The 72,089-nt window shown below is 38.3% G+C and overlaps 2 protein-coding genes across 2 annotated transcripts; both read right to left on the bottom strand.

Annotated features, from left to right (window-relative positions):
- Positions 1 to 448: 448 nt before the first annotated feature.
- On the bottom strand, positions 449 to 5,898 carry LOC100890099 (actin, cytoskeletal 3B). Its single transcript, XM_003725325.3, has 4 exons — positions 5,768 to 5,898; positions 2,778 to 3,168; positions 1,577 to 1,823; positions 449 to 1,218 (listed from the first exon to the last, which is right to left on the bottom strand). The coding sequence occupies exons 2-4, from the start codon at positions 3,141 to 3,143 to the stop codon at positions 701 to 703; spliced, it is 1,131 nt and encodes a 376-aa protein (XP_003725373.2). The 5' UTR covers positions 3,144 to 3,168; positions 5,768 to 5,898; the 3' UTR covers positions 449 to 700.
- Positions 5,899 to 16,901: 11,003 nt separating this feature from the next.
- LOC579339 (speract receptor) lies at positions 16,902 to 68,992 on the bottom strand. The gene is made up of 19 exons (XM_011673988.2): positions 68,826 to 68,992; positions 66,500 to 66,636; positions 61,997 to 62,146; positions 59,688 to 59,884; positions 58,820 to 58,955; positions 45,949 to 46,094; positions 32,933 to 33,111; positions 32,044 to 32,134; positions 29,901 to 30,071; positions 29,089 to 29,193; positions 27,883 to 27,954; positions 26,675 to 26,840; positions 25,246 to 25,380; positions 24,355 to 24,535; positions 23,297 to 23,437; positions 22,627 to 22,750; positions 20,449 to 20,692; positions 19,467 to 19,565; positions 16,902 to 18,511 (listed from the first exon to the last, which is right to left on the bottom strand). The coding sequence occupies exons 1-19, from the start codon at positions 68,831 to 68,833 to the stop codon at positions 17,745 to 17,747; spliced, it is 3,249 nt and encodes a 1,082-aa protein (XP_011672290.2). The 5' UTR covers positions 68,834 to 68,992; the 3' UTR covers positions 16,902 to 17,744.
- Positions 68,993 to 72,089: the final 3,097 nt, after the last annotated feature.

Genomic DNA, 72,089 nt, shown 5'->3' with positions numbered 1-72,089 from the left:
TATTGAGGCACTTTGCAAAGACTTATGCATTAAATTTGGTTACATTACGAAAATAGCCTATTGCTTAAAATTATATTATGTTTGTTTATGCATGTATTGTTACACAGTGGAACCTGTCTATACAGACCACCAAAGGGAGGCAAGAAAAGTGGTCTGTATAAGCAGGTGTTCCTTGAAGACAGGTGCCTATAGTACATGTTTGAATGAGAAACCATTATCAAGGGAAACAAACAATTTGCTCTTTGAAGACAGGTGGTCACTAAAGCAGGTTTGACTGTATATATGTGAACATTGTTTGCATCACAATGGTCCCCCATTACAATCCTGCACCCGTACTTTACCATTGCCATATTGAAAAAATTCCTTAGCCTATAAATAACTGTATATAACTATGTTTACAATTACAAACGCTTACATGCCCGCAAATAAAAACAAATAGTGTAGTTAGTATTGTTTGTATTGCATTCTCCAATCAACAGAGTGACAGATGCGTTTTATTTTTGTTCTTCTAAATCTGAATATAATATATATCTAATTTATACTTATATATTTGTAATAAACGTTTGTACATTTAGAACAAAGGTAAAACCTTTTTTGATAAAGACAGAGGTGAATATCTAATAACATGTTACCATCCGTAACCAAAGTTTATCAAGAGGTGGCAACATGGAGTAAAACAGAAGAAAACAAATCAAGTTGTTTAGAAGCACTTCCTGTGGACGATGGATGGACCGGACTCATCGTATTCCTGCTTGCTGATCCACATCTGTTGGAAGGTGGAGAGAGATGCAAGAATGGAGCCTCCGATCCATACAGAGTATTTCCTCTCTGGAGGAGCGATGATCTTGATCTTCATGGTTGGTGGGGCGAGGGCGGAGATCTCTTTCTGCATGCGGTCAGCAATTCCTGGGAACATGGTGGAGCCTCCGGAGAGAACGGTGTTGGCGTATAGATCCTTACGGATGTCAACATCGCACTTCATGATGCTGTTGTAGGTGGTTTCATGGATTCCAGCAGATTCCATTCCAATGAAAGAGGGCTGTAAGAGGGTCTCTGAGCAACGGAATCGCTCGTTGCCGATGGTGATGACCTGTCCGTCGGGAAGCTCGTAGCTCTTCTCGAGGGAGGAGGATGAGGCAGCAGTTGCCATCTCCTGCTCAAAGTCGAGAGCTACGTAGCAGAGCTTCTCCTTTATGTCACGGACGATTTCACGCTCAGCTGTAAGAGATAATAATGGATGCAGTTACATATCAATTGCAGACAAATTGTAAAATGTGAAGATAACAGTGAAATGTGTTAAAATCCACCGGGACTTAGAGGGGTATTGTTATTAATTATTATCGATCTAATCGGATATTCCTTTGTCAAAAGGATTTGAACAAGCAGTAACAAAAATGAACATGCAGGTGTGGTGGTCTGCGGCTTAAAGATAACGAGATGTGAGGTTTTGAATTCCAACCCGAGACGACTGCCCTTTGGTAAGACATTCATCTGTTTACATTAGTATTCTAATATTATAATTATCCCTATTTTAATTATCATCATTAGTATTGCTATTATCATTATCATGTCTTACCAGTGGTGGTGAAAGAGTAGCCACGCTCGGTAAGGATCTTCATCAGGTAATCGGTAAGATCACGTCCAGCCAAGTCCAGACGGATGATGGCGTGGGGGAGGGCGTAACCCTCATAGATAGGTACAGTGTGTGAAACACCGTCGCCAGAGTCGAAAACGATACCTGTGGTACGACCAGAGGCGTAGAGGGAAAGCACGGCCTGGATGGCGACGTACATGGCGGGCGAGTTGAAGGTCTCAAACATGATCTAACAAAAGAAGTTAGGGTAATAAATCAATGCGATAGGTTGCAATATATTGTATAAGCAAATTTTTGTTTGAATTAAGAATAAACTCTAGGGATTATAAACTGGGCAAATTCAACTTTTTTTTTCTCTCTGAATGTTCGCGGTTTTGTACTCGTAGTCCTTATCAGCTTTTATTTTCACTGCAGTAAAGAAACGAAAAGGTTTTCATAGCATTTTATGGACTTTAAAAAAGAAAAACGATATTTTAGATCGGTCAGGGAGAGCGATATGTCGGTCGTGTGGGGTATCCGACTAGTTGTCGTCGCCTATGTAGGCTATTGGTCACGTGGGCTATCTGTAGCCGTTGTTCATTCCATTCCTGCCAAAGTGGCACTTAAAGGTACAATGTCCGATTTGCAGGCCAAACAAATGAAATGATTAAATTCCAACTGCATTTGAAGGAACAAACTAATTTAGAAGTTCGTTCAAAACGAAAGGGATTGAAAACGGCTTTTAGTGGGAAAAAAAACTACCCTTAGTTATCGAATAGACATAAGTGATTGCGATCACCTAAGTAATAGTTTCATTTTCAGACCCTTTCACCGAATGGTCGTACGTTTTGTTCTGTACAAAGATTCAATCAGTTTAATTTTGGCCGTTACAAATAGTGAGTTATTAATTAAGACAAATGCTCATGTACCTGTTAAAGCTAAATGTATGTATGTTATTACAAAAGAAGAAAAATAGATGTCAGTAAGACTCTCAATAGTGTCTGACAGTGTAGTCTAGAAGATAAACGGGTTTCCTTGCATAATTTGAATTTTACGACACTGCTAATGTTTAGATTTCACAGATAAGACATACATGACAAGTCATATTCATAGTTCCTGCAAAGTTCTACAGAATCTGATGTTGGGTGCAAAAGAGACATAGTATCTTTAAGGAATGTTTTGCAATTCTGCACTATATCCTTACCTGTGTCATCTTTTCCCTGTTGGCCTTAGGGTTGAGGGGGGCCTCTGTCAGAAGGACGGGGTGCTCCTCTGGGGCAACACGGAGCTCGTTGTAGAAGGTGTGATGCCAGATCTTCTCCATATCGTCCCAGTTGGTGACGATACCGTGCTCAATAGGGTACTTCAGGGTGAGGATACCTCTCTTGCTCTGTGCTTCGTCTCCAACGTAGCTGTCCTTTTGTCCCATACCAACCATGACACCCTGGTGACGGGGCCTGCCAACGATGGATGGGAAGACAGCCCTTGGTGCATCGTCTCCCGCGAATCCGGCCTTCACCATTCCGGACCCGTTGTCGACGACAAGAGCGGCAACATCATCGTCACACATGATGATTGAATTTCGTTTTCCTGTCCTAAATATGAGAAACAAACCCAGAGAAAAGGTTTTAAAAACTTTCATACAAGCAACAAGAATTACGACAAATTGTGATGAGAATTATGTCCAATAATTCTATCCCCGTGAAATCTGCTGTCCTATTTGAACTCCTGACTAGTAATCTATTGACCTTGATTAAAATCCACTGAGCTGTAACCTTGGAATTGATTCATGCTTACTTGCACAAACCAGCGTTAGGCTATTTGACATTCTCATTTTAACATTCTTAAAATCAAAGCTATCCCTAATGCCCGAGTCACATGAATTCTCGCTACCCTAAATAGGTACGAAAATCTCGAAATTCGCGAGACGAGGTAATTTTCACTCTCTCGGGTCGTCACTACAACTTCCGGTATAGAGTCCCATCCCGCTGGCGCTAGCGCCTGTGTTCGCTGTGCAGAGTTTTCACGCACGCTAAAATCGATGCCAATCAGTGTAATTTGTACAGATTATAATATGCAATGGAAAGCTTCGGGCAGAATTAGTGACTTTAGCACAAAAGGCCGTTAAACTCTACCGTGAAAGAGAGGGTTGTGATCACGAACGCCTGCACAGGAAGCTGTAATGTCGAAAAGCTATCCCATAATGCAATGCGCGTTTTCAGGATTTTCCCCGGATCTCGGCAGAATCGCTATTTGGGGTAGCGAGAATTGAGTTGATGGCGCATAAGAAATTTGTCAATACTTCTTGGCTCAGCCCCTCAAAATACATGGCTCATGACGCCGCCTATTGGTGGATTGAGCGCTACAAAGGGGACAAGAAAATTGCTATCGCTTTGACATTAAAACGAAACTTTGGACTAACGCACGAAAACCAAACTTTGCACATATCGCACGACAACCAAATGCCCTAAGATGTTGATACCTACTTTGATAGAAAAATAAGGTTTTACAAAATGGAAAAATACTAGAAGAGAAAAGGTAAGAAAGAGTGAAGACGGATTGAGGACGGTAAACCCCAAACAAGAGACTCTGGAGATCTACCCCAGAATCCTCTCACCGGCACCAGAGTTGCCTAGGCCAATGATGGCCAAGAAGATTGCGCAATGTACTGCGCCGGTCTGGCAGGAAGGTGCCAATTGCGGTGAGGGGTTTTCATGGACCAGTAGATCTGAGATTATATTATCCAAAAAAAAAAAAAAAAAAAAAAAGAGAGATGAGTATGAATTTACAAATAGTACCAAAATATAGAAGAAAAAAAAAGAGAAATAAAGTGAAAGGCGTAAATATTCTAAAAAAGAATGAAACGCCGATAATACCAAACAACAACAACAACAACAACAACGAAGTGTATCAAAGGCATGAAAGTGCGTGCCTACGCAAAAGTGAACTTCTATTACGATAATACAGTAGCAATTTAAGGGCCACTTTAGTATGGAGACCCCTTTTGAAAACAGAATCATGGTACAATAATTGACCGCCATTGAATAAATGCACACATTCGGATATCCAAAAGGCAGCTGAGCTTTTCATGTTCACACCTATAACTCTTCATCTTTTGATCACGTCTTTACAAAATAAAGGCTTTGCATATTCGTGAAAACAAACTGCCCGAAATGAATCGCAACAAAAACGCATCACTGTCAGGGCGTGGTGAAATCACGGGGCAATTCCTAATGCCGTACGGACAGCATTGGGGGAGGGGTGGGGGCTCACACTCAATTCATTAACACACAATCAAGAGCCGAATTCTGCTGAATAAGAAACCAATTAAATGTGTATATGCTACACCAGGGAGGGATAAAGTACCATCGAAACGACCCCTTCAGAGCTCATACATGCACCCGCCAGTCATTCAGTTTCGTTTACAATCATATTTCACATTTCACAGTTTTGTTCACTTGAAGTATAATGATAATAATAAAGTATTTTGAATATGCATGAAATATATTCAGTTTGGTCTAAGGTATATATTGCTGGTAGCAGGCTTCAGCTGACAGTACGACTGTATGTCGAACAAAGTTGTGGGAACTAACACGAAACAGTTTACTAAATCAGTATTATGTACACGTTGAATAATTAGTCAATAACCATGAGTACATAAATACTTGAGCTGAACTCAAATCTCATATCGCATCAATATTAAAGGCATCGTTTAACAACGCCAAATCTGAGATGCACGGCCCTACATGTTATCAGAGTCTGTGATATGGTGTAGTATTGAAGCCCTAAACAAATCGCGCGTTAAAATTTATTAAGAAGCGTGCCTCAAAAAAGTAAAAATCTTTGAGTGACCGGTTTTACCATACTCGTTTTCCCCAATAGACTGTAGTGTTGTGAAAACCGTTTGGCAAACGCAAAATGTGGTTTCGATTGTCAAAGTCATGGGGTTCCTGACTGACCTAAAAGGTTTATAATTATCATTGCAGCATGAGCGAAATCCAGGATTTTGTTTCAGAATCTGAGACAAAATTATCGGATCCCTTTAAATATAATACAAGGTAGCCTTAAGGGCTTGATGGTAATATTTTTATGAAATTGATAATTGGTGGTATCAATATCATAAACATATTACCACCAAGCCCTTAAGGCTAATACAAGGTAGCAACACTTATTCAATGATCGCAAAAAACTTACCGAGTTAGAGAGAGAAGAGAAAGAGAACTGGATGACACCACCTGCTTGATTGCTTGGTAGAGAGTGAAATGATACTGTGGGGGACCAAGTAATGTACTACCCCTTTCTTGGACAAAGACCCCCAAGCGAGAGTTATGTCCAGGGTTTTTGACCAAATAAGGAGACAATTTAGACACATCGTACGCCTCAGGGCAGATAAGGAATGCATTGAAAAGGATATGCAAATGAGATTCGGTGCTTTTTTGCTTAATAAAGTTTGTTTGCGCTTCATTTATTCTTTTTAAAAACAAATCTGACAACGAGGCCAATAGATAAGCTTCGCAGCTAATACCCAAAGAAAGTAAGGAGGAATAAAAAGCTAACTACAAGTATGTCGCGACAATGAATGACAATGCAATAATAAACTTAGGCGTCTACATACTGTTGGCCAGTACGGGACCAAAATAGGATTAAGCTTAAATGGGGCTCAGTTTGGAGGGGGTATAGAATCGTTTAGGCGGTGTGACCGAGCATCACCGAGGTATAATTAGGCATGACAAAAAGCATTAACTCAAAGGGGAGAAACAATTTTATCGCTCCATTGTTACCTTTTTCTTGGGAGTCTTCAATCGCAATCTTTCCTATAACGTCTGGCCTATTGAAACCTCATACCACCAGAGCGTGCATAACCTGAATTAAATACTCCTTTTAAAGTAGCTCAGTATATCCCATTCACCGTGGTCCAATCAGAGTTTCCATTATGGTTGAATGATTCTCGCTAGCTCTTTAAGTCCATTCCCTTGTGCCGGTTGCTTTTGTATTCATGTGAGATCCATGCATTACTTATTTCTTACATACTTAATCTTTCCGCCGCCATAAGAGGCCCAGATCAGGGCGAACCCCGCATTTGTGCGCCGCCGTACGATTTGTAAGATGCTTACTCCTCCTCCAATAGGCCAGTTTCGTAATGTAACCAAATTTAATGCATAATTCTTTAATAGTGAGGTGCCTCAATAAAAAATTTCATTCACCTGATAAGAATAATAGTATTTCAATAGACAAAATCCGAACGGCATACATTAGTTGTTGCCAGGTAGGACAAACAATATGGCTTGACCAGGAAGCTGTAATGAATGGAGATACCGTCTCGAAAGAATTTTCCGAGGGAAAATTATTCAAGATTAACCTGGCTTAACAAAACCCTCTCCAGCCATCATTTCCATCAACAGCTGTCCATATCAATGCACAGTCCCTCTCTGGCATTCCAAATAGTACGAAATGTTACGCAACGCCATCTGCTTCCCTAAGTTCTCTATTCACTCGTTTGCAAAAATATGCAAGCATCGGGCTTTGAAGCCATGCGTGGCACCGACAAATTAAGTCATGTTCATGGAAGATGTATTTAGCTATAACATATAAAATGCAGAATTCACAACATTATGACCAATGCAACTTTCTATTAGTCATCAAAATGCGTTTTTCGTTCTCGGATAGCTCTACTGAAGACATGGCCATTTTAACCAGCGAAATCGACCAAGGAAATCATGAGTTAGAGCGAATGAAAGATTTTCATAATCATGATTTTCTCATCTAATTATTGACATTTTCCGAAAATTTCCGAAATTTGTACATAGCTAGGAAGGTAGTCCAAAGGTTTATCTTCCTCAAGAACTAAATGAAATTGTGTTATATGTTTGCGCATTTATTGATTTAGGGCTAGAAGTTGTCAAGTTAGCACCACTATTCACCCAAAGTACGGGCCGGCAAAGCAAAAGCCGCCGTGCTCGCTGGGCCGGGCTGTGTGTGGAAAGGGAGGACTTAGTGCTACTAGGGAGCTGTTACGTTTTGGACGGGGATTAAGGGGATTACGGTAGGGGAAACAAAAGACGCGCGGTGCCACGGATGACTTCAAAGGGGCCTCTTGGACGGGATCTCCATTCATTACAGCTTCCTGGCTTGACCTACCTAGCAACATGTACCGTGCATTCTGACTATTGAAACGTTGTTATTCTTATGAGGCGAATGATATAATATGTATTGAGGCACTTCACAAAGACTTATGCATTAAATCTGGTTACATTACGAAAATGGTCCCTTGCGGCTGTCTTTATTAAGTCACATACGAGGGATCGGGGTTAGAGTTACATTTGGCTTTAAGGTTAGGTTAAGGGTAACGGTTAGATATATTGTTGGGTCAAGGATTGAAGTAAAGAACAAAGTGTGAGTATGAAATTGATGCAAGGCAATTTTAGCAGGAGCAAATGTCGGACAACCGACAAAATGACCCAAACTTTCTACTTTTAAAACCATGACCACAACCGGCCTGCGTCTGTTCTGATAGATTTCGTATAAAATCCTTGCATCTGACACAAGGGTCTGCAGAGGAGTGTTCGACATGTCCCACAATCTCTCCGTGTGTCTACTTATTTTAAATTATTTTATACAGTTGTTTGTGAGATGTAATTTAACAACATTTCAACTGTTCAAAACCTTGAGACCTCTTTATGTTATTCCTGTATTTTACCTTAATGTTTTGCTTTTCATAATTTGTTTGTCATAAGTAACTAAAACTAGGACCCGCAAATTAGGAAATTTATCCACAGGGAGTAACTTTGTCAAGTTTTTCCCCGAAAAACACACTTAGATATACCGTGAAAAATAACATGGCTGCAAAACCCTTTTACATTACGAGTATAGGGTCTAATAAAAACGGCCGGAAAGTGCGTAAAATGGCGTAACGTGGGTCCAGGCATTGAGGGGCTCAGGTTTAGTAGGAGGGGGGGGGGGGGGGAGGGTGAGGTGGGGGAGGGGATCAATCTTACCCGATGGATAAAATGCGAAGTTACAATGGGAGGGTGTGGGGAAGATAGCATATTCATTTTACGTTACATTTCCTCCTCTCCACTTTCACCTTTCTGTATATTTTCTTATCATTTGATGGTTGGGGGAGGGAGGGGGGAGGGGTGCACATATTCACATGCCCCCTTATCTACGTCCTGGATGTTTACATGTGTGTATGGGTTGGGGATCAGGGTCATTCCCTCTCACAGAAAGCACGGTGTTTTCAACTATTCTAAAAGCATCCCCTTTGTGTCAACTATGTGCTGTACATCAAAGAATGATAATTATGTTTTCAAGTATTAAAAAAGTTACATTTTGTGTGAATGTGTGTGTGTGTGTGTGTGTTTATGGGAATGTATATACGATGCGGGGTTCTGAGAAAGCTGCAGCCGTACTCAAATTTTGAAGTCAATATTTGGGTATTATACCCACCTAATAATCTTATAAATGTACATCCCCTCTTTATTTAGGAATACAGACATGTATTTGCCAGCGTTATAGCTGGCAAATGTTGTTTATACGGCACTAAGTGGGAACATTAATTGTTATCCGGCATGCGTAACGGAATTATTCAATTCCGTTGCGTCGATGCCCGATGGTGTTTAATTTGAATATGAAAAGAGGGCCCCGGATGTGAAATAAGGGTGCGGCGTATAAGGGCAGTCAATAGGGATTTTTAGATTTGCACGACGAGAACGTGGACTGCCACGTGTGACATCCATTTAAGGCAATGTGACGTCATTTTAAGGCACTGCCGGGCTGCCAGTGCCTTAAAAGGATCAGTCCACGTTATCGTCGTGCAAATCTAAAAGTCCCTATTCTAGCTTTCCAAGGACCGCATACTAGCACGTTTTTTTAATATGTAGTTTTATTTTTAAGGGTGAGCTAAATAATGATACTTTATAGGAGATTGTTGCATCAAAGTTTAGGTTGCGGTGGCCATAGGGTCTTTTCAGAGTTTAGTGCTGATTCAGTTTTATCTCCGTTTTTTAAACCCGGGCATAATTAGGGTTGGGTCATAACAGTTACATCAAATATGTTTTCACGTGATTAATGTTAAGAGGCATAAAAACATTATGCATGTATAACTCTCAGACACGTTTTTTAAGAAATTGTTTTCATACTTTGGACAATGATCGAGTTCAGTGTTGTGAATTTAAGTGTAATAAATGCCCTGTCTACGTGCAAGTAGCTCGACAGGCTATATCCCACAATATCGTATATGTTTTGTTATTTATGACCACACTTATTACATTTAGAAACATGATAAATAAGGCAATGAGAGGCCCGAATATGCCCCATATTCGTGTAGAAAGGTCATGACCGAACATATCACTTTTTATTCATGTACATGTACATTCGGCGGCGAGGTGTCCGCATACAGTATTTTGAATCTTTACTAGTGTGTTGATTAAAAACTATTTTTTTACCATTTTTAAAATGTCTTCTCCTCTTTTATCCTTACTCGTTCGCTAAATTAAGAAACAATGTGCCCATACGTGTGTGCATAGTACTTGGCGATTGCCAGAGTGATTGCCAGCATTTTGAGACGCGCTGGACAATAACCTAAAACTTACATCCTTCGTGGAAAACAACAACCGCTCTGGTGTTGCATAAATTGTCCCGGGGGGGGGGGGGGGGAGTAGTTTTCCGGGGGTGATTACCCAGGGGGTAATTGTCATAGAACCAAATAATGATATGCATTTAGGCAAATATATAACAATTGTAAAACGTTAGTGTGGTTCGCTTTAGGTTATATGTGCTTGTAATCGTAAAGTTATTGTACCTTAGCACAAAGTCAATGGAAACACAAATTCTATGTACAGCTGTATTACCATGGATCAATCAACATGAAATAAAATGAAATGAAAAATATTGAAATCAATGTATTAGATAAAGATTAAACTAGATTGAAATTATGCGGAGTCTTATAGAAATCAGAAAATCATACACCAAAAAAGCAACAATGCACTTGCAAGGTTATATCATGAATTATATGTAGTCCATTTAATTGAATCATGTACATTATAACAAAAATTAGATAATAGAATTTGAAGACTTTGTAGGTCCCCTTGAAATGTTTACGATACAAATCACAATCAAGGAGATAATAATTTACTTTCATATAACTAAGCAACACTCTGCAACAATATAATACATTAAAACTCAATATATTCATTCGTGTCGATCTACACCAACTACCCATTTGTAATGGATGCTATAAATCTAGTCATATCGTTCATCACTCTTCAATGACGATTTATGTTTACATTATAATAACATCATACCTTGACATCTTTGAAAGTTTACTGTTCATATACGGCTGAATTGAATGTATATTCCATTTAAGGTATTATTTCTAATTGATATTAAGGTAGCGTTAATGTATACATTTTGAGGATTTAAATAGACAATATGTAAACACATACTTCTCCTGCTTAAAACAGATTAGCTAAATGATAAGGCAAGAATGTGGAAATGCCAGTCATATTTACGGCGGCTATTTCGGTTGTCGGTCCTCTTGCTACAGTGCATGATATACATATTCATATAGGAGCGGGTCCAGGATTGCGTAAAAGGGGGAAGGGGTGACTTCCGTTTTAGATATACATTTTTGTTTTGCTTTCCGGGAGACTAAAATCGGGATCTCGCCAGCCTCCTCGTGGTTCTTTTTGTTAGGGAAGGTGAGTGAGGGGAGCGAGGAGCAATTTCCCGATTTTTTTTTGGTATTCCCCCAAAAAGAATAAATTGAAAATTTATTATGCGAATCGTCTACGATGAAAATAATTTCAAAGTCTAAGAATGATTACACTTACTAGTGGCTCAGAATGTGTGAGAGACAAACTTAGCTTCAGATTAAGATTTATGCTGGGGCCTTATTACAAAATCAACACTCAAATTAAAGCCGATAAATAGGCCCTATCTTTTACTTTTCTAACAGCCTAAAGGTCCCAAAATGGAAAGAAAAAAAAATCTTTCTCGAAAAGACCTTTTTTTCTCATGGGGGGGAAGGGGGGGGGGGCTATTCTGCTACCCTCTGGATCCGCCTTTGATTCACACGTCACCACAATACAAGTGGGAGTATCTCTGTGAATCATGACAAAATAAATGCAATTTGTTTCTGAAATCAGTGTCGTTGTTTGCTATTACCCCCTTAAGATTTATATACCGGCCTGAAGACGACCAAGACGGTCAATACATATGAAGATCATGTCTCTTCAGCACACATCCAACAGAATTTCGTTTACTACGGTTCATTGGTAAATCAGATTAAAACAAACTATCTTCTGCATTTGTTAAGCACACTGAAATCATGTTAATATATCGTATGATATCGAAATTTCATAGTACATCTGTAGTTTATCTACGTATGCAAGCACATTTAATACAGAGGTCCTTCATACTAAGCGCCTCGTTACGATTATTTCATTGACCTGCTACGATTAATTGTATTTCAATAGTCAGAATAACAATTGCATAAATCCCCCATTGTTTTGTACCGCAAGCCATATTGTATGCAATTCGCATTCTGACTATTAAAAAACAATTGTATAACATGTGAATATGATACATCGTTGCTACAGGAAACATGTATAAATTGGAATACACTTGAACACAAAATTGTCTTTTTTGTTGGTACTTGTGAGACATCTTGATATTTAGGAAAGCATGTAGCTGATCGCACGGCGAGGGAGGGAGGGGCGGTGAAATAGGTCCATGCTTCCCGGCAAACCTTAATCCAGTATATCTGAACCGGTTGACTACTGAATTGTATAGGTTCCATAGGCTTAACATAGGGAACACTTGGCTCCCGTAAGCAAAGGGTTAAGTACGAATTGAGTGTACAATCTAAATGTCCATCCCACCGGTATTTTATCTTTTTCTTTTTCTTTTTCTCTTCCTTTTGTTTTCCTTTTTTTCTTTTCAGGTATGTGCCCCCGTACCCAGCCACAGAATCCCGGATCCGCCACTGCACTGAAATCACACGTATGGACAGCAAAATGGGATTAAAATTGAGCCCGGTGAATCAAATATTATATATCGTATATGCACACACTCTCAATTTTTCTCCTAACATGCTCAAACATTGGTCTTTACGAAAAATTGAGGCCTGACCATTTCATGCATAATCAGTACAGAAGTCGATCGTTTTGTTTTTAGTTATTATTAAATTGAAAGTCTGATTCAAAATATGATTTGTATTTTCTTTATTGATGAACGTCAAGTTTAATAGCTAGAAATTAGCGATCAATGATGCTAGTAGGCGATGAACTCTTTGGCCGATGGTACGATCTTTTGTGAACAAAGCAGCTCCTGCACATTAATGCCATATTGGGATCTTCTACATGTATGTACCCCTATTACATGACTTTTTATTTCATATAGTCTGCCTATTCTCTGTTGACTCAATCTGCGCAATTACATAAAAACCAGGGGGCGTTTCACAAAACTTGTCATCAGTGACAAATGACAGTATTTGTTATAAGCTACTGAAATGATTGCTTCTGATTGGTTGTCAACAGATTTGTCACTGATTTTTGTCAATTGTCATTGAAAAAAGGCTTATGAAGCGGGCCCCTGGAGGAAATCAAGAAGAAGAAGGTAACTTATTCCTGGTTCAAGTGAGTTGGGGAATTTGATTATAATGATTTTGTTTAAAGTTACGTGTCAACATCATCATCCTGTAAAAATTACTGTGTTTTAGATCGTGTTCTTTCTTTTTCGGACAGAATTATATTAGCGGGGGACTTTAAATGTAACATGCTTACATCAAATCCATTTTCAAATAACTGATTGAATTGTGTACTTCTTTATGATTTACTCAGCTTGTTCAACAATCTACTCGCATTTACTCCAAACAGCACCTCGTTGATAAATCTAATATGTGTTTCCAACACGATATTATTGATCCATTGAACACTGGAGTTCAATCAGTTGGATTACGAGACCATTCTTTAGATTACTTGGTCACAAAATCACATCATCCAAAGTTAACGCCCAAAATCTCTTCTTTTAGAACGTTCAGGTCCTTGAACGAAAACGACTTTCAAAATGGCCTTGCATCAATTGATTGGGATTCAGTCTTCTGTTTAAAAGACAATGTCGACCAATCATGGGAACTATTTTCGTCGTTAATGCTTTAGCTTAGTAACAAACACGCTCCGTTCATTTTCTATAAGGAGAAAGATGAATGGTTCTCCCTGGATTAACGATGAATACTCGGCTTTAGCCCGAGAGAGGGACTTCGACAAAAAGAATTTCGACCCAATTAAAGCTAAGATACCGGAATCCAATTATCAACCTAATCTTCAGCAACCTGTTCAATATACACAAACCATGAAGTTGCGCTGGGAAAAATATACTTGCTTTAGAAACAAAAAGAACAATTTGAATACAAAATTGAAAAGGTTTTATTTTAGAACGAAGCTTACGGAAAGCAGCAACGATTTTCGGGAAACTTGGAAGGTGATGAATAATTTACTTCCAAGCAAAAAGTCTCAGGAAGAAAGGCATTTTGTTATTAAGCAAGAAGTAATTTCTGATAAAAACATTATAGCTAACAAATGCTATGAAATGTTAAGTAATGTCGGCGGCGATATAGCTTCTAGTTTTAACACAACGGATGATACGAATTTCATTGAAACTTTGTCACAAACAGCTTTTTCTTTCAAATTTGGTAACATTGAGTTTGAGTTTGTACTGAAAGAGTTAAGTACTAAAACTGGGTGCTCCTTTCATATCACAGCCTTTAACCTACCTATTAAACCGATTATGGCAGACCGGCCACTTTCCAAAAGACCTACAACTCGCTAAAATTATTCCAATCGCTAAAAGTAAACGATCAATTCAAATAACAAAATTCAGACCTATTTCACTTTTGTCATCCGTTTCTAAAATATTGGAAAAAGCTGTTAACTCACAACTGTATCACTATTTGAACAAACATCGTCTTTTGTTTGAGTGCAATAGCGCATTATCTATACCCAAACGCCGAACTGATTTTTAAAAACGCTCGTTTTCTTACTTTGCAAGTTCACAGTTTAAGAAATTACCACTTCCTATTCAATTATCATCATCTTTGCAATTTTTCAAAAATCAAACCCGACACTATCAGTCACTTCTTTTAAACAGTATATATAATTATAACGGATTTCTCTACTTTCAACGAAGGCTGACTTTTGCTTATTTTTGTTGTATTATTATCTTTTAGTCTCGTTAAACAATCCATTGTGTGCTATATCGTCTTTCTTTTGTGCTATCTATATACTTTAATCTGGCGTTTTCTTTTTAACCACACTTTTCTTTAAACTCTTCAGTCTGACTTGATTTAAAATCCTTTCATGTGTTTTATATCTTGTTTGAGTTTATCGTATCAGTGCAAGTATATAAAATTATGTGAACCTGTTTTGTTTGATAAATACAACTTTGATTCAAGCATTTGTTTTGTATTTTGTTTTATTTTTGTAACGACATAATGTCTTATGTTAAGCCATGTTCTTTCTTAACATAAACATTATCAGCTATGTTACCTTTATAGGGACGTTGCGCTTCAAACATTTCTTGTTTATGCACTGCTCCTATAATATATTATATCTCGATGTAACCCACTGAATTTATTATCTCTAAACAATTAGTTTTACATGGTGAATAAAACAAACAAACAAATAAACAAAAAGTTATACGCCCTTGCTTTATTTGGCTCATTTTAACCAAGCTTTTATTTCATGTAGGTCGTCTTTTCAAACTGAAACGTGTTCTGTGTTGTAAACGTACATTAGTAGTAAATAGTTGTGTATTATGTATTGTGTATATGATTTTAATTGTTGTTGTTGTAATTTTTACCATGTACTTTGTCACTTGTCTTCATGGCTCTCTTGAAAATCAAGCCTTGCGGCTCTGACGGATAATGAAAGAGGAATAACTAATAAATAAATCGCTAAATACACGCCTATATGTTTGACCATATATCCACTACTTGCTGAAACAAAAGAGGTAAAATCTTTGAAAATGTGTCTCACTGAATATTTATCATGCGAATAGTTAACGATACAATTAATGTCAAAGTCTAACAATGATTAAACTTACTATTGGCACAGATGTATTAGAATGTATTAGAAACAACCTGCATATTACGCTTCATGCATGAGCCTTATTACAAACCCAACTCTCAAAATGAAGCCGATAGGCCCTACCTTAATGCTGTAAAATGGTTTCATATTTTTTTTGTAATTTTGAACTTTTGTCACAGTCCATCAGCAATGTGCTATCCCAATCAATTATCGTCATCTTTTGTTTGGTCGTCTTGCGACATGCCTCGAAAGGAATGAACACCCCATTGTCATATTTTCGATTTACATATTAACACAGAAAGGGTTGGTCCTATCTAATACGGGGGTTTACATATAGCACATGGTACAAATGACCCCAAATACCCACAGATCTTTTACTCATAGAGAAGTTCCACTTTGAGCATCTTAGAATAATAACTGCCAAAGTCCTAAATGTGCTTCATGAATACCTTTTGTTTGACCTCTTGAAAAAATACTTCCACCTGCGTATCATAGAATGTACCGTTGGTGCATAAATGAATAATGTTACATAACTTTCATGAGCGCATATCCAGTATTCATCTCTGTGGGTTTTACCATTTTGGTACAAATGACCTTCTTCTGCCCATGCGCAGATTGTATCTGTAAACTCCCTTATTGATGACGAAAACGAAAACTAACATCGTTTCCAAATCCCTCCCTTACTGTTTATGTGGCAATCGTTCATGGGGGTCAGACCAGAGCCATCTATATACAGAGTCTGGTCAACTTGGTTTCATTGGGTCACAATATGGCGTATATTCTTTTCTTTTGTGCTTGCCCAACAAAGCAGTAGTCGCCATTATTGTGTCCAACTCGAACCGGGTTGGCCAAACTCTGTGTATATAATAGATGGCTCTGGTCAGTCCATAAGGAGCCGCCCTCAACGAGACAATTCTTATAGTCTCGTTGGGATCTTGCGGTTACTATTTTCTTGATCATTATTTAATATTTTTAAGGCCAATAATTTTACCCCTTTGATGTCACAATAGTCGTAGAAGAAGGTATGGAGCAGTTTTGTTTTTATATCGTTCTCGTTATCCTAACATGATTAATTTCTGCATAGATTTTATCGATATCTTTTTCAGTGAGCTACATGAATGGCCAGACCTTAGTTGTGTACAAGGTTTTTTTTTTATCCTTCGTTTATTCATACGACTTGTTTGTTAACCTAATCATGCTTATAAAATGCCGTGTAATTTTTAAGGCAGATTATATACGTTTTGCCAGGCGATTGTGACACTTTCAATCCCAAGATTTGTTTGATTTAGTAAATCATGGTAGCCATTGACGTACACAAGACAATTTAGAGTTCAGTGACCCCGTCCTACTACATGCATGTATATAATGTTATTTTTATATTTGAATAAAAACTAAAGTGGGATCTCTTTTTTTTCTTCGATGTCATGTCTAAGGTTAAGTTCATTGCATGACTCGAACTTCAAAGGGACTATAAAACTGCTATATACTAGTAATGCATATTACGCACTCCCAATTCGACGCGTACGAATCACACTAACTTTAATATTCCACCTTCAAGTTTTACGTCTAATAACGGAAGTTTTCAATATAATAAACAAATATGTACGTGATAATATTATACGCATTTCAAATTGTAAACAAACAAAATCACTAAAACGACAACGGAGAGTTCCGTAGGATTGTGAAAACTTTACAATAAAGTGCTAAAAACGGGAAAACAAGGTAATATGGCACGCGTCTATATCGATGGATGGTCGAATCACAACATGGAGCAAACAAGCAAATATAAACAATCCAGACACCGCTTGTTTCCATAGTACTGTATAACAAAAGGGTGACTCTGATAGCAAAGTTCAAACATTTCTCCAGGGGGAAATGGATGGGTTAATAGTCTTTTCTATTCATGAAAGTAAACGGGTTTCAACGTTTTCTGCGATTGTTTTTTTTTGTCCTAGCCGCAGTCTGTATTGAAGTCTGTGCCCGTATACTTCATAGGGTTCATTGGTATATCCGTCAACGTTCTCAGTTGTCCTCATGTTTAGAATTATAGGCACCATGACAATAAATAGAAACAGCCGCGCCGAATCTCAAAGGAAAATTTCATTATGCATGTTGCAGTCCCGCGAGCTGTTCCCGTTGCTCCCGATGCCTGAATCCGTTGTGCTGTTCTTTTTGGTCTTGGTCTTGCTTCCTTGGGAATTGTTCCTTGAGCGTTGCGAGACAGCGCCGTTCATCGTTGCCTCTTCCCCAACTACCTCACACCTATTCAGCGAACAAGCAGAAACACTGCGCGCCTGACTGGAGCAATCGCCACTGCCATCCCCGAAGTCCGTTGTCCTGATCTCTACCTCTTCACTCTTGGAGCACGGCAGTGAATCATCACAATCCATGGGGAGCAGGGTATATCCGTTCTTGCCGTTTTTAGGTAGTTCGGTCCTCGAGATATCGCTGTTGCGTCTCCGCGTTACCACATCCGAGTCTCTCCTCAACTGAGCATCTTCCCTCAAGTTCGAGCTGCTGATGTCCTGTACGCTACGCGAGGATTTCATGCCGGTATTAGGTGTGGACGTAGAGGGCGCCATATAGGTTGACCCTAGAGGCGTCCGCAAGTAGCTTTTCCCTGGACTCTTCTTCATCTTATGCTTTTCGCTCAGACTATCCGTATCCTCGACAGCTTCCTCTACGTCTTCACTCCTTGGCTTGAATCGCTTGTAAGAAGGATCCTGATCCACAAGCCAGTATGTTAGAAGTGATCCTTTTCCTTTCATGGCGACTATGCCTCTCTCTGGTACGTCATAACCTCCGACCTCGTCTAAAATAGCTTTGCACTCGGCGCTGCAGTGGATTTTCAAGGCTGCGGGTAAAATAATCGAGCTGAGCGTCAGTGGTTTATTGACAATGGAAAATATTACTTTGTTTGTATTCCGAAAATATGGATATCGAATATGTACAACACGGCCCCGTCTTACAAAGAGTTACGATCGATCCAAATCAATCGTAAGTCCTCCAATCAACCGCACGTTTGCAGTCTCCTATGTCTTAAGTACATAGTTACGATTGATATCAATCGCAATAAGTTACGATTGATATCAACTCTTTGTAAGACGGGGCCCAGCAATAAGCAACCTTTTGAATCACAGCACCTCATTTTGTAACCCAAACCTAGACCTTCACATATTCCTTTTTATGTGCAGCCTTATGAGCAAAGGACAGTATTATCTGAGACCTCATTATCAAAATATGGTTATTAATCTCTCTAGCTACAATATACGGTCAGCACGTTATGGGCCTCCGCCAATCATTTCAAAACTATGGGCATGATAAACTATTGCACGATAAAGTTGGAGAATATAAATTGGATTCTTAATGTAATTAGACGAAAGAGAAGGTTGAGTTCTTGTCAAGCTGAAGGGAAAAAATGTGTCTGTTGCTGTTTCTTTATGAAATAAAAGCATAGCTATTAATCTCACAAGAAAGGAATATCTTTTGAAATGCCCCCATATCCAAATGTGGATCACAAAAGTTCAAAACCTTAGACCAAATGTTGATACTTCATAACTTCTGTGTGTATCGTCCCAGATACGCATGTATTTAGCGCCTTTTACTAGTATATTTGTCAGTAAAATGTGTTACTTCATTGATGAGTCCAAAACTTCAAAATATACAGCCAACCTTTGGAAACTACATACTCAGCCACTTTCAATAACTTCTAGACATTTCATTTCACAAAGAAATCGTATTTTTGTACTAGAGCTTAACGTTAACTTTCGGTAAAAGAAAAGAAAAAAAAGTATTAAATTTAAACAAACCTTCTCCATTCGATTCCATTCTGGATGATGTGTTGACGGTATCACCAAACAAGCAGTACCGAGGCATTGTTAGACCTACCACACCAGTCACCACCGGGCCTGGGTTTATTCGTTTCCAGAGGAGGAAAGAAAGAAAACAAGAAAAAGAGAAATTAACTTTTATTTTTAAGATTAGGAAATAAAGGTTTGTAAGGATTACTATATTCCCTAGGGGGGGGGGGGTAGTCGTCCTAGAGGGTGGTTGCCCTAGGGGGTATTTGTCATAGAGGGTAGTTATCCTAGGGGTGGTTATCCGGGGGTAGATGTCTAGGGGTAGGTGTTTGGATACGCTCTGTACTGTAAGGAACCTATATTGATTCCATATAATTGATTTCTAGTCATGTCATGTAGTCTATGTCATGTAGTCTATAACTAGGATAGTTGTCCGGGGGTAGTTGTCCTAGAGGATGGTTAATGTACGGGGTAGTTGTCTGGGGGTAGTTGTCTGGGGGTAGTTGTCCTAGGGGCAGTTGTCCTAGGGGTAGTTGTCTGGTGAGTAGTTGTCCGGGGGTAGTTGGCTGGGGGTAGTTGTCCGGGTGCTAGTTGTCCTGGAGGGTAGTTGTTCTAGGGGTAGTTGTCTGGGGGTAGTTGTCCGGGGGTAGTTGGCTGGGGGTAGTTGTCCGGGTGCTAGTTGTCCTGGAGGGTAGTTGTTCTAGGGGTAGTTGTCTGGGGGTAGTAGTCCGGGTGCTAGTTATCCTGGAGGTGGTTGTTCTAGGGGTAGATGTCGGGGGGTAGTTGTCCGGGTGGTAGTTGTCCTAGGGCTAGTTGTCCTAGAGGGTGGTTGTCCTAGAGGGTGGTTATCGGGTTGGGGGGGGGGTACAGGGGGTAGGTGTCCTAGAATCGAATCTCATACATCAGGAGCAAAACACTTTCGGGTGATTAGTCTGCTTTAGGAGAGTTGAACACAAAAGGATGTTTATAACGGATTTAAAAACCAACTCACCGGAATGAATGCCCACTCTCAACTTGAGCGTGTCGTCGGGGCGATGTCGGATTTTGAACTTCTGCACTTCGTCGATGAGATGGAGTGCCGTCGAGCCGATCTCGGCCGCGTGTCGATTATCGTTTCGAATGGGCAGCCCCGAGACAAGCATGTAGGCATCGCCGATGGTCTCGACTTTGTAAACGTTGTAGTAACTGATGATGTCATCGAATAGAGTGTAGAGGTCGTTGAGGAGATCAACCACCTGTTCAACGAGGGAATGAAATGGAGGAAGCCAGGATGAAATTCGATGTTGCAATATTTGGAATAATATTGTTTTTCTTCCTAGAAATGCAAAGCAAGATCACAACTACTCTCGTAAAATCAACATGTAAGGCAATGCAATTTCAATGGCCTTGTGTGTCACCTATTGAAATGTACGACATGACAATCACGTAACCCGAACATGATTTATATAGGGTATACGATAGGGCAGGGGTTCTCAAACTTTCTCTTTGACGGTCCAAAAGTGATTTCTATGAAAGTTGTAAAGTCTGAAATGAAAGTTGTATACAGAAGATTATGAGGCTTGTTTTTGGTCTATATCTGATCCAAAGAGAATTGTTACAGTTTTAAAGAAACAAAGCCGCCAGTGCGTTTCCTGAAAAAGTAGGCTCAGTTTCTTGGAATCTAAAGGAATTTTCTTAAAATTTTCGAAATGCCCTTTACGTGGACTATTTATTCGGATGAATCACTATGACGTGTATATATATATATATATATATATATATATATATATATATATAAATTATTGAGCGGGCTTACTTATTTTGCTTTCTATTCAAATGGATCCGTACAACATGGCAGAGCTTGAGGGGCATTGCAGAGCCCCTGCCGGGGGTTCCGGGCGGAGCCCCAGTATGCTCTCGAGTTTATTTGACTTTCAAGAGAGAAATTTTCGTTAAGAGAGAAAGAGAGGTTATTTTTAAAACGAAATGAAAAGGCTCTTGAATGAAATAGCCCTTTCATTTCATTTTAGAAATAACCTCTCTTTTTTTCTTAAAGATAATAATATGAGATAGAATGTTCAATCTGAGGGCTTTTTGTGCTCTTTGAAAGGAGCACTCAATTGGGGCAATGTAATTTAAATTTCCAGGGATGGATTAGCGTTTGTATCGCTCCTGGAAGTCATATAGCCCTTTCATTTCATTTTAGAAATAAAGGCTTATCCATCCCTTGATATTTATATTTTACTGTTTCCCCTCCCCATTGTGTGCTCTTTTTAAAAGAGCACAAAAAGAGCCCCCAGATTAGGCAGAAAGTAGCAAAACACGTCCTTAATACTGAACAAAACATTCAATGGGATGATGCCCACATGATTGAGTTTGAATGGTTGAAGATTCCATCTGCATAAAAAGGAGTAATTCTTTAATACTGGATAGGAATTCTTGCTGTACATTGTTACACTTCTTCACTCCAGTGATCTCGAGGCAGCAGACAGCAAGAAATTGTGTAAATAATAAGAGGTCCACGATATTGGATGTTAGAAGCTTTAACTACATAAAACTCGTACTCTCTCGAATTTTATACACTAAAAGGATGTCTTGGGAACCACTTGTATCTTTACGGATGGGCTGCATGGGGAGAGCCTTTGCTCGAAGTGTTGGGGCTCTGAAGTTCTAGATTTTTGTTAAATTAGGAAATTCAGAATAGTCGTCACGAGCGATAGAAATTGTAATTTCCTCCTTGAAAGTCACATAGCCCCTTTCATTTCATTTGAGAAATAACTCTCTTAAACACAATTGTATAGAAATTTAGTTTTCGTATTATTGTACATGTAAATTTAACTTCCATATTCTTCCTTTTTTTTCTTTCTTTCTTTTTTCCTTCTCTCTCCCTGACTCTCCTTTTCCTATACCCTCTCTCTTTTTCTCCTTTACCTAATTCTCTCTTTATCTTCTCATTTTTCCTTCAATCGTTCTCTCTTTTCCATTTCCATCTTTTTGGGTCGCCCCAAAAGGAGGACCGCGGCTGATCCCCCCCCCCCCAAGTTTTACAAAACTTGTCATCAGTGAAAAATGACAGTTTTTGTTATAAGCTACTGAAATCCTTGCTTCTGATTGGTTATCAACAGATTTGTCACTGATTTTTGTCATTTGTCATTGAAAAAAGGCTTTGTGAAACGAGTGTAAGATGTACCTGGAAAGGCGTGCTCATCGATGACAGCTTTGTGAAGCCGACGATGTCGCTGAAGAAGATAGTGACGCAGTCGAACGACTCGGGCACAACCTGCATCCCACGCTTCAGCTGATTTGCTACTGGTCTGAAGCAAGACGATATTTGAATTTAACATTGTTTATAATAATAATAATGGTATTTATTCAAGAGAAGTTTCAGGAGAAGTAATCATTACGTTTGTAGAAACATCAGTTTATAGTCTACTTATCATTTGTCTTATGTCGCTATGCCACATGTATTTTGGTACAACGTTCTCAAGACTGAGAACCAGATAATTCTGGCATGTCAAGACTATAGACTTTATTAGACGCCCCCTCCCCCGCCACTAAACAAACAAAAAATGTCGACCATACACGATTGATGGCGCTATCACAAACTACAAAGAGGAGAACATTTAAGAAACAATTTATTTTCATTGGATTTCGACTTCGTACAAACCTAATCGTTTATTTTCCCCTTAGATGTAATGTAAATATATATGTTATTTACACATCATTGTAATCTGTAAAGGAAGGGGCATTGCTTTCGCAAGTTAGAAACAAAAATTATATATTCAAAAGTTTGATTTTATGGAGGTTTCAAAAAATGTTTAGCTGAATCCTGTTATTAAAATACGCCCGACGGAACTTACTTTGGCAACATTCTATGTAATAGATTTTCCGTCTTCTTCTTTTCCTCTACTAGCTGCTGGGTTCTGTCTTCGACGATCTCCTCTAAGTTGTTGGCATACTTCTCCATAATCATCACCATGTTATCTAGGATGTCCGATTTCCTGTGGATGTGGATGAAGACAAGAGGCAGTGCAAGAAACCAGAATAAAAACACGATGTATATATTTATTTCACTGTCATACATGACTTCTAATTCATAAGGTTACAGTTAACGGAAAATGAATTGACCTGTTAGACCATGTAGTATTTCAAGCTTAGTTCTAACGAGAAAGAGTGAAGGAGAAGGAGGAGGAGGAGGAGGAAGAGGTGGAGGAGACGGAGGAAGAGGAAGAAAAAAGGGAGAAAAGTAGAAGAAGAACAAGAAGAAGGACCAATACTTCCCACTGTGATTTTCAACAATAGTAAGTTTCTTAATAATGGGAGGTTCATTTATCAAGATTCATATATTTACCTCAGTAACATCAATTAATCCACAGTTATAACAATGAGACCAACACCAGACCGATCACAGACCGAACAAGATATCACCTTGCCCCGAATGGCCATGCAATAAAATCGGTAGTTCTAGGACACCTACCCCCTGGACATCCACTCCCAGATAACCACCCCCAGATAGCCACCCCGGTCAACTACCCCCTAGGACAACTACCCCAGACAACTACCCCCTACGACAACCATCCTCTAGGACAACTACCCCCGGACAACTACCCACCGGCAAACTACCTCCTAGGACAACTACCCCAGACAACTACCACCCGGACAACTACCCCAGACAACTACCCCCTACGACAACCATCCTCTAGGACAACTACCCCGGACAACTGTCCTAGGGGGTAGTTGTCTGGGGGTATTCGTCCGGGGGTAGTTCTCCTAGGGGGTAGGTGTTTGGGGTAGTTGTCCGGGGTAGTCGTCATAGGGGTTGTTGGTCTAATATAATTGCCATTTCTTCGAAAATACGGAACGCAGGAGGATCGTATGGTGTGCGGTGGGCTTCATGTGTTACTGATTTTAAACTTACATTCCTTTATGAAGAGGCTTGAGTTTGTTTGCAATCGTCTTAAAGTCTGGTCTGGCCTCGGGATCCTCTACCCAACACTCCTGCATGACGGTCAGGAGACATTCGTGACCGTTCTCTATCTCCATCACATTGGGTCGTAAGGGAATCGTTTCTCCCAGGGTTTTCACCTTCTCGTAGATTTCTTCAAAAGATAGAAAAGACAACATTAGAAGCTATATGTCGTGCTGAAAGGGAAACACTATAAGAGGAAGAATATTACAACACCGGCTTCTCGAGAAAAAATGAAAAAAAAAAGTTCGTGGTGGTCAGTCGACACTTGGGACAATCCTCGATCTCTTGACGTTGGATTAAAGAGGAATAATTTCTTCCGAAATTTTCATCACCATCTTCAATTACTTAAAAGGTTAATTGTGTCTTGAATAGTTTATTCCAATATTACGTTCACTACAACAAAAATAGATTAATAAAAAACAGAAGAATAGAAACCTTTCCATCATACTTTTTTTTAATATAAAAATGTAATTTCACATGAATTTTAACCATCATAAGATATGAACGAAAGTAACTCATTCTATTGCAGATTTCTAGCTTTAATCATATATTCTATGATCTATAGCTTTAAGACTAAAACATTTTTATACATTCACGTTTGTTATTACTTTCATGATTACTATACAGTGCCTTAGGTTCCAAAACATTCTTTCTTTTCCCCTTCAAATGATGAGTATATATATAATACATTGTAGTCAAATGCCATTGTAAGTTACACATTCATGCACTTTGAAACACAATTCAGCTGAATATTGATGTGAGTTTACATCAACACAATCAGTTCTATTCGAGTTGATTTTCTCAAAAATAGTTTCGATCGCGTTTGATCTGTTTCGTTACCTTTTGGGCTGAGCTCGCAGTTCCCGAAGGGCCCCTGTCTATGGGCTATCTCATAGAGAATGATCCCAAAGGAGTAGACATCACCTTTCTGCGTCCCTTGTGGCTCCCATACCTCGGGGGCCTTCCACAGTAAATCTAAAAAGAATTAACAACACCAGCCAGACATGCTTAATACCATAAAAATATAGGCTAATTATGTGAAAATACCCCAAATTGAAATAGAAAATAAAATGATTAATGATGAAATAGAAATTGCTGATCATTTTAATTGTCATTTTATAAATGTTGGGCAAACAGATCAGCAAAGTATTGTGCCCCTTGATGATCATAGTCAGTGAAAAAAATACACGGGGGCTCGGGGCGAATTAGCCCCCGAAATGCCAAAAAGAGCCCCCGAAAGTCATAAAAGAGCCCCCAAAATTTGCATAGAGTTCAATGCAAAACAAATTAACAAGTGTTATTTTCATGCAAGCAAGCTTGAAAAGTAGCCCCCGAAATTAATTCACATCCTGTTTTGCATTCTGTTTTGCCGGGAGATGGATTTCGTTTTGATCTAGTTAATGAAGAACAAGTTTTTTAATTTTGATTAATAACTTAAAAAATAAGAAGGCTTGTGGTCCAAATAATGTAACAGCTGAGTTTTGAAAATTTTAGTGACTGATATTCTCACACATTTACATCATAAATTTGTCTTTTGAGTAAGGTGTTGTTCCTCTGCAATGGAAAATGTTTTGTGTTATTCAAGTTTTTAAATCGGGGATAATTGAAACAGCGACCGACAAGGCCATTGACAAAATATTCAAGAATTTCCATACAAAAATGACTACAGTCTAATCCATTTTTTCTTCCAAACCTTAGACCAGATTTTGTCGTTTTCTTTGTTTGACACATAAACCAATAATGTACATGAACAAAAAATGAAAGAATTGTTTTTATTAAAGGAGGTTAACATCCATAACGCAAACTGCCGATTGGCGATGTCAATAAACTAATCACATCAATTTTCGAAATCGCACTTTTTAAAAAGTATTTGCGTGTTTTTAATAGTGAAAAAACAACACAATAAAATACGCCGAGCTAAAATTTCGTATTTGTGCCAAAAAAGTTACTACCCCCTGTCAGTTTTTGTAAGAAATAATGGCGTTTTCAAATGTTCATGAAATTTAAATCGACACATCAGAAACGTTAGGGACAAAATACATTGGACTTTCCTATACATGTTCCTGGGACACACAACAACACTCTACATTTGCCGCACTCAACACAGGTGATATAAATAGGTACCTGGTAGGAATTAATTTCTTGAAATGCTAGAGCGCCGTAATGGCAGCACAGCTAAAGCCGGAGAAATAATCTCCAAGTTTGGAAGCGCTTAGATACCGAATTGTAATTTGGGCTTTATAAAAGCTGGGTATTATTATAACAATACCTTGGTAATATGCATGTTCTCCCATGTCTGGGGGCTGTTGCCCGACTTTAAAGTGAACCAAACCAAAGTCGGTGATTTTCAGGACCCATCTGCTATCCACCACGCAATTACTGGACTTAAGGTTTCCATGGGTACGGATCTCTGTGCTGTGTAGATGCCTCATTCCCTGTTAGGCAAGAACAGAAATGGACAATATTATAATTCATAATTAGATAGTTTGAGAGAAGGACATGGGTATGGGACAGAGGGGTAAGGGAGAGTAGGGAGGAGAAAGAGAGAGAGAGAGAGAGGGGGGGGAGCGGGAGGGGAGAGGGAGAGAGAGAGGGGAGGGAGAGAGGGAGGGGGAGATTCAGAGAAAGACTTTAAGAAAAATATGAGATCAGCTCCAGGAATTACAATTGCCCCCCCCCCCCAAAAAAAAAAAAAAAAAAAAAAAAAAGAAGAAAAAAAAAAAAAAAGGAACGATGAAATTTACTTCCCGATAAAAATCATCTAATCTCTTCTAATAATAGGTCTTTATGATAATTTTAAAATCTGTGGAGACAGAATTTCACATGGCACACATTTTCGAGGGCCATGTCTCCCCGTGGTACTCAGATGTGCTTTGGACGGGGAATTGCGGCAGGCGAATATTTTATCGTGGAATGGCAAGTGAAGATTTAATCGTAAGCTACGCGTGTAGCCAGTCTGAGCAAAGAGCATTCAAGTTGCTCATATCGAATTGTCCTCTTCTAATGCTATCTCGGAAGCCCAATCTTAATCATAATGCTTAACTTAATCCTAAATGTAACCAGAAACCTAACCCAAATCCTACATCGCTACTGACATTAGGTTACCCGATGAGCAGTGATTCATCTATGAGGTGGTCGTATATTCGTTATATACTGGGATGTGCTGCTCTAAGTGATCGCTTTTTAAAACAAAAACAAAGCATTCCTGAATATTGACCATCGTTTGCCATCCTACTTTAGAAGGTGAAAATTCATTGTATTATTTGTGCACCTTTATTTATTCATGATTTTGGTGAGGATAGCAAATAATGAGGGCTTTTTCAACACAAAATCATGTCCCGTGCTTATGAATGTTTTTTTTAAATATTTTTTTTAAAAAGCTACCTATTAGAGCAGCACATCCCCGTATACCGCATCAGTTGAGTACACCCCCATCCAACCATCCGCCCACTCCCAAGCCGCCATGTCTCACATTACCTTGACAATATCCGACACTAACGATGCAATGAACATTTCATCCAACTTGATGTCGTCATTCTCCAGAATATCCTTTCAAAATAAGAGCATATTTATGTAAATTATATATCTCATACAATGTCACAGGTCACTGGCAATACCGACTGAAATTAATTGTTGCTAGGTAGGAGAAACGTTATGGTTTGTGCTACCTAACAAACGAAATGTATGCAATTCGCATTCTGACTATTGAAATACAATTGTTTGTAACAGGTGAATTAATTAGTTTGTAACGAGACACTTAACAAATACATGAACATTAAATTTGATAACACGTGGCTTATTATGATCATTTTCTGTTGGTGCGTTCTCAAATAAAAGTAATGGGAAATGCAGGAAATATATCTTCTGATACCCCGGCCGAAATTTGATATCCTTTAATATGTTCCAATATATAGTTACATGTAAATGCACGACTCCATGTCTTCATATTCACTAGATATATCAATAACATAATTATTCAAACGTATAAACATCGATATGACACAAATTATACTCCGATGACAATCGCTCTGCGGTCAATATCCTTCACAAACCAAAGTCATAGTCTAAATCCTAAACCACTCTCACTCTAAATCTACCTTGAAACTAGACCATATTATAGCATTTTTAATTTAAACAAAAACATCTGAGTGCTGGCTCACCCTACGTATTCACCTACCCGAAAAAACGTAATTAACTTTGTACATACATAACATAGCTAGAGCTCGTCGCCTAAAGACGAGAGCCATCTATACACAGAGTTTGGCTAACCCGGTTCGAATTGGACACAATGGCCCGAATTCACAAAGGAGGTTTGTCGACAAACCGAGGTTTATGTACGTCATATGACGCGTTTTGACGCGTTTTTTACAAACCTGGTTTGTAAATAACAAAAGGATGTTTGTCGAAACAAAGGGAGGTTTGTCGACAAACCTGTGAATTCGGGCCAATAAGACAACTACTGCTTTGTTGGGCAAGCACAAAACAAAATAATATAGGCCATGTTGTGACCCAGCGAAACCAAGTTGGCCAAACTCTGTGTATAGATGGCTCTGCTATAGACGAATCGAGAACAGTCCAAGCAGTGGACTACTAGCCTAATTGCAACTCTTTATCGTTGACGAAATATATACCAGAGCAATTATCACCGGATCATAGAAGGGGGTAAATATGATCATAATTTACCTGCAGACTGCCTCGTGTACAGTACTCCGTGAGGATGCAGATATTAGGCGGGTCAGGGCAGGCACCGATGAACTGACACAGATTCGGGTGACACATGTCTCGCATCTGGATAGATGGACAAGAATGGAGATAAATACATGAATGGTTTAATATCAACCGTTCTTCAGGTGGGATTTTAAGTCTGTGTATGGATGACACAATCCTTCATTATACAGTTGTATGCATGTTTTATCTTCTATTCATATTTCACATTCCCCTGAGTTTTCTTCAACTCTTTAATTCTAATAAAAATAAATACATGGAAAAGGAATCATCATAAAAGAGACGTACACGAGATTTTGATTTATCATTATTGATTTACCGATGGAAGCCATTGGATCGTATATCCCCAAATCCCCCAAATCCCCCAAAATGGTCTCAGAATAATGTTTAAAAGAAAGAAAAATACAAAAGATGTTTGCCAGTGCTTTTTTAAACGAGAGATACAGGTACATGTATCTTAGTTGAATCTGAAGTCAGAATCTAAAATGAAGGGAAGATTTCGGGGTTTTCACATAAAATTGGGAGATCAAAATCAGTCTTGACATTGTGTTCCTTAAAGCCCTTCTGCACTAGTTTGGCCAGGAGGGATTAGACCTCCCTGCATGGTCACTGAAAGTCGGCTATCTCATCGATTAAGCTCTCAATTAACATAAGAAAAAGGGGATCATGGAGGACCAATGGTCACCGATTAAGCCTAGTTTGCTATATAGAGGGCGCAAGTAGCTATAATTAGTGCAGCGGGGCTTTAAATCAGTCAATACTGTACTCACCACTTTGAGTTCCTTTCGAAGACAACGGCTCATCTCAATGTGCTTCTTGTGGACGGGTTTGATGGCGACGAGGGTGTGGTTGTACCGCCCCACCCGGGTGAAAACCTGACCCCGCCCTGACAACGGGTCTGCGTACATAGACACTCTTGAATCATGCGTCGCAATACTTAACTGAAAATGAGAAAAGTGTACAACCGATTGGGATTGGAAGAAACTGCTTATTTATCGTAAAATATAAATACACATCATGAGGTTTTGACAATTTGCGTGTGCACATTTTCTCCAACATTTTACATTTTTATCCTAGGTCCATGACACCTTTCATCCAGTCAAGTGGCATATCCCCCTTGCTATTAGTTTATGCTCTGTAAAACGTTTGATTAAGGTGGAAGTCTCTACTTTAAAGTTGCTCATGCGTGGGTTTATAGAGGGCAGCACACATACAGGGACACCAGTGCCATTGATTAAGAGAGTTTGGCCAACCCGGTTCGAGTTGGACACAATATGGCGACTACTGTTTTGTTGGGCAAGCTCACAACATGTTGTGACCCAGTGAAACCAAGTTGGCCCAAGTCTGTGTATAGATGGCTCTGAGTGACACTAGTACGCACGGGAGCGTAATACCCGTTACCCCAGTGTTATGTCGTGTTTGCCAAGTTGCCTACTTCACAAACGACTATATACCCACGCATGAACATCTTAAAAGTAATGTTTACGAGTACTGTGAATAGTGATTACTGCTAGACTGAAGCAGTTTAATAAACAAACAGAGAGAGAGAGAGAGAGAAAGCAAAAGTTAAAATTAAACCTTAATCGGAATCGTGATATTTTAACCACCCTTAAAGGCATTATAACTAATAAAGGTGCCGTGGTCCATTAAATACGTCACTGGACTGTGGATCGCATATTTCACTGTTCGAGTCCCGCCGCGGCACCAATGTCTGTTGCAGCAACACACTAATCTACATTTGCTACTCTCTTCAAAATGGCAAACATATGAAATAAATCCACAGCATTATTCTACAAAAATATACAGTTTATCAACAGCAGGTTGTTTTGGGGAGATTTTCCTTATGCCTTCTGCACTGTAAAAAAGAATTTGTTCATTGGTAATTTTTACGTATTTTTTCCATGTAGAATTTACTTGAAAACATTAGTTTTGCCACTTACGCACTAAATTTAAGTCTTGCTAACTCAAACTTTCAATTTAGTAGAACATACGTGGAATATTTAAGTAAAATCAAATACATAAGAACTTTAAGTAATTTCAGCTTGTATTAATTTAGTAATTTTAACTCAAAATCAGAAATTATACGTATTACTCAAACAATTTATGTTGATTATTCTTATCTTTTTAAAGTAAGGACCGATGCAGTGCGTAATAGAAATATTTACATAATTTATGAATATTCATTAAGACCAAATGAAACTCTTTTTTAAATAAAACAATTCTTTTTTGTGGTTGAATGAAAATTTAAGGACTTTAAAACATTTACTAATTCATTTAACATGGCTAAGCAAAGGCAAGACAACTTTTAATTGTTACCCAGTTCAAAACAAATCAAAACCTGATATTTCAGGAAATTGTCAACCAATTTTCCTTTTAAGATGCTACGATCAAGTATATATAAAATTTGGAGCCTTTCAATATGTGTCGAATTGAAGCGTATGTAATAGTTAGTGATGGTGGTAGATATATATATATATATATATATATATATATATATATATATATATATATACGGTTAAATCTTAAATAGAAGTAGTGAATGATTAGTGGATGTTACTTGTTAGATTAGATGGGTACCAAATCGTACAATATGTAATCCTATCATAGCTTTTTTTTTAATTATCTAAAATGATTACAATACTTAAATTATTTACGTTAATGTAACTCGATTTAACTGAGTAAAAATTTATTCAGCAAAATAAGTAAATTCTACTTAAGATGCCGTAGGTAATATTTACTTAATAAAAATAAGGCAATTCTTTTCCTCAATTTTATTGAGTTATTTCGACTATTATTTTTTTACAGTGTGTATACACTGCAAAGCACTGAACAATTATGTGGAGGGGGGGGGGGTAGGGGGGGGGGTGGGGGCAAGAAGAAGAAAAAGAACACAAATAAATTCACATATCTTACCCGACTGCCGTGACATATGCTCTTGAATTCCAACTCATTGTAATCTATCTTCCAAAGTAAGCTTGCCAATGCTTGCTCGTAGCGCCAATTTCTGTAGAAAACACAAAACAGAATCCGTTCTGAAATACATTATTTGATTACATTCAATTTTAAGGGCACAATGAACGACCAGAATAAAGGCTTACTTTGGATCATAGGGGCATCACGTTCGGTCGGGTGGTCGCGTTACACGACCTTTCGTGAAACGAAAACGGAAACGGAAAATCATGCGACCTTTTGTAGATTTGCCGTAGGGTTTTCACAAAGTGTTTGGTAAATTGGTCCAGATTGTAAATGAGAGGGGTTTATTTCGCAAACATTAACCCCGAAATTTCGTGAATTAAAGAGCATGTTTTCACAAAAAGGTCATTTAACGCAACCACCCAACACCATGCGATGCCCCGATGATTGGAAGAAACACAAAATAAGTGGAGTGAGGTGTATTTTGTAATTTAATACCGCAATCTGTGTTATATTTTTTGTTTTACCATTACATTAAAAATCATCGTACACATGTTGGGTTGATATTGTTAAAATATAGTTAGGATGTTAGGATTATTTCTGTAATACCCTATTTCGGGTGTAGAAGCTGCTATCTGATGCCTCTCTCTGAATTGATTTAAAGTAGTCTGGCGGAGCAAACAATGACTTTATTCTTCTTGGGTATGCATTTGATGCTTAGGGATGAACTAGTAGGAAATTTGTTAAATATTAATGATCATCAAATAATAGGAATATATATTAGCATTTTTATTGCATAAAACCTGAATTATTCCCCTGGTTATTTTCCGCTTTTCCTTTCACAGTCAACAAATGAACATGGGGGCGGGGAAATGTACTTATATGTTACCTGTACACTATAGTAGCTATGATTGCAGTGAGCATAATAATTCCAGCAATCACGCCAGCTACGATATGAATTGTATAGTTGGTCTTGCAAAGGCTTCCATCGAAGCCGCATACAGGTTGGGCCCTGGGAGGGCTACCGCCTAGCCATTGAATGTCTACACCTTTATGAGCAGCATACACCTGTAGGGAAATAGAAAGGGAGTGGGTGGGGGCAGTGGGTGTGGGAGGGAGAGAGAGAGAGAGAGAGAGAGAGAGAGAGAGAGGGGGTGAGGTAGAAATAAAGAGGGGAAAAGATAGAGGGAGGGAGAAAGATAGAGGGAGGGAGAAAGATAGAGGGAGGAAGGGAGACATAGAGAGAGAGAGAGAGAGAGAGAGAGAGAGAGAGAGAGAGAAAGGGGGAAGAGAGAGGGGGAGAGAGGGGAGAAAGAGAGAGAAAGAGAGAGAGAGAGAGAGAGAGAGAACGAGAGAGAGAGAGAGAGAGAGAAAGAGATATTCAAATCAGAACAAATCATTCAAATGAACAATAAGGCCTACATATTCATCAGGCAAGTCAACAAAATTAATACAACATAAACTCCACTTTTACATTAAACATCGGAAACATTTCAAATAAAATAAATCAACTCGAGGCAATTTTAATAACCTTGTTGATTACCTTTCGAACATTACAGCGAGGTATTACGTAATCCTTACATGATTTTTAAGTTTTAAACAATGTTTCATCTTAAGTTTACATATATACCATCACAGGAACATGACTTATAATAATGAAAGTTCATCAATTAAAGACGGAAGCACATTTTCTTTTTACATTTGGTCAAGAACGATTATTTTGCTTTTTCTATTCCGAATGAAACGGTTACGGTTATTTAATTTACACGATTCTCTTCCAATTTTATCTACAACTCAAAACTAAAATATTGAATTACGTTCCGAGATTTAGAGTATACATGTGAAAACATTCACTAATCCGATGTCTGCACTGTCGATTCAATAGTCTTTGCCGATACGCAATTTCGCTCAATTCCGAGTCAAAATCTCATCCTTATTGTTTGTCTAATTCAGTGGTATATTTGTTTAATGTGGCAAGCTGGATCATAATTTAATAAATGCCAGACAAAACTCACACTTAAATCATCATAAGTGATAGTGAGTTTGTAATATTGAAACATTATAGTACAGAGACTCGTATTATTAATAAATACAATATTGAGCATCATCGCGTGTTGAGGTAAGCCTGTCATTAATCGAAATGAGGTTGTATTACAACTTTGGAGTTTTTGTTCAGTATTATTTCATAAATATTAGCACTCGCCCAAGCTTCGACGATGTCCACAACCGATTAATGGTGACTTGTTTCTTTATTGCTAGGTAACCGTTTTTAGGAGAACTGTTAGATGTTGAATCATGAAAACATTTGTATTTGATTTTACCTTTTCACCTTTGTTAACAGTTGACTAACATACACCGCGCGCGGCGTAGGTAAATATCTGTAAAAGCTTTTTTACTCGCTTTCAAAAATGAAAGGGGGGATGCTTTAGAGTTACCTTTTAGCACGATGAGAAAAAGAATGGAAATACATAATAAGAGTGGTGTAGATATTCATATCAATGTCGCTGGCAGCAAGTGCTTCCAAGATTCCCGCTTAGCTGCAAGGACATTTGCTTTACAATATGAATGAAGGCAAACGAAGAGCTAACGTAGTAATTATGAAAATCACATCGAAGATTGAGAGCAAACTAGAATGACGGGATTTAAAAGAATAATAAATATGAGAGAAAAAGAGTGAAAGAGAGAGAGAGAGAGAGAGAGAGAGAGAGAGAGAAGGAGACAGAGACATTATAGAATATAAAAAACAGTTTCTGGGGAGATCAAGAGATTTCAAGAGAGGAGATTGGGTGATGGAGAGGGAGAGAGAAAGGGAGAGAGAGAAAGGGAGAGAGAGAGAGAGTGGGAGAGGTATATGGACACAGAGAAGAAGAAGAAGAAGAATAAGAAAAAGAAGAAGAAGAAGAAGAAGAAGAAGAAGAAGAAGAAGAAGAAGAAGAAAAAAAAAGAAAGAGAGAGAGAGAGAGAGAGAGAGGTGTACATAGACATGAGGTAAGGAGAGAGATAGAGGGCTCGAAATTATTTATAGACTAATAGAAATATACCAAGCATGATCAGGTTCGAGAAAAAGGGGGATAGATGGAGAAGTATCAAATACTGATAAAGGACGATTGACAGAGAGAAAGAATAGGAGGTTGGGAAAAGAGACAGAAAGAAGGACGATAAGATATAGAGATAGAGACAAAAAGCAAGGGAGATATAGAGAGAAGGGAGAGGGGAAGAGGGGGAGACGGATAAAGATAAAGAGAGAGAGAGAGAGAGAGAGAGAGAGAGATATAGACAGAGAAAGCAACCCATGTTCGCAGAGAGTCCGTTTCTAGCCCGAGGGGGAAGAGTAACATCAAACGGGTCCGCAAACATTATGAAACAAAACCCATATTTGTAAGACCATACCCGTTCCTCGGTTACACTATTACGTGCCCCAGAATAACCACCGTATCCCTACAGGCCCTCATATAGTCGACTCACTGAGCCACGTTCGACTTCTACTTGTCCTATGTTGCCTGTACATCAGCCCGGAAATATTGACTCGGAGCATTCATTAATACTCGCACTGGTTGATCTTAAAGACGGAATTAAGATTTTTTCCGGGCAAATATCTAATATGGTTTAGACAAACGCAATCTGAAGACACATCCGTCAGTTTTCGACTAATGTTAAAGATAAATGCTGGTGCTGAATCACATTCATATAAAATAAGAGTTAAGGTTTGTTGTCCATTTCTTTGTTTTACATTTACTTTTTCACGCTACATAGATATATGCATGTATATATAGACCTACATGTATATCATTTTAAAAAAAAAAAAAAACTTTACACAGGGGTGAATTATTTCACAACAATATCTTAAGATTGCGTACCAAAATATTTTTTTAACGAAATCCTTGAGCTTCTTTAACAAAACACTTAAAAGTTACATGGCAAACATTCAAGAAGCTTTATTTTTACAAATTGCATAATAAAGTACGAGATACGTATTCGGTAATGCCGGTAGATGCATTTGATTCGCTTTGGGCGGGGTGCTACATCCATTTTTTATGTCCCCGGATAAGATTTAGTCTACAAATACCCCCCTCCCCTCCCCCAACAACAACAACAACAACAAAAACGAAAATGACATGTTACTTCTTAGTAACTCTTCAGCAGACAGAATAGTCTATCGAAGTTATTGCATCTTTTTAACGTCCCGATATGAAGGTGGGAAAGAACTTTCAGGACACTTTTACATTCACTTGTCTGGGGTCTTTTGAAATGCACTTTGATCAATGCGATGCGTCCTTTTCTCCACAAGAACATGTATGGATAGCCTCCGCGGATGGACTAATCCTCCTCTTAAATACGAAGAGGGCTATGCTTTTTATACGTTTTGCCATTCACAAACCAGGCAGAGGGAACGAACAAACTAAAAATAATGACTATGTATGTACACAAAATCAAAGGCGACTTCAACAGTTCAATTTATTTGGGGTTGCTCCCGCGGGGCACTTTGGGTAAGGTGCAACAGGGGGTCAGGCAGAAATAACTGGAGAGTACAGGGTAAATTTGTTGATAAGGGCATGCACCCATCCTCCTCCGCATTCTTCATTATCCCAACCAGTCGCATCTTTTATTCAACGTCATTAAGGCCAATCTGTCCTCATCTATTGGGTTTTAAATGGCACCCAACGTTCGTTAGGGAGCGGAGGAATGGAAGACGGGGGCAGGAGTGACAGCGCCGTGTTCCCCTTATTGTGGGGGGAATACGGTCGCGATTGATGGTCGATGGCATTGAAGAATGATTGGACCCGGGACATTTTTGAACAATAAAGCGCAATTTCAAAGAACCGATGGGAACACGAAATGAGAAAGAAAAGGACAAGATGACAATGAAGAAAAAGAAGAAGAAGAAGAAGAAGAAGAAGAAGAAGAAGAAGAAGAAGAAGAAGTAGAAGAAGAAGAAGGAGAAGAAGAAGAAGGAGAAGAAGAAGAAGTGGAGGAAGAATGAAGAGGAGGAAGAATGAGGAGGAGAAAGAGTAGAATAAGAAGGAGTAGAAGAAAAAGGAGAAGAAAAAGATAAAGAAGAATTAAACGCGCTCTATCTCTCTCTCTTTCTTTCCCTCCCCTAAACTTTCTCTCTATTTCGCTCTCTCTCTCTCTCTCTCCTTTCTCTCTCTCCTTTATCTCTCTCTTTCTCTCTCTCTCTCTCGCTCTCTCTCTCTCTCTCTCCACTCATATCTCTCTGTCTCTCTCTCCGGGCTCCATGAAACCAAGAAAATCTCGCTATGGATTTTAGGCGGAGGTACATGTAGCTGGAATGGCAAATTTATGTCAAACTAACTGCCTAAATGTGGGTTCGAACCCCGGCCGCGTCATACCAAAAGACGTTAAAAGATGGGAGTTGTTGCTACCTTGTTTAGCGTTCAACAATTATATAATATTGACTGGCCTTGAGGGGTATATCAGAAATATTGACCAAGCTCAGATCATATTGCCCCGAGTCGAAAGACGAGGGCAATATGGTCTTAGCGCGGTCAATATTTCTGATATCCCCCGAAAGTAAAGCCAGTCAATATTTTTATTGTTATCCAAATCAGACATCTAGAGCAAATACAGAAATCCACCATGACAATCTCAAGAACTGAACAAACTTTTTCAAACCAGCACTGTGCATCCAGTGCTTGAATTTGTTTTCGATCCACTGCAAACAGTGTGCATTTGGTGTGATTATAGATTGCGCGCAAAGTGCGCAGGTTCTCGTACGCATAATAGATGCGCAATGAAAATGACAAAATACGGCGCGGTCAATACAAGATGCCCGGATGCGAGACCGTGGAAAATACCAAGGTATATTTTCACTCGTCTCTACACGCAAAGTCAATACGCGCAGGGAGACCAAGGAAAATATAAAGAATATACCCCTCCGTTCCCACTGCTAGTATAGTATTAATGACTGCTTTGAGAGAAATAGTTGTTTTATTACGCTCAAGGGAAGGTTAGAATTGTGCTATTCCCCGAGGCTTGCCGAGGGGAATAGCCCAATTGTAACCTTCCCGAGAGCGTATGAAAACAACTATTTCTCGAATATTAAAGCAGTCATTAATACTTTTATATGCCGAAAAAAAATAGACTAAAAAATGAAAAATTAAAAATATTTATCAATTTTGTCGAAGACGGGATTCGAACTCTTGCGTACAACAAGAGGTGTACCGAAAACCAACGCTTAGACCACTCGGCTATGGCCCGTCATTAACATGCTTAGCAGTTTTTTCCAATATATACATTAAAGTGGCACGTTCCCGCCAGTGTAGTTATCGCTGCTCTAGTCATCGCCATCTTGGTTCCGAAGATCGACTTCTAATTTGCATACAGCTGTCAATCAAAGTACGCGCGGCCTGGCCTGCCTTCGCCAAGCCAGCTGATCGCTGACGATCGCGACGTCACGAAAGTGGGCGGAAACAGCAGCCGAATCTTAGAGCCGAACTGCGATTGGCATTACTTCGGCACATGTATGCGATAATCGGTATTGTCCGGGCATTCGGAACATGCCATCTGCGTAAGAGCCGTATTTTGTTGGTGTCAATAGGCAGCTAGCACCGTCCGCCAGCGGGTACGTATTTTGAACGCCCTCTGGAATACGGGGAACATGCCTCTTTAAAATGGATTGAAACCGGCTTCGCGTGTGATGAATGCTTCGCAAAAGCTCCATATACAGACTCTTCTTTTACTTTTGCAATGCATATTGGCACGAACTTAGATCAAGATCTATCGGCAGATGTTGTTTTTTTGTTTTTGGAAGTTTATTTTCGTCTTCATGTCAACAATGCAAGATAAAATTGTCGGTAAGATCGATCGAGATTCAATTGTATTGAAATTACCGACCAATCCTTCGCACACATACGGCATCCTCCATCGCTCAAACCATTTTTTAACATGTAAACCTATGGGGTAACCATGGAGGCTGACCAACTTTTTTTAATAACCATGGTTATTAAAAATATTGAAATGTTTTATGCATGGTTACCGAGAATTTTACAGGAACAGTTGAAGTTTATGAATGCAATTCGACCAATCAGATGGCTGGATTTCTTAAGTGAGGTATATAATGAAAACTAGGGCAATACGGTTTTGTAAATGACCAGCTCAGATGTCTGATACGGGTAATAATAAGGGATAGAGCAACGTCGATCTGGCGCTGCTCAGTCGCTGCCGGGCTCACGATCAAAAAGGAATTTCCGTTTCGGTTTAATATTAAATTTGGAGTGGACTATTGGGCTATTATTATTTTTGTATTATTATTATTAAATTGGCACTGTGGGCGGAATATGCTGTCGCCTGATCTGTCCTGTCCTACACACACAAAAAGTGGAAACTCATGTCAAGATGCAGATGCTACATTGCTAGTCATTGGTACAAAAGAGGTGAATATTATGATTCAGTTTTCTCAAACATTATTTTTACGAAATGTATTCGATTATTTATTGTACCCTCCGGGAATTCTAGCCATTCAGTATAATTATACTCCTCACTGAAAGAAATGCAATATTGCGGGGGTATAATTGGCCAATTAGAATGTGCATGACAGCCGGACGAAATAAAGATAGAACTGATTGTACATCCCAGGAGGATTTTCAACATTTTGGGCAACTCAAGGTTTTTTCTTTCTATCGGTGACTACTCACCCTAAGGAAATATAATTCTAGTGGCGACTCGTCGTGCTAACAACGTTTCAAAGTTCAGCCTCATACTCGCTGCACACGAGGGGTCATTTCATTGATTTGTATACCCGCCCTAATTGAGCCTTTTTTTTTTAAATACGCAAACCAGAAATTCAGTATAATATTTGCGCCATTAATTTTTTTAGTTCACTTTTTGTACGATATTATTATCAAAAGGCGTGTCGAAGACTGCGCCAGTCACTGACGCATGACCTACCTCAGTGAAATGGCGCTTCGTGCACAGTAGAAGTGCGTGCAACATCGGGCTTTAACAGACAATAGGGACTTTTAGATTTGCGCAACGACAACGTGGATTACTACGATCGACGTCCTTTTAATGCACTACCTTAAATGGACGTCACACGTATCAGTCCACGCAAATCTAAAAGTCCCTAACGATGCTAGTTAAAGACACATAGGAGTGGGCTCTCATGGAAATTCGACACCGTTTTGGCGTTTACCCAATACCAGGTGGCGTCAGTCGCCGGTTTAGCCTTCAGTTTTATGACCAACAGGCCTTAAGTATAATACTCTGCATTTCCCCCATCCGTCGCCCCACATGGTACAGCCATTTGCTCACTTTTCCCTCAACCGAAGACTCTCCGAGAAACGCCGGGGTATTTCTTGATAGGCCTACGGGTTTGCTTTTACACACGTTAATGGTAATTCCACAAAACCTAGTGTCAGCGAATTATGTTTTTTTTTTTAATTGACGACCAGCTCCCTTTAAAGTTTTTTCCTAAAAATGCATCGATCAAGGGCAATGATATAGGGAAAATATGTCTTTCTCTGTGGAACTATGTGGAACTTTTATGTTTTAAGATTTAATGGGAAATTCCCTTTGAAAGATTTATTAGAATAGTATGAAATATCAGGCTCCTCTTAGCATGTCTAGGCGGCTTCACCGATGCAACTATTACATAGACTTTCGAGAAATAAACTCAAAGGAAAGTTAACACTCTTTTGTTTATCGTGTTTTTCTTTCATTAATTATTCTGACAACATTGCTAAAAGTTAATGCAATTAATGAGTGCAAAATATGTTCACTCACTCAATCTAATGATTCATTCCCTTTTTTGGCTTGTATCTACAGTTTTACAACACCCACATCTTAGAGTGGGAAAACGTTTCATCATCCCCGTTTCAGTTATTGTCTATGATAATCAATTATGTCTTCCTAAAATAGAGGAGCAACCAATGACGACATATCACACCCTTAGGTTCAACCAATCTTCCTGTATCGAGAAATGTTCCGTGAGATTTGCGAAAAACGTTTCCTGAAAAATCAGGTACATGTAGCTTTGATTCAGGATGTCAATGTGTTATAAATATTGATTGGCAATGGATTTTTCTTTTAAAGTATCCAGACAAGAAAGTTATAAAGCTTTTCAGAATATATTAGCATGATTACGTAACGTCTTGCCATGGGTTTCTGTGGGCAAATGAAACAGTTCAAAATCTCAACTTTTTTATCACGGGTATAGTTTTTCTAACTTTGATGAAATGCTTTTAAAGTGTTACATAATAAAATATTTAAAGGGATCCGGTAACTTTGTCTCAGATTCTGAAACAAAATCTAGCTCATGCTGCAATGATAATTACGAACCTTTAGGTCAGTCAGGAACCCAATGACCTTTACAAGCCGATCACCTGTCTGATTATCAAGATATTTATGATTATAAATCGAAACCAAATGTTGCGTTTTCCTAACAGTTTTCATAACACTACAGTCTATTAGGGAAAACGAGTATGGTAAAACCGGTTACTCAAAGATTTTTACTTTTTTGAAGCAGGGCCGTGCATCTTAGATTTAACATTGTTAAGTGATGCCTTTAACTCTTATCATGCCACAGGACTAATCCCCATTGTGCCAAATCCCAAATCCTCCTTGCCAGGTTGTTTTTGAGATAATCTGATTAACGCTATGGTTCTACGAATAGCGACTGCAAAACACACAGCACAGTCCAATAGGCATGATCAATAACTGCTATTACGAATGCGCCCTTGCACGCACATGGCACTCAAGCGGTGGCTCTCTCGCATGTACAAAGCACTATAACGATAGCGTGCATGCAGCCTTATGACAGGCTATGAGTTAAACCATGTAAACATTGCACTATAACACACTTTGAGACATTTGGTAAAAAGACTATAGAATATAGTGATATGTGAGACCTTATGTGTTTGTTTCAGTAAAATAAATTATACGTACTTGGTGACACGACGTAAAAGGTGAAAAGTTGTCAAAAGGAAAGCTAAAAAGAAACATCTAAAGAATGAACTAGTAATGACCGTGGTCATCTTGAAATGCCGAAACATCAAAAGGCATGGTATAAAGATCTATATAATAATTTTGATATAATTATATAATAATATAACACATCTGCTGCAATAAAATTCAGCCGAACCTATACTAAGCCCTGCAAGAAAACAGAAAACTGCGATAAATCTTTAGTAATAGGTCGACCGGAAAATATAGATAATTCATCGTTATATGATGATGGTCAGCGACGTGGAAGACATTATTTACGCATCACTAAAACAACCTGCCAGTGGACACGGCGAAGGAAAGATGAATTTATTGTTTACGCTTGGGTTAAGATTCTTGCCACTTGCGTAATGATCTACACACACACACAGACAGACCGCCATTTTCCTTCAGCTTGCACTATTTATCTCTGTTTCTCCCGATGACAACCGGGCATGTGAGTTATTAGGGTCGGGTACTCGCCGACATTAACTCAATACCGATGGCAGATGGTACGGTTTAATCTGTTTACGTATCTAGGCAATCATCAGAACATTGAGATTCCTAATCATAATTGCATGTTGTATATGGGACAAATAATCAACGGAGCTCGTTTTGCCCGAAATGTTTAGTCTGTGAAATCCATTTGTGATGGAGAAGCGATGAGTAAATCAAGAAGGTCAATCGACGAAGGCAACAAGGCGAAACTGACATGTTCAGAAATTGATATTCAAGGAATGATGCAGCAACCATTGTACATAAAACAGCAACAGGGTACTAAAAACGTTAACAAAATAAGAAAACGCTTATTAAGAGTGCAAACGATAAACGCAACAACGCAACAAACTAAATGCTTTGAAATTGAATTCCAAGGAATGAGTCAGAAATTAGTGTACCAGAAGATAAACATGAAGACAATAAATAAGACAAGGCCAAAGTTAACTGCTCAGAAATCTAACTGCAATAACTAAAATATTAACCACTACACAAGAATGGAGAAATGAAAACGATAAACGCAACAAGGCGAAACAAAAGTATTGTGATATCGAATTACAAGGATTCAAACCGAAACCACTGTATCAAAAAGGTAGGAATACAACCGTTTAACAGAACAAGCCTCATCTGCCGTGCTTAGAAATTGAATTTCAAGGAATGACACAAGTGTAGCAAGAAATAATAATAAACATGATAAACCAAACAAGACGAAACTGAAACGTTCAAAAATCAAAGCCTAAGGATATAAATAGCAACCAATGTATTAAATAGTAAAAGAAGAAACGAATATTGAACCGAAAACGACGCAACTGCTTAGAAAGGGACTTTCAAGGAATTGGAATAACCACCAGGGAAATCAACACATACGATCGTAAACGACAAAGCTGGTAAAGATGAAAACGGTTCAGGTTCTACGAAGATCTACTAGTAGTAATAGCAGTTCTTTGAATTTCATCATTTAAACTGAATGTCAAACATATTGCCGTCATCGATTCATACCACTCTCCTGCATAACTCTGCCCTCGTGTAATGTCGCAAATTATATTGAAAACAAGATGATTAAGGCATCCTTTCAAATGATTAGCATCTGTTTTCAAGGATTCCTCCAGAGATCTGGCATCTGTATTCGATGATCCAATCAGGCTCTTGCAAAACATACCGATATAGCACAAACTATTCAAATGTAGCTTGATTTACAGGTCCATGCGTGCCAACTCATATCCCATCTGAGAGTTTGCAAGTATTCGTACTTTGAGCTAATACAAAACATTTCAATTTATGATCCATCAGCCACAGGTTCATTATATCTTTATTTGGCATCGATAATTGTGAATGTAAATGGAGTAAATTGATACCTATTTTATACTGATGATACGATTTGCACTCTCATCATTTATACCATCAATTTGTCGCTTGTGCCGCTTGGCAGGTACATTGTTCAATGTTTACTTTCAGGTAATATCGTTGGAATTGAAGGAGAAACACGATTGGTCATAATAAGTAGCCCTGTGGGACACGCCATTGTTTGGAAAAGCAATAATCATTGACGCATTGCCGTTTACATGATTAATAACCCTTGAACAACGATAATGTGATATTGCGTATACAAATAGAAGTTCTTTGCCATTAACTCATTAATCGACCATTTGGAACAATGCAGGCTTTCAGATTGCCGCATTTAAAATATATTTTCCAGCCGTATGAAATATTGATTTGTTTATACATTTGGTCTGAATATGCGTGCGTGGAAACACACCAATGTCTGCCATTCGTTAAGGGGTAGGTGCTAATTTATAAAGAATTATTATTGCGTTCCAAATGTCAGGGCCTGCAAGTTCGATCTACTGTAAATGCATCTTCTTCTCTTTTTAATAATCAGATTAAGTATTATTATCTTTCACAGTAGAAGCACGATAATGTCATTTAAAAACGAAAGCACTGCCAAATGCGTTTTAATTTTTAACATACACCACCTTTGTAACAGTCATTTTTCTCACGCCATTTTAACGACATCGTTATTGGCTTACAACAGAATGGTGATCGCTTGGTGCAGTTGTAAGGAGGCGCCACAAAACATAAGGAAGATGTATCAACGTGAGCGATCGGGAAAGTCCAAAGTTCAAGGTCAATAAGGAGGAAAGTCTAAGACACCATGAGCAATGATGATGAAATGTGGCTTCTTGTTGACCCTTAAAGCAAAGTACAGCTTTAGATAGTCCTTCAATCAAATCTTTGTGAGTTGGACAGCTTTCTAAATGCGATCAATATTTGGTATATCTCACGCAATACTTTGCAAGCATTTGCTCTTGTTTATGTTGAAGGACCAAAATCATTATAAAGATCTGACGAGGGCATATCCAATCGATGACAAGAGGGTACATGATACGATCCGGATCTCTAGGAAAAGCTGCGCCATTTTAAAAAATGTTTGTTTTAATTTTTTTAAAGTATTGGTCTATTTGTATTTACAAAATTTACGTACGTATTTATATTTGATACAAAAAGCCCAACATGAAACAAACAACATTGTGGGTATCACCAAAAGAATTGTGAAATGATGCCGTTAAAGTATGAACCAAATATCAAACATAATATGCCTTGCAGCACATAATGATACCTCGTCTTATTCATATTATTACAATACATTAAAATGGCCTTGCTGTCAATTAACCCGTTCAACTGACAAAATAGGGTTGAATCCAAACCGCTATACTTCAAAGAGACAGTAATATCGCCCATGATTGATTGAAGTAGCGTGCGAAATATGTTCTTGCACTTGTAACATACCCTATGAATGTAGGTCTAGATTGTCAGGTGAGCTCGTTCAGCCACGAATATGAATTCATAATTCCCTTCAAAACGCAGCAAAATTGTACTTTTACCGAGCGTTTGTATTCATTTATAAAGCATTTCCATTTTTTTTAAACAGAAATGCCGTTGGATGAGAAATATGTCATAGTAATCTAATATTCATGGACATTAAATTATCTGGGCGATGTGAACAAACAATTCGGTCTCACTTCCAAATGGCTTCAGTTTGTTCAGTTATAAGATCAAAACAGTTGATCAGTTTGGCCTTTAGAAAATGTGTGTCATCTTCATAAGGGTTACCTGCCGTTACCTGTCTTTTCTTTACTTACTGAATTAAAAAAAAAAAACATCCCCCCCGAAAAAAATACACCAAAGCACGAACTTGCGAACGGAAACCATATCAATTTTAAATGGACATGAAATTGGCAACACTTCACATTTATTTATTTCTGATATTTATACACGGTGGCACATATCAGAAATTTGGTGGTCTTCCACGAGGCCCTGCTTGATAAGAATAAAATAATAACCAGCAGCAAAAACAAAATAGATAAATACACAAGAATATAAACAGGTATAATACAAACTAATTGGTATCATCATGAAATGACTGATCATTCAAGAATTACCCTTGATCATTAAAAAGATAATTCGACTTACCGTGGTACCGTTGCGTTCCTGGAAGATGGCGACGGGATCGATGACGTAGTCGATGTCGGACGAACTGTTTCTCTGGATTGAGAAGACGCTCACGTTGGCAATGGTATCGCCATCTTTGTCGATGATGCGATTTACCCCAGTAATACCTAATGAAAGAAACGAAATATGTAATAGTATCGTGATTTTCTTCCTAGCTGTATCAAAGCATATTTTACTCCAGTGTTAGGTGATAAACATGATTTTTTTTTTAATGAGGACTTATGTATTAGCATTGCTTTCGCTAAAATTTTTGAAGATACAGTTTACCTCAGTTATTCCTAGATTTAATATCAAGAACAGTTTTTGAGTTCAGTGACTTGTTTCAGTGACACATGGCAAATTGAACATATACGCTTTCTTAGTTTTCTTGACTTTCCTTTCCACCAAGGAGGGTCTTATTACTATAAAATAAACTAAAACATTTAGATTTTGCATTGAGAAGAACTTAATCGATAATATAATCTGTAAAAACATGTATTGCAGAGAGTTTAAAGAGGAATCCGACATTGATACAAACTACACTTAATTAGAGGAAAGGGAAACAAATAATTAAAAGTAGACTCGTGAAAGTCTTTTCGGAATCGGACAAAAAGTGAGAAAAATTTCAATTTTAAGAATTAAAAGTGTAATCAGTAATGGTATGGGCTCTTCAAATGTCTCTCTGATGTAGTATCGGACAGTTTCCCATTTTTTCCAACAAATAAACGGGTCAGTTATCCGTGACTACGTCACAATCCACTGAACAAACTGTCAATTTGTGATCCACATAGGCTTAGCGATCTCATTAAACGATTATAACTTTCTCATTATTGGTCTGATTCATTTCAAAGTTTCGCCATTCTGCTTATCTTGTTTTTCTGTTTCAACCAAATGAACTCATTACAAGTGTTTCAATTGCTGTTTAACGTTTTTTTTTACTGGTCACTTTCATGAGATATTTATCTAACACAAAATGATTAACCTTTCTTGTCTCTAGTTCCAACCTCGGTTACGTGTACAATACAGTTTTTATTTCTCAGCCAAACAGCAAAATAGTTGTTTCAATTTACCTCAACCGTAAACAAAATAGTAAAATAAATTCCTTCATTGTTATCCGATTATTCCTCGTTCTCGGCTTCATTGGTCACAGAGTAGAGAACGAGGAATTAATTATAAATGGCGCAAATTAATTAGCTGATGGAAAAAGCCACTTTAGTGTTTGTTGGTGTTTATCTTTCGATCTAAAAAGCCTGAGATCGCTCTAACCATAAAGAGAGAGAGAGAGAGAGAGAGAGAGAGAGAAAGATATATGTGTGTGTGTATGTGTGTTTATGTATTGTGTACATGTGTGTGCATATGTGTATATACAGAACAGAACAAAAGCTCCTAAAAAAAAGGCTTTGTATTACGGATCTCGGTTCGTTAAAACCATGGTCAAACCCTTGAATCTATGCCCTTTTAAATGGAAATGGACTCATTTCTTCATAAAGATAGAAATAGTTCGTCCATCTCTCCCAATTCTTTACCGTTTAGCTCTCCTTCTTTTACCTCTTTGTCCCTCCTGCAGTTATCAATCTGAAACTGCATGATATTCAATAATCGCCTTTTATGCATTAACTTTCGCAAATACCCCAGTCACAACTTTGGGCCCGATATCAGGACGCCACGTGACCGAAAGGAGACCGAACAAGTAATCGCATTGCCCACAATAAACAAGAATCGGTGGGTTAGAGTCGGGTTGGTCGTGTGACCGAAGGTTTTTTTTAAATATTCGGTAAACATTTTAATGTTTTGGAAAAATATCCCAATAACACAGACGAATCCAAAACTAAACTGAAACAATACACCACGCCGAATGGCCAGAAATCGGTGGTTCGGGTTCGGAAACACTGGAGGTTTGACTAAGGTATAAACTGACAGTATCTTATTTTTTTCTTTAAAGCACTGAATCATACACTGACGCAGACAGCGTGAAATTTAATATCATCTGATTCAATACCTTTGGGTTTATTGGGGATTCACCAAATACAATGCGATTGAGTATTCATTTCCCGGTTGCTGTTTAACTCGCGGTTCCGGTGTAGCTAGTTCCAGGTGCACTTAAAAATATGTATTGTTAATAACCTGCAATCAATACGTTGCCAATCCATGCACTTTCTGAACAATATTTCGATTTATGTTGTATGATGCACGTAGTGATTCAGAGGATCGGTGGAAAGAAATAGAAATGAAAAGCTTGATAAAGAATACTAGCAATCATTTTCCAATTATTACGTTTTGAAACGTCGAGGCTAGGGACAACTGCACTTTTTGTTGTCATTTCTTTTTCCTTTTTCATCAATGCGACATGAAAGGTACATGTTTAAAACATGCCTTGTAAATATTACACTTGTCACACACTCTAGTTCTCTCACTTGTACTGTTGCAAGAAAATGTAGTCTTTATGTCTTTTGCGAAAATGTTAAAAGTTGAAGATGATGATCACGAATCATGATGGGTTCTCTACCTCTGCGCGATTACATCTAGATTCATTTGCCCCTTTTCCCCAAGGGGTCGGGACGTCTACCGGCCACGGTGAAGGTAAGTGAGAGTCCGATGTCGGAGGAAAGACACCAAATACCCCATTCGACCAAAGTGATACCCCTATTTCCTTAGGGGCCACGGATCCGATTCAATTGCATTTCTATTTTTTCCCGCGCATGATATGCCCCGTCAGAGTGGTAGGGTGAGAAATATGAATATCGACGCGTGAAAAATCCGCGGTAGTTAAGATACGCCTCCGGGCGTAATCCCATTAAAAGACATCGTGCCTTGGCGGTTGCTGAGGAATACCAGGTAGTCCTTGGCTCTGGAAAACTGTCAATTATGGAGGAAGCGTGCCTCTTCTCACCGGGGGTGATCTGGGCGTAAAATATGGTATCAAGTCATCATTTCCGAGGGGCTGCTTATAAAAGCGTATCATCGGTGAACTGTTTCTCGCTAATTCCGATTTGAGACATCGATAATGTATACGAGAGTGGATCAAGCAAAATGAGATCTTACAAAAAGAAGATGAGTAAAAAGTAGCAATTACAACAAACATTGTATCGATGCCCTACCCTTGTAACTTATGAAAGTCATGTTTTGATCCATTACCTAGGGTTCGAGTATAGTCAAGTACCCTTGTTCGCTTAGATCATGGATATTAGACATGCAGCTGATTTGTGTGATTTGGCTGATAAAAATCATGAAGATACAGGGTGTAGTAGATATTATATCCACATACCGAGAATCTTGCAATCTTGCAAATGAAGTCATATTACGAATGATAGATCGAATAGCTTGGCAGTCGCAGTGATAGTATAAACAATGTGTCCCTTTTCACTGATGCCGCATATACGCTAAAAGCCAATTGGTTATCGTAATGCGAAATATCGATTCCGATATTAAAGAAAGATACGCGTAAGGCTCTTGCGTCGAAAGTCGATGCGAAGCGCGGAAGTGCAGACATCAACTGTTGCTTTGTCTGCAGGCCTCTGGCAAGCATCTTAGTCAGCAAGAGCTATTTTTGTTCACGAGGAGTACATGAAACAGGCCTATCGTACACCCACCAAGATGAATAGATAAATTCTTATAAAAGTTTCGTAATAATTATTCATTCAAATAAACGGTGTGTTCCATGTTTACTCTCATCTCCGTCACGATGCACGGGTGAAGTTTTACCAAAGGAAGACATTAATGTTTATTTATAAAGCATCTCCTTCACATTGAAAGTAAATTGTCTTACGTGCACAAAAAGGGACTTCTGCATGTTTATGAGATATGCGGATATTCGGTGCTATTTTGTAACACATGCAAACTAAGAACCGATCAAATACATTCTTCCAAAATGATTATGATAATATATTCCGCCTGTATAGAATGTTCATGGTAGCCAATACATGTAATACTTCAGACAAATACCAATATGTCTTCCAACAGTGTCTCCTTTGACAACAAAATCCGCTCCTCTCTTCGATCAAGGATAAAATGTTAGAGTAGAGTAGCGATATCCGGTGAAGGACCACATCAACCAAACGACTACATTTGGTTAAAAACGAATTTGCTTCACCTGTCTTCGAACAGGAAAATGTCAATTTTCAATGTCAGAAAGCTCAATTTGGTTGTAAAAAAAACCTATTCTTCTGTCTCTGATCGAAGAAAGACCAGAGGCCGGTGAATGATCACATCAAACAAACTGTACAATTTGGTTGGAGTCAAAGTCTTTTATCTTGCCTTAGATTAAGAACAGACTAGAGTCCAGAGAAAGATCACTTCAAAATAAATGTTCAATATGGTTAAATCAAAATCTCTTCTCCAGGGGGGGGGGGGGGGGGGTGTTTCACAAAGATCCTTAGTCGAACTTAACTCTAAGTTTGACTTGAAAATTATGGAGAGCCATTTGTAGCCTTAAAATAAAGTATATTCTAAAGCAAAAATTATAGTATTTTAGACTGTTTATAAATTCCACATCAAGAACTTGAAATCTCCTTGATTATAAAAAGCATGAAGGATTTGAATCAACATGTTATGCCTTTTAAAGTAGCTTTTACAAAATATTTGTATAGATGTTAACGGCTTTCCATAATTGTTAAGTCCAACTTAGAGATAAGTTCAACTTAAGATCCTTGTGGAACACCCCCTGGTCTGAGACCGAGGAAAAGTCAGCGTCTGCTGAAAGATCACATCAAACAAACAGCCCAATTTTGTAAAGATCAACGTCTCGAAGACGTATCCGTCCAGACGTCGTCTGCAAATATTCACGGGTATTGACCCTCATCTGATTAGAGGGTGATGAAACAATCCTGTCAGATTTAGACCACTCCATGTCGCGGACTAGGGGCTTGATTGTTGCACTTATGACTCTCTTCAAAAGCTAAAAGTCAGGTTTAAAGGAGCCCTTAGATTTCCCGTTCATTACCCCCCTGCACTATGTGATTTGCCGACCATGGCCTAGTGCGAGTCTACACCATTGGCGGGGGGGGGGCATCGTTCTTACTCTACAAAAATGAAATAGAAGTTTACGAGGCTACTTCATGATCAGGGGAATGGATGCGGATGGATGCGACAAGTGTTTCATGAGTCTTCTCCCTTTTCCTCTCCCCTCCTCTTCTCGCATTTCTTCCTTGTTCACCATCCATGGTGGTGGGAACCTTCCCCGTGCCCCTGACTACTGTTTAGCTGCGCCCTTGATTGTAGACAGAACATGGCATGTCGCAGACGACACACATTTCCCGCCCAATTAAGCGGATTGCCTAATTTGATTGACGACATGTCTGATTTACCCTGATGCGCACTCAACACTGCTAACATTTACGAGAATAAAGTGGCAACGGCGATCGATAAAACGGTCGGTCGATTCTTCTTTAAAGAGAAAATATCACCAAGTAATAATCTGTTTATGATTTGGCGATGTGACATACCTACCCTCCTCTAAATAATACAAAACATTCAAATCTTCATACCAGAGTCAAACCGCCACGCTGACTCCAGACCGTCTCCAAACTGGCCGCTTATTGGCCATTTGGGATATTATATTGTAAATATATGTTCAGGTTTTTGTCGGTCTGGTGGTGTTAGTCTTGTGGGTGTGATTGAAGTATTGAAGGTTAGAAAATGTAATAGGTCTTAATTATTTCAATCGTGTCTAGGCTTTCTGAAAATTAATTCGGAGTTAATAATGAAGTCGACATTGTGAGTATGCTATACATGTAGATGCATTAAACTAAAGAGCTACATTATGATTGATATGTGGATGTTCCCTTTAAGAAACATGAATATATTTAGTATGGCGCCTCTTCAGTCCAAATATGAGCCCATTCCAAGATAAAAGTCCCAAATGGGGCGATGAAAATCCTTCGTGTATGTCATTGAAGGCTTCCATTATTGATACATTCAAACCTTGAATCTCTTTTCAAATTGGACGACATATGCGGGGTATTTTCTCAATTCAATTTAAGACCTAAGATCATGTATATGTCGCAAAACGATACAAACTCAAATATATATTTGAATCTAATTTAACCATTTAAATAAAATTTCTGCATATTTTATTTTACTTGTACGTCTGTGAGCGACAGCCCAAAAGGAGAAACAAAACGCCATCATTGAAAGTGAACTATTGCAGTATCACTGGGATTTCATTATTCAATTTTTAAAGAAAACATTATTACACATTCTTCCTTTAGGTTTATGTCCGAAGCTAGGAATTCACTTAGCGTAGGAAATCAGTGTGCCTTAAATGTCATCGGAGAATGTGTCAAATATCACATTTTCAAGTGATTAAGAATATCACCTAATGTACTTTTGCTAAGCACATAGCTGACAAGACAACTGATGTCGACCTTCTGGCTGCCCACGAGTCAATTTAATGTATTTGTCGTATGTTTAAGTTTAATAGTTCGACTTGTGACAGAACAAAGGTGATTAAGAATATCACTTATGTACTTTTGCTAAGCACATAGCTGACATGGCAACTGATGTCGACCTTCTGGCTGCCCACGAGTCAATTTAATGTATTTGTAGTATGTTTAAGTTTAATAGTTCGACTTGTGACAGAAAAAAATGTCACTTCACCCAGCTCAGCGAAGAGAATGATAACGGTCTATGAAGTCAAAGTACTAGTAAATGTCACTTAAAGGTAGTAAATTGGACAGGCAAGTGTTACAGGGCCCAAAGATATGGAAATGACCTTTTATGTCATAACGGATGGTAGACAATTTCAGAAATAAACGAAAATTGACATGAAGCAAATTGTCGGAGAGGCAAATGTAAGTAATATTGCAGTGAAAGTATAATCCGCGTGCTATCAGTGTAAGATATGAATGTAGGGACAAATTGACAATTTCACCCATTTTAGCGACAAATAATTGGCAAAGAAAATAAAAGTTACCAGAACCTTAATGTTAAAGGAGTATGAAAGATGAATTATAAAAACTATACATCTTTCTTGGGATGAACATCAGCGTCTGCTTTAAATGAGGGTCCATATTTTTACTATCTTAAAGCCTGTCTGCACTAGTTTGGCCAGGAGGGATCATACCTGCCTGACAGGTTGTTATCTCTTCATATCAGCTATCAAATAACATAAGAAAAAGGGTATCATGGGGGACCGACGGGTACCACTTAGGCATTGCTTGGTTTATAGAGGGTGCAGGTGGCAATAAGTAGTGCAGTGGGGCTTTAATACTAAGCTACATATGTACTTGCCAACCAGGCCCTTGTAGCCAAATGAAATTCATAGTTATTAACTTTTAAATAGTCAACCAACTAAATGGGTTGAGAACTATCAATGGTGTGCTTTCTAATAGGACAGACATACTGGTGGATTTAGTTGACAACTAGGCACTTTTCAGTGACCAACCAGGCTTTATGAATTGGGCGTAGTTAGGTTTGATACCTACTAGTGCCAAGATGACAACTATGGAGGTTGCCGACTGGGCTTAGTAAGGGTTTATGAATATGGACTTAGAAAGGCATTATTTAAGATAATTTAAATGTATATGAGTCCACATTCTTCTGGCTCTGAACACACGAAACTAAAATGAAAGTCGTATAATTTCCATTTCCATGGTGATTATATCGTAGCCATGCTAAACATGATATTACGCATTCTATTTAAGGTAAGGGTGTTTCGATATTTATCTTCTAATTTCCTGAGCTCTGTGTTAAAAAATTCAAATGGAAGCCCCTCTGGCTCTGGCAGATGATTTCATGTTCCAATCTCATTTCCTATTCCAATGTCATATTCCAAGAAGCTATCATTATGAGCCATTATCCCGCTTCGTCAACATCGGCGCACATGACACTTGATAGCTCCATGCCCATACGTCTGTTTGCAGACACGGCAGATGTACAATTACAATCTCAAAACAGACAAACTGCTGCAGGCACACAACATTCGATACATTATTGAATCATGAGCTGTGACAAGTCTGCTTCCCTCGTCAATCATGCGTCCAACACTGGCCATGGAAAGAGGGGTAGTGTGAGTCTAACTATTGAGGGGGCGGGGACAACATTCGATACATTGTTGAATCATGAGCTGTGACAAGTCTGCTTCCCGCGTCAATCATCCGTCCCACACTGACCATGGGAAGGACGAAGTGTGAGTCTAACTATTGAGGGGGCGGGGGACCTCATCGGAGGGGGCGGACAGGAGGAGGGGGCATGGGTCAAACTTGGAAAATGTCATGGAAGTTTATAAGGCCTACAATTAGGGGGGAAAGCAAGAGGTCTTATCGTCTTTAGTATTGACCTTTTCCCCTGCTCTTTTTCTTTTCTGTTTGTCCCGCATATTCGTTGAGCAGGGGAGGGAGGACGATGGCCTCACATTTTCTCCTCCCCCAATTGCTCCGGGCTTTGTAAATTGTATTTACGACAACAAACCCAAATCATGCTTGGTTGAAAGTGTGTTTCAGGTTATGGTTAGGGTAAAGCTAGGTATAATCAATAGACTCAGGTTCAGGGTTGAAGTTAAGAATTCGGTTACTAGTGGTGTAGGAAATGGACCCTGGGCAAATGTCGCAGGATTCAGTTTCGTACAACCAGCGCGCGGGGAGGGGAAGGAGTAATGCACCCTCTGCCTCCTGTATCTACGCCACTGGCCGTGGATATACATCACCCACGATGATGTGCTCCATCATTTCTCTACCAGGATAGTACATCGACTCAGAAAACGAGGACACAAGTACGGCGAGAAATGTTGCAAATTCTTCTTCTTCTGAGTCCAATAAACCCATCTTGTCTCAACCAGTTCGTCTACACCAACATCAACAATTACTGTTCTAAATACTGTCACTGCATCTAACTGTTTTATTACTATTTTGCTACCCGTAAGGTCTAAAAGTCTTTTTCTGACATCAATAAAGTATAATTCGATTGGTTTTACCCTGCAACTTTCTTCTTTTCTAAGTAAAATGAATAGATAGTGTAGCGAATGAATACTTTACCAATCAAGTGTTTGGTACACTTTTTAGATAGATACATAAAATTGATGATGTACTTTAGTTCAAAATGGGCAATGAATGGGAGAAAATAGCATTTCACCTTTTTACGATAATGTGACCAGTTATTGACAATACCTTTTTATGTACGACATGACCGCTAAGATCATCGGAACTTGAGATGCAGAAAAAAGGGTGACACTCTGACAAACTACGATTTACAAATGAACAAATCTCCTATTGAGCTATCACAAACGTGACTGCACTTTGCTATTACAAATTGCAATTATCGTTTTGTTGAAGTCGGTAATTCGACAATTTGACAATTCGGCCTTCAGCAGTCATCTCAGGATAGAACCCTTAGAAGCTCATGAATACGTCACTACATGAGCAATATCGATGTGTCAATGACAGTTAACTATATTTATTTTCATCACATTCAATTCCAACTTCAATAACAAATATAGTGGTAATCCTGTCTCTGTATTGATTTAGTATTTTATTTCTTCTTCGACTCCTCGAGCAAATTAAACATTAATACGTTAGAAACATATTTGACTTTTTCACTTGTCTTAGGGAGGCAAACCTGTGTCGAGAGAACCTCGGGTTATGGCCTGGGAGTGAGTGTGACGAAACCATCAACGCTTCGAATTAAGACGGTCGAACGTGTAGACTTAGGAGATTAATCAGATGATGTCGAGATGAAATAAAGTGATGCGCCAGATGAAGCTCCACGGAGTGAGGAGGTAAAGGTGTGCAAAGTAAGAGCATGAGAAATGAAATGGGGAGGGTGGCATATACATTATTATAGTTTATATTCGGGGACGCAGACGTTCGAGTGGGGAAGGAGTTCTGTAAAAGTATTTTCATCCCCAAACATGAAGAAGAAAAAAATATTCTTATAAGTTTGCAATAAAACAATTCTTTCATTTTAGTGACGCCAACGGTTTAAAAAAAACTTTCCATTTTTAAGGACTGCAGAGACTTAGTGAAATGATGCTCCATTTAAGGATAACAAAAGCTATAGCTTTCAACAGCTCTCCAAAGCTAAAGCACCACAAAACAACCTATAAACACTGTCAGCAGTTGTTCAACAAGATACATGCCAGGAAAATAGATACGTGGCATAGTTCAGACCACAACAGTTTTCGAATAACCAAGGAGCTACTAGGGTCGCCGTGAATCTCATTGGAATAACAGATCCAATTTCAAAGTATATACATGTGGGTTGGAGCAAATATATGTGACTGGCATTCTTGCTTGGCGGTAAATTCATGAAGGTGTCAGAATTTGGGTTAGTATAACATCATAATGTCGCAAGCAAAATGTTAGGTCTATGAAACCCAAACCCGTTGATAATGGAGCAACAGAGTTATCAGTAATGACTGCGTGGTACTGAAAGTTATAACCTGACACATACCAGTATAACCTGTGGAATAGATAGATATATGGATGTTGGTATCCGGGTGCGACATCTAAGGCGTGTCTGCCAAAATGATAGATCGTTCCAGATGGAAGCATCTGCGGGACCCGGCATCACATTCGCTTGGTAGATCATCTTGTTATAATTCCCTGAATGATTATCCTGATGTTTGCACTATGTCTGGCATGTCACCCACCCATCCTACACGTGTACAAATACATAATTTGGGGGTATGTTGTAGGGTATGGCGTGCTTCTCGCGCTGTGTATTAGGCCTTGTCTGCCAGTCAGCCGAAATCTTAGGTATGTTAATTATCCTGAAAATGAATGATCCCTTTTCTCGTCACAACTTGCAATACATTCGTGTACATTATACGAACATAATCGAGATAATGTAAAAACATACATGAAACCTGATGTCTTACTCTTCATGTCCCCCTTGAACTGACAGCATCGGACACATTAGACACCTCATCACCCCATTTTCCCTCTCCCTCTACCCCCTCCCCCCTCTCTCTCTCTCTCTCTCTCTCTATATATATATATGTCTCTCTCCTATTCTCTTCTCGTCTCTCTTTCACATCAAATATTTAATCTGCCCACTTTAATTTGGGTTGTTACCTTGGATTGAATATCAGAGATATTTGTGAAAACTAAACGATTCATTTCAATCTTTCAATCAATAGCCCTTCTCTACGTTTTACTTAAGAACGGATATAATTAGTATACTCTATTATGACTGTATCATTTCGATCTTTAGCGATTCATCTCAATGTTTTCACTCTAGCCCCCCTCTTTTTCTTCTCCCCCCTCTCTCTCTCTCTCTCTCTCTCTCTAAAAAGAAACCCTATTTATTGCAGAATGTGCTTAGGGCAAAGATACACAACAACGCATCGCCGAATGTCAACTTAATGGAGAAATTGGCCGCGGGGATAGGCAAAAATCGAGGTGAAAAGAGGCAACAGTTCCGTAAGGCTCTACTTTAACGGTAAGCAAGGGAGACCGTGGGTTTCAAGAGCTCTTAAAAAACCACAGGAAAACCGAGGACGGTAATATAAGAGATCCTTAAGACAATAGTTGGAGGAATAGCAGGAGGAAGGACGTTGCGAATGTCGATGCTTGCGATCACTTCACTCAGTAATCATGGTCGAAACAACAACCAGCATAATTATACATTTAACCCTTGACCCAAGTATAGTGTATCATTGACGGTGAAGGACAAGGTATCTTCAGAATGATGACTATTATTGAAATTAAGTTTTCAACAACAATAATAATCACAGAGCCCATATTGAGACTTCATGATATGCTTTTGATACGAACCAAAGCCAGATATATGGTGGGTGCGGCCATTTCATTGATGGTGGTGTGCTGTGATTTGAAATAGTACTTATCATTGTTGTTTAATTGCTACTTATCCATTTAATGATAATACATATATAAATAACAATAATAATAATTTGGTCTTATTTAACATGGGTAGCCTCATTAGTATCAATACTGCTCTTCCCACGGGCCCTCCATTAATATAACCCTAACACTTGCCAGGTACCCATCTACTCGTAGGTGGAGAGTCACAAATGTCGATTAACGTATAATACCAAAGAACGTTAGAGCCCGGCTGGGATTCGAACCCCCATTCCTTGCATTAAGAGTCAAGTGAATGAACGTACCACAACACCTTTTTTAAAATTTTAATCCGTCACACCAATACTCATCACTCTTTTTTTCTCTCAGTTTTCCAAAAAAAATGACAATCAATATCATAATACAATATATCATTCATACACCTACGTTAAGGACTATTATCAGTTATTTTCCTAGTCGATGTTGTCATTGCATCATAATTGAAATGTTTCACTCGTTTCTATTCATCTAATTGTATAGGGATGGTGGATCCGGGTTCGGGTGCACTGTACACGCACTAATAAAAGCAAAAAGTCACCAATGATACAAATGATGAATAAAAGTATTATTATCAATTAGTATGATAAACATTATTAATGCATGCCTGCTATCAAGTGTTTTTCATTACCCTTTGAAACAATTTTTTGGAAGGACATTGTCATGATCAATATTTAGAATGTGACCTTTAGTTGATTACTTTGGGGATCAATTAACTGATAGTACATGTACAATCAAACATAATTCCCGATGAATAGCAATGCAAGTTTTTGCCTTAATGTCATAAAGGATGTGTGATATAGTGCATTGATCTCCTATACAAATATACGTATAGTAACATGGAGGGTGAAACTGTGTAGTCAATACCATCATTATTTGAGTGTTTATCGAGTATTGTCTCTCAAATGATCAAGGCCATCGTTTGTAAATCATGCGCTTAAAATAAATTTCAACTGTCAATCGCAACTGATGGGTCACATGTCACCTGTTAATTGTGCCAATTATTCCTTTTAAAGCGAACTTACAAGAATGTCGTGAAGATGCAATATTTTCTAAAAACTTACTCTGATATGTTTTGTCTAGGATGTTTGAGATAATATCGGTCCCGTTCGTGATGCTCCCTCCCTCGCTCAGTGTTTGGTTGAGAGCTTTAGCGTACAGCATCACGGCATCGTAAAGATAAGCAGCATCCTCTGTGATCTAGACGGATTTTAGAAATGAAAGGAAAACACAATTTTTTTTTAAAAGCGATATTTTAACCTTTCAAATTGGTTTGGAGACCGATTTACGCTTGTGTAAAACGTCGCGATATCTATGTCAAAATGCCATGAGCTGTGAGCTGTGGTGACACTGATTCTGCATCAAAATCGAGTCGTTTTTGTTTAATAAGGGTTAAGTTTTAGGATATGTTGATCACAACAATCACACCATTCTTTTCTTCATTCGTGAAATTCTTTGTTTTAATGTTTATATATTTAAATGAGGGAACGTATTTAGACATTCATCATTATGGTTTGAATCGAAAAACTAACATTATAACAGTTAACAACTAAATAATCCAAACACTTCCCAAGTTTTATATTATTTCTAAGTATGTGGAGATTTGATTCGTTCCTTAAGAATGTAACATATTAGAGCTGACATTTAAAAGTATTCCACAAAAGCCGAAATTCAACCAGTACACCTTTCATTCTTGAGTTACGAGAAACAACCATCCCCCCCCCCCCAAAAAAAAAAAAAAAAAAAAAAAAATGGAAAAAAAAAATGGAAAAATGAAGAAAAATGGATTTTTTTTTTTTTTTTTTTTTTTTTTTTTTTTTAAATGAAAAAAAAATAAGAAAAAAAAAAAATCAAAAAAAAATCAAATGTATAAGGAGTTTTAATAATTTAGTTGTTAACTGTTGTTGACATAATATTCATTTTGGAATGTACCTCAATGGGATATCCTAATTCCTCAAGGAGACCAGAGTCGAAGTTGAAGGGCGGCTCTGAGAGATAGGCCTTTGCTTCGATCTTGAATCCATTGAAGTCAGGACTCATGGCACTCGTGTAGAAGAGCATGAGGACGTTATGCATGTACCTGATGCGTTGGGAGATACCATCGGGACCTTCAGCCGGGTAGTAGACACCTGCGATTAAGGTATGGAATCAATTATGATAATAATAATAATAATAATAATCATAATAATAATCATAATAATGAATGCATTAATAATAATAATAAAATAAAAAAAAATCAATACCAATAACAGTGATAACGATAATAATAACAATAATGAGGCCTAACAAAAAAGATGTTGTATTGCTCTTTAAGTGCCAAAACATGGGTCGGTCGATCGGAAATGTTTCTTCTTTTTTTTTACTCCCTCTTTGGGCTGATATTTCTCAGATCTGAATGCTTTAATACATTTTTTTTCTTCTAAAAAACGGTTTAAAAAAAAAATGAAATTAAAAAGCCGACAGTAGATTTCAAGATTTTTGGGTCGGTTGCAATAAGGGCGATACAACATCTTTTTGTTAAAGGCCTAATAGTAATAACAATAATAATCATCATCATCATCATCATCACCATCAAACTAATGGTGGTAATTCTACATGTTATTGTAACACGAGATCAAGGTGGTCGCTTAAAAAGGGGTGTGGGGTGTAACCACACCCTCTTTTCTTTTGACGTTCTCGGACTTTTTTCTCAATGATAAGGTTAACACTCCTTCTTCTTTTCAAAATGGTCCAGGGGTGTCCCTTCTAAAAAAAAACACCAGGAGTATTGTTTTATTTTCGGTAAGAAATGAAGACCTCTTTTGGTATTTTTATTTTTTAGGAGGGAGGGTTCTTGGAATTGTTTTCGCCCAACAGGTCCGCTAATTTGGTTCGATACCTCCATTAATAATGTTAAAGTGACACCCCTAACAAGATAACCTGTTAAGAAACAGGTGTATAGGTTACCCTAGAGGAGACACCGATGATTATATTATCCCGCATCAAGTGCACCAATGCTAAAACCAGGCCTGGCTTACTAATGTTATTAGGTGAAACGATCCACAAGAAGGATGGGGGGGGGGGGGGTGTGGATACATGCCTACCCCATCTTGTTTATCGGGTTATTAAGTCAGTTAAAGTAGGCAGGGAATCATCATCATCATCAATCTACATTATTTGGCTTTTTGACATCCTCAAGATCCACTCATGGATCACCGAGTAAGGTGATACGATTGAGTAAATGCAGTTAATGTTCTAGCATATCCTCTTCCATTAAAGTCAGCTTACGCAATTGGGTAGTCGGGCCACGGTTTAAAAAAAAAACAGTTTATTGGGTGAAATGTTAGTCGATGAAGTGTCATGCTTCGCGCTATCCTTTTTCATTAAAGTCAGTTTACGCAATTGGGTAGTTGGGCCACGGTTTAAAAAAACAGTTTATTGGGTGAAATGTTATTCGATGAAGTGTCATGCGTTGCGCTATCCTCTTTCATTAAAGTCAGTTTACGCAAATGGGTAGTCGGGTCATGATTTAAAAAAACAAACATTTTTGGGGTGAAATGTTAGTCGATGAAGTGTCATGCGTCGCGCTAGCCCGTGTCTAGTTAGATTATTACTTGTAATGGAAGAGGTAAATGTTACATTTACTTTTGGAAAGAGGTGGAAAAATAAAGTTGTAGCCAATGACCAATCTAGCTAATATGAAACAGTGCCTAAAAAGGAAACTTTAAACGTCAAAGAAAAGAAAGAGGCATAATAGACAAATCAAATAGCCCAATAATTACCTTCTAAAATCAATGAAACACATTCGATATACATTGATTACACAGTGGTTTTTCACGTTTAACATGTGGCCATAGAAATGTGTATTGACAAAAAGACTACTCCCTGGCGTCACATATCATTTCTAGTATAACTATTCTCGTACCATTTTGTAGGAAAACCAGTCCGATAAATTTCCCCTTATAGATAACATGTTGTTACTATATTTTCGATTGTTTTCCACGAATATGAATTCACAGATTTATCAATAATGAAAATGAATAATTGTAACCACTGGTCTCAAAAACTAGACCAGTGGATACCGTTAAAAGGACCCGGTTTCATAAAACGAATTTTCAATCAAACAAATTGGAATCATGTTTCATCAACTTTGCACAGAGCCAAACAAATAGAAGGATTTTAGTTGCTTATAACAGCTTACATATTTTGAAATTGATAAATATTTATTATGAAACAGGGTTCAAGAAGGGCAATGACCTTACCCTTTATAAGTCCATCTCGGTTAGACTCGTCGAAGATCTTGAAGAAGATGGCGACGACGATGTAATCTCCATCGTCAAGAAGTCCCTTTTCATCGAGGTCCTCAAGGAAAGCGTGTAACTCGTACGGCTCCGCGGGTATGAAGACGTAAACTGTGAAAGAAGAGCAATTAAGGGATGGATTGCTTTAATAATGATCCTGTATCATCCAGGATTTCTCGGCCACAAATGGTCGCAAATATATGAACACACGGTAAGAGACCTGGGGAGTGCTTCACAAAGACTAAGATCGACTTTAAGTTGGACTTAACTATGGCAGGCCTTTCATGCCCTTGTTTTCTTTCACAAATTACTAGCATTGGTCTCTCAAGGGACGTACAAATAATGGTCGCAAATCTACATAATTTACATTGAAAGAAAGAATATTATCTAAAGATCATAACGGTGAGTGCAAACAGTGGCATGAACGGCCTGCCATAGTTAAGTATATCTTATAGTTGATCTCAGTCTTTGTGAAACACTCCCCAGTTTCATTTTGTGAATTGTACAGCACGTAGCGCTATCACAAGACGCTTCCTCAGGGAGACAGAAAAAAGATGAATTAATCTGGATTGAGGACAATGATGTCATTACTGGTCGTGACCTGAAGATAACTCCGATATTGTTGTGGGTCAGACAATATGTTTGTCCGATGTTGCTTAGTTTGTGCTTTTAAGAAAACCATCAATATTTTGGCAAGATAAACATTATTGTATGTTCTAAATAAATAGCGTTCAGACTTTAAATATTTCTATGTAAATCTTCTATGTAATATTCCATTAGCTTATGAGAAAAATATATTTCGTCAATATCAGAATCTATTTTTTTTCTTTCAATGTTCGACTTAACCTTATTTTGTTTATCCTTTCATTTGTATTTTTCATTTTGTTTGCATCATGCTTGAAACTTTTTCGAAAAGAATTTTGATTTGCCTTTTAAATTGTTTTCTCCATCATGTAATCCGGTCACATCTAGCAAGGTTTAAGTTTTAGGCCCGCACAATGTAAACCTATACCCACCATTGAACAGGGCTTTCCATTCATGAAGCGAAATCACATGACATTTAATACATGCCTTGCCGCCAATTTGTTTTCATCAAAGTCACGTAGTATTCCGAAGAACAAGATTAAAAACATTTTTCTTCATTCTGTCTGACCTTTACTCAAAAGGGGTGAGGTGTTTCAGAAGAAATAGATATTGATATTAATGCTTTCTCTGAATCTTGATTACTTGTTATACTGGGTGAGTGGTGAAGGCAGCCTCGATGGATATTCATTTAAAAAATGACAATGATGAAGTTCATTTTTAGACTGTCATTGACTGAGATCATTCATTTTCATTCATGAAGCATGGGTCAGAAAATTGAATGCGGTTAATGCCGGATGCGCAGGGGGCTCATTTGTTCTAGAGGACTTTGTCAGCGAATGGCATCGCCTTTGACGCATATTATGAGAATGAATGACGATGTAGATAGATTGAATAAATCCGTGCAATGAATTTGATACTGGAGCATTTGAGGATTGCCTTAAAAGACTTAACGCAATTGAAACGACGCCTCTTGAATAAAAAACTACTTTTAATTACTAACGTATGAGGAATGGATTAATTAAATATATAAATAAATATTACCCATAATGTTAAGTCACAACATACATGATATCGCGTCTGAATAAAAATACACAAAAGAATATCGTACTTTTTTTTTACAGTAACAATAATAAAACAGATGAACACAATTTCTAAGAAGTTTCCCATTCATCTTATTGTAATGGTCCTATCTTGGAGTCTATGCATGCAGAATCGATTGTAGATCATTGGCATCGACTGTGTTATGGATTATAATACTCTTGCCCAAATAAAGAACACTGAATTACAATACTCGTTTTGTTTTTCTAACTTGTGTGTAAGGTGGATAATGTTAAGTTACTTTCCAACAGTCTAACATACTACTGATTAACCTACTAAAGTTTCTTTAGTTTGCATTTGTTATTACGTTGATTCATCACGGGAGTGCTCTTTATTTTAACTTATGTAAAGACCATACTCCAATAAGACAAGGCCCATTTGATAAGAGAAACATAACACTAACCCCCATGTGCCATTCTACATACCCAAGGGGCAGGGCACATTTCTCTGACGAAACGTAACATGAACATTGGTGGAGGAATGGTTCATTGGTGAATAGAAACTTAGCCCTGACCATGGCAAGAGAATGGTCCATAAACTTGATGAAACACTACCCTTCAAATAATGGGATAAACTAACGACAGGAATATGGGAGTGACACCTCATCAATGTGTTAATGTTAATCTTCCTTGTTTACTTAAAACATACAAAGTTGAGTGGTCGGCGCTGGTCGAATGAAACTTAGACCATACTCCAATGAGACAAGGCCCATTTGCCACGAGAAACATAACACTAACCCTAATGAGCTATTCTACTCTAGGGGCACATTGGTCTGCCGAAACGTAACATTGGACAAGGATGGAGGAATAGTCCATTAGTTATAAAAAAACCTATAGCCCTGACCCTGGCCGCAAAATGATGGTCCATTGACTTGGGGAAACATTAACCTTCAGATAATGGAATAATTATACTAACGACAGGAAGCTATGTCCAGTGTTGAAACATAACGCTGGACATACTTGGGCGTAGAGACCTGGGGCGTTTCACGAAACTTGCCATCAGTGACAAATGACAGTTTTTGTTATAAGATATTGAAATCCTTGCTTCTGATTGGTTATCAGCAGATTTGTCACTTATTTTTGTAATTTGTCATTGAAAACAGAGGCTTTGTGAAAATGGTCCCTGATGTGACTACGGCCCATTGATCTGAGGAAACATAACTCTGTATAAAACAAACGGGGCATGAAGGGACGTTCCTAGGGGCCATATTTGTTTCAGGACACCAAGCTTTCTATCATAACCCTAACTTTGAGAAGACGTTGATTCAGAGACTTCCCTTCGCGAAGATATCTCCGGCGACAATTTCTCGCTGTCAATATCGCACACTGTCTTAGTAAAATGGTAAGTTTGAGCCTGCACTATCAAAACACTGAACCTAACCCTAACCATAAATCTTAACTACATGTAAAAGGCAATTTCTACTTAAACTTCACAACCATACGTCTCTGACAGAATTGAGCCCGGAGCACTTGTCTCCACAGAAGATACCAGGTCATCCCTCATGCAGCAGCTTTTCTTGCCCTCTATCAGAATGATCACAACTGGCATACTACAAAGCTAGTTGTATAGCGTTGTTAACATCAATTATCAGATCACTTTGAGAACTTATGACGTCTCATAACTTGCCGCCTGCCTGCGCATTGACATAGGTTCAACTGATTTCAATGGACATAATATAATGAGAAATTTCCTCTCGTCTGATACGGACCACCCCCGGCCCTGTATCATATGATATTAAAATGAAATGCTTTTCTTTGCGATAGCGCAATAGACCATTTTCGTTATCTAATAAAATTGAATGCATAAATTACATAAGTGCCATGTTTTTAATTATTCCATTCAGCTGCTACAAATATTTTGTTTCTGTAGTGAGAATGTGAATTTCGTACATTAGTTGTAGCTTGGTAGGACAAACATCTGGCTATTGAAATACAATTTATCATGACAGGGGAATTTAATGATATTTAAAGGGCCCATGACATCGACATACAAGGGTATTCCTGTTGGTGAGCAGTCCTGCATACATCTCATATTTTGATATGTAAACTTCTGAATTTGTTTCATAGATTTTTAAATATTTGTTTAAATATTTGTTTTTCAAACTTGCTAAGCTCCACCCCCAAAACCTCCAGACCTCATTCCCCTTGTGACATCATCTGTCAGTCATCAATGAGCTAACTTGAGAAAGTGGTATGTATCTTTGCCGAAGTCGACCACATGTTACAATACGTAATACAATAGCAACATACAAGTTGCTATGTCAGACATGATGTAACATCACCAGGAAGACAAAAGCAATGATGATGTATTGTACTGCATGGAAGCATGCAATTCTATTAGGAACGTGTGCTAAGCTGGGGAAAATTAAATACCATTGTCTATTCTAGAATATTAGTTTAGTCTGACATAGCAACTTATATGTCGCTATTGTTTGTGGTATTGTAACAGGTGGTCAACTTTGGCAAAGTTACTTGCCACTTTCTCAAGTTAGCTCATTGATGACTGAGAGATGATGTCACAAGGGGAATGAAATCTGGAGGTTTTTGGGGTGGAGCTTAGCAAGTTTGAAAAACAAATATTTAAACAAATATTAAAAAATCTATGAAACAAATCCTGAAGTTTACATATCAAAATATGAGATGGAATACACTTGTATTTCGATGTCATGTGCCCTTTAACGAGGCACTTCACAAAGATATGAGCATTAAATTTGATTAAATTACGAACATGACCTATTGGATATGAGGGGTAGATATAAGTCTCCCCATTGCGACTACTCACTTCGTGTGTTGGTGTAGGATTGCTCGATGATGTCTTTGAGGCGGTTGTCCTTGATTGGAGGGATGGGGTAGTACGGATTCTCATAGGAGAAGGCGTGCTGTACCTTGATACCGTGCAGTGGCAGGAACTTCTCCAGTCTGGTGTTAGTGATGTAAAGAGGTAGAGAAAGAGAGAGAGAGGGGGGAAGAGAGAAAGAGAAAGGGAGAGAGAGAGAGAAAGAGAGAGAGAGGGAAAGAGAGAGAGAGAGAAAGAGAGAGAAAGAGAGAGAGAGAGAGAAAGGGAGAAAAGGAGAAAGGGAGAAAGGGAGAAAGGGAGAGAGAGAGAAAGAGAGAATGGGAGAAAGGGAGAAAGAGAGAGAATGGGAGAAAGGGAGAAAGGGAGAAAAGGAGAAATAGAGAGAGAGAAGGAGAGAAAGAGAGCGAGAGAGAGAGAGAGAGAGAGAAAGAGAGAGAGAGAGAGAGAAAAAAAGGAGAAATTAGAAAAAACACAGATACGAATAGAACACTTTTAAAATGTATTCAATTTATACGTTTACATAACGACGAGCTATTGCATTCATGAAATGTGTAAGATTGTATAGTCAGAATGCAAATTGCATAGTTTGTTGCTAGGTCGGATAAATATTATGAATTGCCCAATCTACAACTACGTTATGTATGCACTTTGCATTTTGTCTATTGAAATACAATTAACATTGTTTCCGTTATGTAATCAAATGTTATTTATTAGTCTTTAAGTTCCTTGCTACAAATTATTGCATCCGCTCGTTAAGAATAATTGCATTCCACTAGCCAGGATCCGAATTGCATACATTATTTTTATCGTCATAGAATTTGATTGGGAGGGTTTAGCTTACCCGGTTCGATATGGGCACAACATGGCAAGTAGTTGTAGACAAGCACAAACCAACAAAATATACGCCATGTTGTCATCTAGCGAAACCAAGTTGGCCAAATTTGGTGTATCGATGGCTCTTGTTATTTATAGGTAGGCCAAATATTATGACTTGTCCCCTGTAGCAACACGTATGTAATTTGGATTCTGACTACTGAAATATAATTATTCGTAACAGGTGAATGAAATGATTCGTAACGAGGCACTTACCAAACTAAGACGTATGCATTAGATTTGATTACATTAAAGGTAATACAAAGTTTTGGGAAATTTTGAAAATTGGGTGGATAGTGATTTTTTTACAATTTTGATATATTTGGATGCCCCTGTGGATGTATTATAAGAACTAGAAAATTTAGCCCCTAAAACACTTCTGCTTTCGAGAAAAATTGAATATAAAAATTTACCGGTGCAGCCGGTAAATTTTGATGAATTACAAATAGCGTCTACGGCCGTTCAATGGTAGCTGCGACCATGCAAATCTCAGAATACGTAGTTGTGATATATAATTTCCAAACGGGAATATCTAATCGCTCGAATTAAGTCAAGAAACATTGTTTTATAGCTTAATTAATATTTTGACTTTGAGAGGGAGCTATACAACATACAGAGTGTATTATTTACAATTTCATAACTTTAGACTCGATTTCAACCGCGACAATGATCACTAAATATTATAGGATCGCATTTGCTTCCAATTCATGACCCCATACCAAAACGTTGTATTACCTTTAACAAAAATGGTTGATATGTTATATGAGATATAATTTCGGTTCAAGTACCGTGTGAAATAGAAAACATACTCCCTCCACTTCAACCTTGAGCGAAGTATTTCTTCTAGGAAATTGAATTTTACGAAACATATATTTATCCTGTCAATAACTATTATTTGTTAATAGGACAGGTTATTAGAACATATCAGAGGGACATCAGTTTTAGTTTGATACTTTGCACATTAAAGGTGACGACTTTCGACAATTTTTGTTTTAAATAATGAAGGCAGGTGATATTTGTCAAACTGATGTAACTCAATCATAAATTGTTAACGAACACAAAACGATGAACATAGCAACAAGAAAGGGAACTTATAGGTTGTCAGAGAACAAGAACAAAACAAAACTGTCGACAAGAGAGAAAAATGTCAGCTCAGTTGGCCTCCTTCCTTTCTTAATTTTCTTAATAATAATAATAATGATAACCAGGCTCTGACGCTCATGGCGCTTTACACATATTACCCCTGGTCGTAGCCGAGCTGCCAAAGTAACTATAGCGCTCACGCATATCAGGTACCCATTTACACCTGTGTGGAGAGTGACAAATGTAGATTAACGTCTTGCCAAATGACATTAGTGCCGCGGCGGGACTTGAACCCCGTACCCTTGTGATCTGCAGTCGGGTGACTGATCCACTAGTCCACAACACCTCTACTTACCTGGTCATAACCCGCGAAAACTGGAGATCTTTAGCCGCCACCACGCTCACCACGTTCCAGTTAAACTGCTTGAGAAGTGCTAACACGGACTCGGACACCTTCTCCGTCGTCGGGACGGTACGGGCGAACGTTCGGTAGGTCTCCTTGTCACTCACCGCTGGTTCCTTGCAAAACTGCAGAGACGAAATGGGAAAAGTCAAAGAAAAGATGAAGTATGAGTTATATCTGTCACGGTAGGGTATCGTATCTCAACTCAACTGGAAGGTTGATTGCAATATTTAACCACGCATCTTTGCTCTCTATAATTCGCATAATGCCCCCTTGCACTGGTGTTACTGCACTTCATGTTTAAATATTCTCTTTCTAGATGGTTATCGGCTTCGCTCTTGACCTATTATCTTTTTCCTCTTCTTCTTCTTCTTTTTCCTCTTATTTTTCTTATATTTTTCTTTTCTTATTCTTATCCTTATTTTTATTCTATTTTTATCCTTCTTGTTATCCTTCTTCTTCCTCTTCTCCTTCTGCTTCTGATCATTCTCCTTCTTATTCTTCTTCTCCTTCTTCTTCTCATTCTCCTCTTCCTCTGCCTTCTTCTTCTTCCTCTTCTTCTTCTCCTTCTGCTTCTGATCATTCTCCTTCTTATTCTTCTTCTACTTCTTTTAGTTCTACTTCGCCTTCTCCTCCTTCTTCTCCATTCTGAACATTATGGACCGGCTTTGGCGTATCATCATGCCTTGTGCAGTTGTACTTGTCAAGTGTCGAACGTACAGTGCAACTTCAATCAAAAAAGGTATAAAACTGAATTCTATGCGCAGCTAGATACCTTCTGCTTTCCCTTCTAACATGTCTAATAAGGGGAAAATAGCAAAACTTTGACACGTTTCATCTATCAGAGACTGACACAATAGCCCATTTACGTAATGTAATCAAATTTAAAGCACGAATCTTTGTTTAAGTGCCTCGTTTACAAAACAAAAATGGCCTATTGAAGCGACCGTTAAAGGGCAATCCATCCTTTGTCATGAGAACACGAGCGCATTCTACGAACAAAAAAATAAAAAGCTGTATTGAATAATTTTGATAGCATTAACAAGCAGCTGTTGAAATAGAAAGTACTTTTACTAACAAAGGTGAGACTTAACAGGTAAATGTGTAAAATTCTGGAGCATAAAGGAAACACTTTAATGATAATAACAAACAATTACCCTAATTTTCCCGACTAGCATAATTCCAATTTCCTATGTTGGAGCGTTGTGATAAACTTGTTTATCTACTTCATCCGAATGATGGATATTAAACGCATGATGCCTTGAATATGCCCTGAAACAATGCATTATCTTACGAGAATGAAGTCTTCCGCAGAGATCAATAGTGCGTTTTTGACACGCATAACTGATGACATCACGTCATGAGTTATGCGATGTGCATGTACATTTTACCCTACCCATCCGCCACAAAAAAGAATAAATAAATTAATAGAAGAAGAATATATTACCCTGGAGTATTCATGATAATATTTATGAGACACATGTGAAGTTTTCATTATCTATTGCCCTCGACGCTTCCACGAGCCACTGTATTTTCGGACATGGCACACGTTGAAAATATTCAAATAGTATTGATATTTATTTCAAAAAATGTTCTTGACAACTAAAAGATTTCCCGAGGATTGCTCGACATAGCAACAAGTAATGTGTGCGGACGGTAAACTCGACACTGAGTCCCCGTGAAAGAAACATCCATAGAGTTGAACTAATGAGCCGGTTTATTACTCGTTGCGCTATCACTATAGAGGCAATGGATTAATTATACGGTTAAGTGTCCATGTGTCACACCGTGAAAAGGGGGGCAATCAAGCTAATTGCGATTCGTTAATGTACAACTCATTAGTAAAGAGTGATTCTACGACCCCAATTTAGACATCACTGCCACACATGTGTTCCACAAGCACAGCAAAAGTAGCATTAAAGATACATTTGTCAACATAATGTAACCATACAACAGTACTACAATAGATTTTTACTGATTGCACTGTCGGCTAATGGCCCTATCGGATGTTTCTTTCCTGCGGACCTCATGACAAGTTTAATCCATTAACATGTCATCAATGAATAAACTGCAATACTTTGCATCAAGTCTACATACATTATTTGTTGCTATATCGGGAAAATCTCGGGTAAGCTTTCAGGTTGTCAAGAACAACCTTAGTTTAAAAAGCATACATAACATTTGAATATGTTAGTAATCCGGTCTCTTGCGGTTGCACATGAGGCGTCATTTTGCTTGCGTTATTACATGCGCTAATAAAGCCTGTTGAGATAATCAGCGCATACGCCAACGTTCAAAGCTATGTTCACTTTGTTGATTTTACAGTAATTTGTGTGCGATATAACTCTCCTATGACGCAGCATTTAAAGGCCGAGTCAGCTGTTGACGCAGCTTTACGTCAGAAAAATAGCGCATCGTGTGAAACAGGCATTAGATTTATATTAACGCCGTCCAAGTCGGCGCGACGGTCCTCTATAGCTAAACCTAAAGATCTACAATTTTGACCTCGGCTCTACAAGATAATGAGTTCACATCTGTAATAGATTTGTCTAAGTGGTTATTTGTCGCAGCCGCATTGACATAATTATCTGTGGTCAATGATGCAAAGACCAATCTCAATTATTTGTTTTCAACCAATTAACTCTCCTCCCCTTATTACAATCATAATTAAACCTTTTACTTTGTATAGCTATTAACCCGTTGACTACTAAATCATCTCGTTCCCAAGGACTTTATACAGTGCGTACCCAGAAAAAACGAAAACGAGAATTATCGATGTTTTATCATAACTTTATCACGATTATAATTGAAGTCTTTCGTCTACGGCTGATTGCCAACGAAACGGAGTTAAGTCTTTTGTACAATTCTGCTTGTTGCTACGGCAGGCAGCCATTGAAAACGAATTCGTTTGATAAAATTATGGAAATGCAAGCACTACTTTAAACAAACAGAACTTTGTCATTCCTTGCTCATTTTTCCTGATTGAGGTGTCATATGAAAGGGCAGAAACTCAACTTTCTAGAAATGTGATTTTCTCGTTGAAATTCAGATACCGTCCGCAAAATGACTTTTTGGTTTCCTCTCTTTAAATTGATTTTAATGTGTGATTAAAAGCTATCATGTAATAACTCACCCTCTATATATATCCATGCTCTCTCTCCCCTCTCTCTCTCTCATAAGCACATACACCCACACACATAATCACTCACTCATTTA

This window comes from Strongylocentrotus purpuratus, unplaced genomic scaffold (assembly GCF_000002235.5).
Source record: "Strongylocentrotus purpuratus isolate Spur 01 unplaced genomic scaffold, Spur_5.0 spur5_contig_845, whole genome shotgun sequence".
In the NCBI taxonomy this organism is placed as follows: domain Eukaryota; kingdom Metazoa; phylum Echinodermata; class Echinoidea; order Camarodonta; family Strongylocentrotidae; genus Strongylocentrotus; species Strongylocentrotus purpuratus.
Note: the sequence above shows the minus strand (reverse complement) of the source record. Positions and strands in the feature narration are given on the sequence as shown.

Coding starts and splice junctions, on each gene's coding strand:
- LOC579339 (XM_011673988.2), bottom strand. Junction 27,955..29,088: donor GTACACGAGGCAGTCTGCAG/GTAAATTATGAT, acceptor TTATTTTGAAAG/GATATTCTGGAGAATGACGA. Junction 25,381..26,674: donor AGAACATGCATATTACCAAG/GTATTGTTATAA, acceptor AATTCTTTTTAG/ATTTACTGTGGAAGGCCCCC.
- LOC100890099 (XM_003725325.3), bottom strand. CDS start 3,143: ATGTGTGACGATGATGTTGCCGCTCTTGTCGTCGACAACGGGTCCGGA. Junction 1,824..2,777: donor ACAGGGAAAAGATGACACAG/GTAAGGATATAG, acceptor TTCTTTTGTTAG/ATCATGTTTGAGACCTTCAA. Junction 1,219..1,576: donor CTACTCTTTCACCACCACTG/GTAAGACATGAT, acceptor TATCTCTTACAG/CTGAGCGTGAAATCGTCCGT.